The sequence below is a fragment of the Cupressus sempervirens genome, chromosome 6 (assembly GCF_028749045.1).
Source record: "Cupressus sempervirens isolate cs-2001-9-10 chromosome 6, ASM2874904v1, whole genome shotgun sequence".
In the NCBI taxonomy this organism is placed as follows: Eukaryota; Viridiplantae; Streptophyta; class Pinopsida; order Cupressales; family Cupressaceae; genus Cupressus; species Cupressus sempervirens.
The window spans coordinates 683,240,478-683,312,566 of record NC_143123.1 but is presented as its reverse complement, the minus strand read 5'-3'; the positions used below and the strand labels follow the sequence as shown (position 1 = coordinate 683,312,566).

At 36.2% G+C, this 72,089-nt stretch overlaps 1 protein-coding gene across 1 annotated transcript; it reads right to left on the bottom strand.

Annotated features, from left to right (window-relative positions):
• Positions 1-19,271: 19,271 nt before the first annotated feature.
• CCB3 (cofactor assembly, complex C (B6F)) lies at positions 19,272-67,658 on the bottom strand. Its single transcript, XM_089789364.1, has 3 exons — positions 67,373-67,658; positions 67,223-67,284; positions 19,272-20,009 (listed from the first exon to the last, which is right to left on the bottom strand). Exons 1-3 carry the CDS (start codon positions 67,449-67,451, stop codon positions 19,464-19,466), a joined length of 687 nt encoding a protein of 228 aa, XP_089645490.1. The 5' UTR covers positions 67,452-67,658; the 3' UTR covers positions 19,272-19,463.
• Positions 67,659-72,089: the final 4,431 nt, after the last annotated feature.

Sequence of the window (72,089 nt, the reverse complement as noted above, 5' to 3'; positions counted from 1 at the left end):
ACTTCCTTTACATCATTGTGCATACTCTTAGGTCTATCTAGGGTAGGGTACCTTGATACTCTATTTATAATCTTCTTGGTGATCTTAGTTGGCCCATTCTCCAACCAAATATAGTCATCATGTATGCGACTTAGCACTATTTTGATCCATTTAGTCTTGAACACTTGGGGAAATCTAGGGCACGGGTTAGCCCTTTCTTCTCTATGATTTTGTTCTCTTCCCTCAAGAATCCATTAAAACATGGTTGACTGTATATATCCCTAACCTCCATATCTCCTACTTCTCCAACTTTACATGTATACCAACACCTTACATCCTCAATCATGAGAACTTTTGGTGGTATCATTGATAGCACGCTAGATGGGTCTCCTTTGTAAGCAATCTCAAGAATAGCTTGGAAAGGTGGTTTCCTAACATTATTACTTATCAATTAAACATTGAAACCTTCCTTCCCTTCTTTCCTAACACTTGCAGAAGAGCTAGTTGCCATCTTGACTACTTAGGGTTTGTGATGTGAATATCAGGATTTAACTGTGTGATTTTGAGTCAAACTCATTGACCCATGTTTCATGAGTAGTGATTCAACATGAATCCATCTCTCATGAGAATAAATGGAACACTTAGCACTCATTGGATCTAGGTGATGCTCACAAGGGTTTGCGAAAAATCAAACAGCATAACTCGGCAATAGCTAAGTACCTTTCAAATCTGATGAATGTTGTTGAGCAACAGTAAAATCCAGTTCACAAATGCTAGAGTCTCCCTTTGTGATTCTCCTTCATGCTCTTCATGCTCTCTTCAATCGCTAGTGAATGCAAATGAGTCAAAAATTGACTATATAACCCTTCATATTCAGCAATAAATGCTTAATGCTTACACAATTGTAAGCTTGGCTATCATAGGATTTCCCACTCACTCGACTAACACATGATCTCTAGTATGCTCGGATAACATAGCAAGCTCAGCCAATGCTAACACAACTGCATCACTCGGTAACAACTAAAATTGTATTCATGCTTAGCAGCAACTATCAAACTTTCCATGCTCGAGAGCAATATAGAAAACAACAAAACTATAGATTTTATCTAGGTTCAAATCACTCCATTACATCTTGATTCATGCATATGTAATCTTTTCAGATCTTAAATTCTTGGAACTAATGCATAATATAACCTTTGAAATATCAATCCCATACGTACCTCTTGATTGCCTAGTTGGGGGTGATGTGATCACCTGATCCATTGGATGAAGTGACCTCATCTGCACTTGATGCACTGCAATCTTCTTTCTTCTTCCATGCCTTTCTCATCTGCACCTTTACCTTTTCAACATCAACCTTATCTTCGCCCTTTTTGGATTCATTGCTTGGCGCAAATGGCTTTGTTAAATAGTTTTTGCTAACATGTCTAGTCTTCAAACAACTAAAGCATACAATCCCATCAAACCTCTATTGTAGTTGCCTTTGTAATGTGTTCTAATGCAATTTTCAGGAACATGACCATACTCTTGACAATAGTGACAACTATACCTTGTGTTGTAATCCCAATCATATGAATTTCCATTGTGGTTTCCCTTTGTTTGCTTGTTTGATGTCCACTTGGATTTGGATCTGCATTCATATGCCTTGTGTCCACATTTCTGACAATTGTAATAATAGCCTTCAAATCTTTGTGTTTTGATAGTCTTGGTCTTACATTCATGTGCCTAATGTCCTTGTTTCTTACACTAATAATAGTGACCCTTGAATTTCTGCTTAGAGTTTTGATTTCCAATTTTTCTCCTAGAAACATTTGTTGTGTGACCCAATTTTCCACAATTATGACAAGTGGGTTTGACATTCTTAACTTTGTTACTCTTTTTTTCACCACTTCTAGATGATTCTCCTTCTTCAATAGTGGTGCATCCCAATCTAGTAGTACCATTATTAGGTCTTGGTGATTCCATCAATTTCTCAAAGTACTTTATGTCTTCTACTAGCTTGTTAAGCTTTTCTCTTTTTGTCCTCGACTCATTTTGTAGTAGGGAATTGTGTGTCTCCAAAGTGGTAGTCTCAATGTCTTTCCTACTCAATTCTTGATTTGCAAGCATCAATAGATTCATTGTATCCAATTGCGTTTTTGCAAGCTTTTTCACATCTGAACTCTTTTTTTCAAGTATGTTAACTAGAAATATTTTGTGTTCTTCAATCATGGCTCTATCTTCTTCAACTTTATTTTTCAATTCAGTTGTCTCGCACAACAGTATTGATTGTGCTTCTTGTTCCCTTTTGAGATTTCTGACTTCTTTAGTTAGAACACCATTCTTTTGTTGACTAGGTGGTTAGCACCTCCTTCTGGGTTCACAACATGCCTTAACCACCTCTCATGGATTTGGATAACTCTGGTGGTTGTGATGTTCATTGAAAGCTCGAGCTTTTGGCAAAATGGAAAACATACCAACAATTGATATCAGAGCCTTGTGTCATGAGTTTGAATCTCAAGAGGTTTCCTTCATCCCATCGGTGTGGATCCCTCGGTGTTGAGGGGGAGATTGTTAACTTGGTGCTCAGCACCTCCTTCTGGGTTCGCGACATGGCTTGATTACCTCTTGTGGCTCTGGGTAACTCTGGTGTTTGTGATGTTCGTTGAAAGTTCAAGCTTTTGGTGCAATGGCAAACATACCAACATCTTTTCCATTAGATCCGCAATGGCTTTATCAAACTATCTAGAATTTCCATCCTAAAATAGTCCAGTTGCATCAATTTCTTCGTATTGAGTGTCATCTTGTTGAATAGTTATCTCTTTCCTTCTCTTCAATGAATATAGTAGTTCATCTCTTACCTCCTTGAGTTGATGTAGGACAAGTTGTATTTCAATCTTATGGTCGCCAATTGTCTTTCCCAATTTTTAGACTTCCATTTTCAAGATCTTACCTCCAAAGTTGTCAAGATTTCCTTCAAGAGAACCAACGCTATGATACCAATTGTTGGAAATAACAATGGAAAAGTAAACCTTGAGAGGGGGGTGAATCAACACTTCAAAGCTTTAACCATAAAATATTCACCACACATCCATCTCATTATTTAGCATATAAACTGAAATAGCTAACTACACATTGCATCCATAACATAAAACAAATTTAACACATAACACAATAAATTTGGTTACCCAGAAACCCTTCAAAGAGAAGATAAAACTAGGGTGGGGATGACACCCACAAATATTCACTACTATAGTTGTAAAGTGTAGCCAAGTATGGCTACAATAATTTTGTTCATAAACTATGATCTACCCTCTGAGGGGCCTGCCCTGTCAAAGGCTACAAAGACTGTTAGGTCTCACCTTGTTAGAAGATTTACACTCCCAATTAAGTAAGCATTCAATTAAAAGAGTTACAAGACCCAATTAAGACTACAAAACCTGTTAAGGCTACTTTGTTAGGAGATTTTCTCTGTATCACATGTTACAATGAATTAGCATCATGATCCTTCGATTAGCACCCCACTGCTAGATGTCATATCTTCTCTTTACTGATAAATCCTTGATCCTTCTGATCAGATATGTCTCATTTGTCCTTTCTCTACACTGCTTTGTTCTCTGTAATTGATTATGCAATTCATAACGCTATCATAACCTCCATGGCCACCATGAATGCTCTCTATGCACTTAGCATTTGTCTCTCATACATCTTACGAACTCTTTAAGGTTTGTCTCCTTAAGTAAACATAGGTGGACTAGGGTTAGGTTAGAATCAATGGCTGAGGTTGATCCATATTGTTGCCTAAAACATCCCTTACTCTAATTGGTTGCATTTATTGCATAGGAATTCACAATATGACTTGATCCTTATCTTTTATAATTGCAAAACAATGTTTATGTTGGCCCAAAAATGATTTACATAGTAGTTTTTGCCATTACAAACAACTATGTCTTTGACTGTTTACTTAGCATCTAAAGGCTTTGATACTCGGCCATCATTGTGTTCTCAATGTTGTAACTCGTCTTCTGAACAACTCAACACACACTGTATACTCGGCACCTATGGTACATACTAACTTTCTCGGCGCCTACTATTGACTCGGCACTTGAGTGTCTCGACACACATAGACTGTTCAGCACATACTAGTGCTCGGCACTAACTGTCATATTGCTCGACGTTTGTTGTCTGGCAACTAATGCTCGACATTCTTTGATTACTTGCCATGCACTACTCACTCAGCTTGCACTAAGTTTCTTCTAGATAATGACTTAAGTGTTTTGTCACTGCCTTGTCAAAACCAAATGAGTTCAAAAAATAATATTGGACTTGTTGTTGGTGGATGTAGCCCAGGGATTGGGTGAACCACGTTAAATCTTTGTGTCTTGTGTTCTGTCATGTGCGATCTATTATTTTCTGATATTGGTTATATTTGCATGTAATTGTTATTTCTGTACATGATTAATCCTAACAAAATAATCAGTCTACAATAATAATAATGATAATCCTTATTTAAGAAGCGTGTCTAGTTGTCTTTTCAATTCATTAATCTATTCATTTAATCCCTTTACCAATTGTGATTGCTCCTCAATTTTTTTTATAATTAATAATGCATTGTTTAATGTTAACTCTATTACTTGCTTTGAAGTGGTATCCTTCAATTAGCACATCAAAAATTGACCAAGGATTCCATGATATTTCTCTATTGTAAATGGCCTCTAATATAGAGGATACAAGAACCACAATCGCAATCTGTTATCATTTGGGTTAAACTCAAATCCATAACACAACTTGTTCATTCCTTCATCACTTATTTTGCAATCAATATCCCAATATCTCCTTAAGTTATCAAATGAAATACATATGGGTGTATCCATGTCCTGGTAACAATAAGAAACTAGCACCACTCTATATTTTCTTCCCCTTTTCAGGGTCATTTCCTATATCTCTTTTCTAACCTCTTACTAGAAACCCTCAATGGCTTCAACTCTTTTATCCTTATTAGTTATGCCAAACCTCTTCATTAACACTTTTGCTTTCATATTCGAAATCCACATCTTAAATTTAGAAGATTTAATAGTCATCATCAACAATTAACGCCTTAGTAGCCCTCCTTACATTTCCATTAAGATACATAAAAATTTCCATTCTATCATAATTATCCCACATCATTGGTTGGTATGGCTCAAATTGCACATTTTGAGCAATTTCGTCCACATCTTCTTATTGATCTACAATACTTCCAACATCTTGGAAAATATTCGTTGGAGTCGATGGTGTTGATGAATGTTGCTTGAAGGGAAGAGCCTAAATTGGTGTACCAATGGAATTTAATGAAGCAACAAATATGGGTGGTGCAATTTTTTGAAATTCATGTAGAATAATCCTCTCACTTTGAATCAACAATTTCATCCTTCTAGCCCTATTAGATTCATTTGGAAATTCCCCTACATAATTAGTGTTTTATTTTTCTCTTCTTTTCTAATTCAACCACCATGTTATATGAAAACACTTGTCTCCTTCCCTCCTCATAAGAAGAACAATTTCTCCATAAGTCTTATTTCTGCAAAAATGTGTGCTAATGAGATCACATGCCTACATATTGCTTGGAAAATTCAAAATATCCCTCAAGATCAAATTTTATTTCTTCTAATCCCACTTGCAAGTTGATAACCCTCCTAGTAGCTAATCTCAAAATCTCCAAAGCATAGATGAGCAAAGATTACAAAAACCTTGAAATTGCTCTTAAAATTGAAGTGACTACAAATATTTTCCAAATAATCTCCAAAATATGAAATCTATATAGCACAAAGAATACGAAAGCATGAAATTGTCCTTCAAAGTTGTGGACTCTAATGAATGTTTAGTTTTCCACAGAATACAAATCAGCACAAGAGTGATCAATTGTAACCTTAATCTCGTACTCCAACCTTGTACTCTCAAAAGTCTTGTAATCATGGGAGATAATATTGGTGGATTATGACCTAGAATTCCATACAATCTTTTGACAAAGGATTCTTTGGAGTGTAAATATTGAGCATGCTTATATTCCCTATCCCAAACATTGGTCCATAATTGGACCTATGTTTGATTTCCAAACTTGTCAAGTGGTTGAATATGGAGTTTAGGACTCCATACATTGTACTTCTCCCCTTTCCACGGTAACATATACAATAATAGTGAATACCAATTGAAACTCCATAAAGACTAATTCACTTTAATCTCCCACAATACCTTGTAGATATTATCTGTAACAAACTAGGCATAGTCAAAGAGCCAGTTGTGTTAAGATCTAAATGTCACAAACTAGGAAAATTGTTTCTTGTGGCATCATTTCATCACCATTATAGTATGTCTCCTAACTTACCTCATAATATGTCATCTGAAAAGGGCTAATTAACATTGTATGGGGGAAACTTAGAGCCTACAAACTTATGAAGATTCTCATCAACCCTAGCCCTATGCATAGGTACCAATCTTCTTCTATACATCCCTTCCACATTCTAACATTCATCCTTTTACCTCCACAAGTTGATTTTCATTTCAAATTTGACACAATAATGTCAAATTGATTTTTGTGTCAAACTTCAAAAATTGTAGCTTTATTTATATGAAGCAAACTTCCTTTTTAATTTTTTCATAATGCACCTATTGACCTCATCAGAACTTACAATTGAAACCTTGATCAAATGTATGTTACCAAAAATATTGGGGACAATCAATCTAGCCATTCCCAACTTCCACATGTTTGAAATAGGTTGGGGGTTCTTTGATCTAACAAGAAAATAACAAAAAATATTGTGGCCCCTAAACTTCATGTGGGTTTCACTAACATCTTTCTTTGTCAACAAAATTTGGGAAATTTGGCTAGTCTTGGTCCTCCCTCCAAAACTAGGGAGTAGTACAATTATGTCGCTAGAAAAATGCCACCTTGTTTGTCCCATGTGAGTAGGTTCATCCTCTGCAAACTTTTGTCTCTTTGGCAAACTAGTCATTTCTATAAACAAACAAAAACCCTAATTGCTTGATAATAAAATCTAAGCTCCCTTTTAGACCCCTTCAAATTGATGCTTGTTCGAGAAATTAAACTTAAGGAGAGTTTTTCTTTCACTCATTGATTGCATTATTTAATTGGAAATTCTATGTGATTGATTTCAAATTCACTAGTAATCCACCACTCTACTTCTACAACTCACTTCAATTCTTCAAAATGGTGGCAAGTCAATCCACAATTTCTTTTCATCCCTCTTTATTTTCACGCATTAAATGGCACAAATGGCTCTTCCAACTCATGTTCAAACCTGATTTATTGATGTGATAAGATCAACAATGCACGTTGAGATTTAAAACTAGTTGTATAGCACTCTAGTGAGCTTATAAAGCAATTGCCATGTTCGACTCATTAGCACGGTAGAACGAAAGAAGCCTCCTAATGCATCAACAAGTTACGCTTGCAATGATTACTGTATCCATGATGGAAGCTCCACATCAAATGCACCAACATGTTGGACCAAAATAAACCTCCAACGCACCACCAAATTACATTTGCAATGGTTAATGTGTCCACAATGGAATTCCACATCATCAAAAAAGTAACCAATGTTTTGATTCAAGTGACTTTGATAAGGAATTGGTTCCATGAGACATTTTCCTAGAAAAAAGAAAATTGACACATATAAAAAAATTCAAAGGTTAAGTTACATGTGAAGGGGACATTGCTAGCAACTAGTAGCCTAAGAGTGTTAAAAAAAAGTATAACAATATTAATGCATTAGGCAACACTAATGTGTCTCAAATCTAGTGACTTAGAAGCAAATTGATTTTGTTACAATATTTTACTTGAAAGTAAAAAGCTATTACAGGCATGTGCAAAATTCAAGGGTTAAGTTACATGTGAAGGGGAAATCACTAGTGGCTAGGAATCTAAAGGTATAAAACATTAGTATAGTAGTACAAAAATTGCCACATCGAACTTGTCTATGCATTTGGACAAAGAAACTTTCCAACACACTAGCAAGATGCTCTTGCAATGACTATTTTATCCATGGTGGAATCTTCACATCGAACATACCAATGCATTGAAACAAAAGAAACCTTCCAACATGCCAGGCAGTAGTCATCCCATGTTATGGCATTGTCCACCGAATGGCTATCCTATCATAAAAAGGTAACAAGTGCCTCGATTCTACAAACTTTCAGAAGGAAATCAATTTTGTTAGACATTTTCCATGAAACTTAAAAGTGACTTCATACACATGAAAAAATCAAGCGTTATGTTACATGTGAATAGGACATCGCTAGCAACTAAGAGCCTAAGGATAAAGCATTAGTATAACAATATTAACAGATTATGCAATTAAAAAATAACACTAACACATGCTTTGAAACTTAAAAGCCTAAATCAATGCAATGTTGATATTGTGAAACCATGAACTGGGAACACATGTCCATGTTAGTTAAATCAAATAATCTCTCACAATTGTATAATTCTAGAATTGTGAATTTGGAAGACATGTCTACATCCATCAAATCAAGAAAATCTCTCCTCAAAACTGTACTATTGTGAAACCATGAAATGGGAACATGTGTTCGCATACAAACGAATGAAACAATCATATAAAATAACATAGTTATAACATCAACTAATTTGAATATAATTTGATCCCTATAACATCTTTTGCTCAAAGTTTAAACAATTCAAAATTAATACAATTTTTGGCCTTAATAAACACAAAATATTTGGGTTTAGATTACTTGTGTGCAATCTTAATGTTCTTTTAGCTATAAAGCCTTTTGGACTTCAATTGAAAAATCAAGTAAAAATAGATAGTTACATTGGTGATACTGTTGTAAGAAAAATGTTGGCCAACATATGCCTTTGCACTATAGAACGAATGGATCCTTTTTGGGGAGAGGACAATCCTAAAAAATGAGAAATGTTTTTCACTTTGAGGATGATGAATTCATCTGCAATGTTTCAATCATTCTAAGTCATGACTGTCTTGTGGTGTTGTGGGTTAAGATTGCATCATTCTTCTTAGCATGGTGCCTACAATTAGGCAGGGTGGCAAAGGCAAGGTGGGTCGTCACTTCTTGTGTTCATAAAGAATGCAAAGGTGGCCTGGAGAATATCATGCTCAAGGTGCGGATGGGAATAGGTTTGTTGTATCATGATGTGAATTATTTCCAAATTGGTGAAGGTCAAGGGAACCCATCTACCTCTATTCATCCTTTCATTCTTTGGAGTGAGCATGAGAATCTTGAAGTGCATAGGCTACCTACGAGAAATGGTCTCAGTGTCATTAGGGATCTAAACGTGGACAAGGTCGTCCAAAGTGAAGCACAACTGTGAAGGTGAAAAGGATCAACTCTTTCATGGCAAAGCTAACGAAGTAAGAACGATAATAGTGTCTCCAAAGGATTGTCGTCTATGTTTTAAATCTTTGAAGTATTTGTAAGGAACTTGGGTGTCAACTCAAAGTCACTTAGCAAGGAAACTAGTTATGGCAAAAGAACTCTAATTTTGTAACGTTGCATCTTGTGTAAACTTTATCAACTATCAAAACTATTACACTTTTTTATATTTATATAATTCATTAGTATATTTATGTAATTCAATAGTATAATTATTTTATTAATTTTGATATAAAAGCATAATTAACCATGATTTTTTTACGGTTGCGTGCACTAAGTAAATATCACCAGTAAAATGATTTTATTGGTTTTGTACAATTGTGAAAATTGCCAATAAAAATACCATTCACATTAAATTATCTCTTAATCGCCAAATTATTTATTAAATTTATTTGAATACAATGGAAAATTAACAACAGTAATGAGTTTCTCTCGCACATGGGAAAAATGATTAGCCAACAATTTCCTACTATTTTTGGTCGATTGCAAATTATTTGCCAACAATAATGTTATATGAACATAGAAAAATAAAAAAATTGTCTATATAATTATATTTGATTACGATGATTGTCAAAAAAGATATTTTATATTTTGTTGTTGTTCTCGAGGGGGTCCTTAAAGTTATCGATGACCCTTACCTATTTGACAAAATATTGTCAAATGGTCAAATGGGTATCCAGAGTGTCTTTAGTTTTGGTTTATGAAGTCTCTCCTTAAAGTTATGCCCTATCAGACCCATTTGGAGGGCTACTAGAAAAGAGGCATAATTATGAAGAAACGACTATTGATCTATGCCCAACATTAATATTGAGGGTTTGTCTAAAGTTTTTGAGAGATTATAAGCTCCTTTTTTTGCATCGTGAACCCTATTGAATCATTCCACATTCCTCATGGTCCATCTCATTCAAAACAAAACAAAATAAGAGAATCATATTAAGAAGGGATAGGATAAATTACACTTCAATCCAACAAATATTGCAATTTCCTTGTGTTTCGTTTGGTTCCATTAGTTATAACCTATAGAGACAAATGTTGCAAAGAAAACAACATATATGTAATGGTAATTAATGTTTTGTCACTTTTCTAGGAAAAGCATCCTTATGCTCCTGGAAAGCCTCCCCAACTTTTTGCAACAACTCTTCTACTTGATTTTCCCTTTAGTGAGATGCACTAGATCTTGGTTATTGGAAAACATCACAAGAAATCTCCTCCTTTTTTTGATATGACTCTATGCTCCCAAATGGAGGTAAAGGAAAATCTTAATTTCTCCTTTCATTTTGCAGGTTGTGGATTCCTAGAGTTAAAACCCTTTGGGGCAATTTGGGCTTAGAGTCTATTTTTCTAAGTTGTGTTATATTAGGCATCAATTGGCTTGTGGTGGCAATTTTTTAGGTGGCCTCTTTGAATATCTTTTGGTTATGGTGTTGTAAAAGGTATCATGTCTCTTCAAAACCTATTTTTAACCTTAATTGGAAAAAAGATACATGCTAGACAAATTCATATCTTCACCTCCCTAGTTATATTGGCTATCTCTAAACAAGAAGGGCATACTTTCTAATTTCATTATCCAATTTCTCAGTTCACAAGGAGAGCTTTTGCTTACCATCATAAGCATTGGCATGCATTAGACAAGGCATGGAAGAAGCATGTCTTGCATAGATACATAGTTTATTGAACACACCTTACAAACATAAAAAAGAACACTTGCAAGAACCTTATTAATAATACATATATTAATTTATTTAAACTTAAGATTGCATGAACTAGCTTCCATTATTATTAATTTGTTTACACAACAAGAATAAGGATTAGAATGAATGTGTCCCAGCTATCTTATCTACCAACTCCGTAGGAATCATTTTTTTTCTAGAGAAGGAATTGAAAAGAGTATCAACCTTTATTGTCTTAATCTAAATCTAACTATAAAAGGTTTGGAAACTCAAAAACCTTTCCATGAGCCTCATTGTTGCCCAAGTATAGCTCTTTACATATGGAAGTACATAGTCTCTCATCGTCTACATCAAAGCTACAAGAGCTCTTTTATTTCAAAATAGATAAATGCCTTCTTCTCGGTATTATTTTTCTATGCATCCAACTTCAAAACATTCTTGCTCATATAACTTAACTATTAACATCCTAATGCCTATAGGGTTCATCATATACTATAATGATTAAGTATTTCCATTATTAATGGTGCAACCAACGTTCAAATTTCGGCAAGGCTCGCAGAGTCTTCATGTCATGTTTTTGTGCTCTTGGTAGGTGTGCTATGTAAATTAGTGGCAATAGGAGTGTTTACCCCTGGATGGGATCCCCCATTGTGGTCCCATTAATTCAAATATCCACTCAAAAGCAATTATCACTTATCAACAAAACAAAACATCTCAGTGGCTACAATGTTAAGAAACACTCTTGAAACAATATATTAATTCAATTATGCTTTGAAGTTGTTGAAAAATATAATGGACTATTTTCCCTTGTTCACAAAAAGATAATGTTTTGGAATTGCACTACCTATGTATCCTAGGCTTGACCAAAAGCACAAGTCTCCTTAAATAACTACCCAATCATCAACATGCATCACTAAGATGTTGGATCTTGAACTACTTCCCTACAAAAGCATTTTCCTCACAAAATTCATTTGCATATTGCTACGCATTTTGGTGTTTAACTTTGCCCAAAAAATTCCTCATCAAAAAAAAATCCCTCTCATGAGAAGTATTGTAAGAAAAAACAAATCAATTATTTATTTTGTTTTATTATTTTACCAAATACCCCAATTATTTATTTTATTTCATTATTTTAACAAATACTTAGTCAAGGCTCTTTCAAACCATGTAGTTGTTACTCTACCGTAAATATGTTGTATTTTGTCGGTTGTCGTGTTCAAAGTTTTGTGGTCTCTTCAAACCCTAATTTACTTGTAATTAAAACAAATAAATAGTCATTTTCATAAAAATTAGCATAGTTCTCAAACCATGTGAATGCAATCTTGAACATTATGAAAATATATAAATATATTAACATGGCACAAAGTACATATGCCTTAACTTGAGCCAACTATTGGTCAAGTTACTCAACACTTAACTCATGTGCAAGGGGAGATTAGCTTTAGCTAAAAATAAGGTTGTAGTAATTTATTTTAGGATGGTATGGGTTTATTACTTCTCATGGGTCATAAGTCACTCTTCTCATCTTGTCGTCTTCTATATGACCCCCAACATGCACCCATAGCTTTTCTATTTCAATTTCCATGATCTCCTATATACCAAATATTTGCATGAATTGATAAATGATTGGCAATTCTTTTTCGTACTTTAGGATTTTACCTCCTCATGTTAAGGTGTCAAATATTCTTCATATGCCATGCTAAAAAGGAACTAAATCGCATTTTCCCCTTGTACAACTTTATTTGGTAATGAACATCAACCTACAAAGCTAGTTGCCACATAAATTAAGGGATGTGACTTGTTAAATTGAAATCATATCATATCCATTTTTATTACTCAAATGTTCTAAATCTATCACCAACACAATTATTTATCCTTCAAATAATTTCTTGGTTTAAAAATTGTGTTCTTATGTGTCATCAAGAAAGCAATCACAAGTGCTTTGAATATAGTTATCTTAATGATGGAGGTATTTGAATGCAAGATTTAAAATACACTTTGAATACAACATAATACATTGCATGACACATTAGACTTACCTGGCAAGAAATTCCATAAGTGTAATGCATGTCTTCTTTTGCAACTACATTAAAATTATAAGTTTATTGCCTTGAGAATTTGACACCTACAAACCTATGTGAACTTCTGCAAATGAACACCTCTATTGTACTAATCAATGAGAAAACTAGTAAATTTCATCAATTGCATTAAAATTAGGCTTTAAACAAGAAAACCAAAAGGCATAATTAGAAGTGGACCTTTTTCAATCAAAATACTAAGCACTCAAATATATTTAGCAAAACATCCACATATGATACATAAATCTGCCACAAATGAGTGGAATTGCTATGGCAATTTTGTAATTAGCATGAGACATGCTACCACCGAGATTGTTCTAGAAATTCCAAGGTATGTGCACATTCATTATACCCTAGAGCTAGTGATTTGGAATTTTGCCCTACTACAAATGTTATTATTAGTGTTCTAGTTTTGCCTGGAAAAAAAATGAACAATAAAGAGCAAAAATAGGTACAAAAGACACGAGACATTTATCCGAGTAAGACCCTTCAATTCGAAAGGGAAAACCCAACCACACCAGAAACAATCTCTTTTATTGATGATAAATGTTCAAGTACAATGTTTTCCACTTGATACAATTGTATCTACACACAAAGCAATTTCTTGTATATATATAGAATTGAGAGACTCCATATCACAACTAAGGTCTCTTCAATTTTCAAAAGCAAATCTCTTCATATTTTCAAATGCATGCCTCTTCGCATAATACATATCTCTTCATATAATATTATCTCAAATATTATCATAAATATCTTCTCCATGATGTTGTTGGTTCTGCAGATATTCTGGTCATCGTTGAGATGCATGAGAGTCTTGTTTGTCCTCTTTCGAGTTTTGTTGGGTATGAGTGGCTATCTACTTGTAGGGAGGCCTCTAGTGATGTTCGTGGCTCAAGTGGTGTGGGTTGTTTGGTTAGAGATGATCTCTTTAGTGCTACCTATTTGGTCCACACTGAAGTCCATGTCAGATTCTTGTGGCTCTGTATTAGTCCTACTAGTCAACGTCAAAGGGACATATTTATCGTTGTTTGCTACTTCCCGCCTGCTTCTTCCCCCTATGACATTCACAATGCAAAGGACAAGGGCTCATTCCTTGACTTATATGAGTGCATCTCCAAGTTTGCTGCTATTGACGACATCATTTTACTAGGGGATTTTAATGCCTGCACCAGAGATTTGCAAACTCCTATGCACGCCCATCGCTCTGATTGGACTTGTACTTCTAAGATGGATCCCACTAGCCTAGGTCTTCAGCGCACCTCGAAGAATTGTCAAGGGCCACTCCCTATTTATGGTTGTCACCTCCTCTAGCTCTGCTAGTTCTCCAACCTGGTGATTCTAAATGGCCTCCCTTGCTTTCACAATTCTAAGTTGTTCACTTGCAAGCCCCACTATGGGGGTGCTAGTGTTGTGGATTATGCCCTTGCTTGTGTCCCCTTCATTCCCTTCATTTGTTGCTTCACCGTCATCTGCCTTCCCTTTGCGAACCATGCTCTTCTCAATCTCGTGCTTCGCTTATCCCACCGCCTTTCACCTCCTCTCCTCTTCTACCCGCTCTCATATGCATAGCTGGTGACTACCCACACCCTTGTCCGCTTTCGCTTCCTTCCCCTTGTTGGTTCCTTGAGAGTGATGGTGACCTTTTCCTCACCCATCTTAGACGACTCCTTTCCCTTATTGGTTCCTTCTTGTCTACTGAGATCTCCTCCATGTTTGACCTATTGGCCACTGCAATCTGGGAGTCTACTCTCCTCTCCATCCCCCATTGGCCTCGTCATTGTGCATTTCGACATACCACTTGCCCCATGAAGCGGTGGTTCGATGATGATTGTAAGTCCTTCCACCACCACCTGAGCTCTACTTTCTTGTCGCAATCTGATGATTTCAATAGTATTTGTCGCTCCTATAGTCATTTCCTTAGCTATAAGAATCGTTCATTCATTTCTTCCTAATGTTGTTCCCTTTTTGACACTTTATCCCGCAACCCAAAGCTCTTCTAGCGTACTTTTCTCCCCCGCTACCCTTCCCCGCCCCCCACCCTCAACCTCTGCTCCCTCATCGCCTATGCCTCCACTCTCTACAATATCTCTAGTCAAGCTCCTCTCATCTTTACCCTACCACCAAATTCCTCCAAGGCGGCATATTTTGAGTGGTCATGGATTTTGTCCATGATGGAAGAATTCCGCGACAACCATTTTTCTCCAAGGCAGGATTTTTTGAGTGGTCTTGGGTTTTGTGCATAATGGAAGAATTCCCCAACAACCATTTTTGTTTAATGTTTTCACGCCTTTCCACTTTTAGATATTTTAGGGGTGATTCCAAACTTATACCTTTTTTTGATTGATTGTCTTTCTTACTCATTCTTTACTTTATAGAAATAGATATGTTTTTGTCTCTTTATCAACCAAAGCTCACTTGTTGCCAAAATAGACCTACCAAAAATAGACTTTCTAAAAATAGTAAGTCATCCAAAAGTCAAAATAAGGTCAATCCAAGAGGCAATGAAATTTACTAAAATTAGACTTTCTAAAAATAGTAAGTTGTCCAAAGTCAATAAGTTCAATCTAGAAGGCAGAGAAATTTACTAAAAATAGACTTTCTAAAAATAGTAAGTTGTCCTAAAGTCAAAATAAGTTCAATCTGGGCGATGGTGAAGCTAAAAATAGTATGTCAAGACATTCAATTCTTGGACAAGCAAACAATTTCCATTCTAAGAACCACATGGACAACACTTTACAAACTTGGCCAATTTTACCAATTCTCATTCAAAAAAGAGGAATCTCAGAGGATCGAGCTCAAAATTACCAAGAACTAAAGCTAAAAGGACAAGACCAAGAGAAAAAAAGAGGGGAGTTTCCATTTGCAATGGACCAATGGTGTAAAAACCCCACAACACCTCCTTTAAAACCTTACTTTTCTAAGGGATAAACCGTAAGTCTCCCATAAGAGATGAGTGTTGTGATCCCCTCTGCAACAAATGAAAATACTTTTAGCAATTCAATGAAAATTATAAACCTTCCAACCGAAGAGGCAAAATGCATTCACCGTGTGATCATCTAAAACTAGAACTTCCTAATTTAATCCATCAATTTGACAGGCACACTTTTCAACCACTTTTTTCCTAAAATTTTGACTCTCCCTACTTGCTTGCAATCCTGGGGTTATCTGCACTTGACCAACACCTCCAAATCTACCAAACTAGGCTACATAAGGCCAAGCATTGGCCCAGACATCATTTTGGCAAAAAGGACCAGCCCAAGACATATCAAGATATAAATCCACAACATTGACGCACAACATCTATACTACACAGCTATCCTCAACTTTCAAAATTCTTGCAACTCCAAATTGTCCTCCTAAGAATAGTGATGATATTCAAATAATCACAAATAAAAATGTGTCAAAGAATTGTTGCTATCTATTCTTCTTGAATTATCTTTCACTATTTCCATTTGCAACGCTTTGATTCTAATTTATTTTGTGTTTACCAAAGGTCAAAAGACGACAGTTATGAAACTTCAACAACATCCTCAAATGATGAACCGATAATTCCATCACACGAATCGATGGCTCCTCTCACAAGAGATGAAAGATCCACCATTACACAACCTTGCTGAATTCCAATGGAGCCACACATTTCTCCTAAAATCATTACGAAGCTCAATGCTCAACAACCTCATAAAACATGAATTGTCATAACCATACAAGTCCTAATGGTATTAATAAACATGAACTATCAAAACATACAAAAGCGATATGACTCAATTGCCATGCCATTAAAGAACACTACCACATCATCAACATAGCTATGAAAAGTAATAGGCTTAGCAACGGTGGAGGTAAGACAATCGACACAAACATTACTCCAACTAGCAAAACAAAAGGAAATAGATTGAACGACATGAATTAACAAAGGGACAAAGCTTACATAACTTGAAGGCCATTAATCAATCATTAAAATTCATAGCTCAAACAGAAGCATGAATCATAATAGAAAGTCTCCAAACTCTCTTAGTTGAGCAACACCCCCAAAAAGGAAAAAAACCGAGGCATCAATCTTAGAAAACCCACAACAAATCATATCGATGAACACGACCGTCAAAATTGAAAAGCCTGATAAATTTTAGAATATATGAGCTAGCAAAAACTAACCATGGAAATACAAAAGATATCCAAAACTACAAATACAAGCTTGAAATGCCAACTATAGTATACACAAGCAAGTGAAAAAAACATCTTTAATTGTTAATATCTAAATTTGGCTCTAATACCATGTTAATTTTCTACAAAGAAATAAAGATAAATAACAATAAAGAAGAACAAAAATAGGTACAAAAGACATGAGACATTTACCCTAGGAAAGCCCTTCAGCTTGAAGGGGAAAGCCTAGCCACACTAGAAAAATATCTATATTATTAATAATAAATGTTCAAGTAAAATGTTTTCCACTTGATACAATTGTATCTGCACACAAAGCAATCTCATGTATATATAGAATTGAGACTCTTCATATCACAACTAAAGGTCTCTTCAATTTTCAAAAACAAGTCTCTTCATATTTCCAAACGCATGTCTCTTCCCATGATATATCCCTTCATATTATATTATCTCAAATATTATCATAAATATCTTCTCCAATTGTTGACACAATATACAAGTATTTTCTCAAATAGAAAAATGAGATAAAGATCTCTATCACAGCTACCATCTTCATGAGAACAGTTAGGACTAAAGCACGTTTTTTATTTACCTCTCAAGACCCTACTTCAACTATGTTTGAACCCAAGATTTGTAGGCCACCTTAAAACCAACCAAAAGTTTTGTATGCCACTTTATATATTTCATGCTTGTCTTAATTGAGGTTGTCATTTAAACTCCATTTCAAAGCAATACATATTTCATCTTAACCAGTCTGATTAACTGAATTAAAATAGAGGCCTGGATGATTTTTACTGATATTATTATCCAATTCAGATCAAGCTCAATCTTCATCAAGAAGTGACTCGTCATTTGTTTTAGATCATCCCCCTACATTAGCAGACACCAGTGAATCCTTAAAAATTGGTGAGTGGTCTGTGTACATCTTTTTGGTATAAACCTGTGAAGCTCTAAGATTGTATAGTAAGGGCATTATATTTCATCACTACAATCCTCACACATTGAGGGCTTGGACCAATCATTATTTATCAAAAAAAATGTTGTTCATTTTTGCATTTACTCTATCTACATCCCCCTACATTAGCAGACAGCAGTGAATCCTTAAATATTGGTGAGTGGTCTGTGTACATCTTTTTGGTATAAACCTGTGAAGCTCTAAGATTGTAGAATAAGGGCATTAAATTTCATCACTACAATCCTCACACATTGAGAGCTTGGACCAATAATTATTTATCAAAAAAATGTTGTTCATTTTTGCATTTACTCTATATCTTGTTTATAAGATAATAGTGAAATCGTGAAAGTTGCATTCTCTAATTGTTCCTGTTATTTTGGAAATAGTAATGCAAGTTATTAGAACTTGAGGCTGATTTAGGACTATTTCTATCTTCTTGCGTTGCATCTTTCACTTTATGCCTGATTGGAAATAGATTTACAATTATATCATTCCCAAGTCCACTATACACCCTTCTAAAGCCTAATGTGTCAGATTATCTTTTCACTAAAGTTTTTTTCCCTTTTTTTTTGTGGCACTATACGCAATATGGTTATTTGTTGTTATTAAAAAACAGAAACTCTTCATTGTTAACTTGTTCTCAACATCATCTTTTAGCAGGTAAACGGTCCAGGATTTTTCAGCTACAGTCGTGTCAACTAATTACCACAGCTCCTTCAACACAAATTTGCAATGAGAGATGGCAACCAGATGGTAGCCTGTTTACCTATTTTTGTTAAGATATGCCATACTGATATTTCTCAGTTCACAATTGCTTACAGTGGTATCTCTTGGGCATCTGTTTGCAATAATATCAATTGAGAAAATATTGTACTACTAAATTGTTCAAAAATTTTGTCTGTGCATCATGAGTCGTGTTATATGTGCTATGCCATCGTCATTGCTTGTGAAGGATGCACATGCAAATAACACACCCTGAAGAAATAATGTACAAAATCTTCTTAGGAAATTTCAAAAAACAACCCAGAATGTAGTCATGGAGCCATCTGAAATGATTTTAATCTTATTTGGAAATGTATTTGCCTTTAAATTTCAATTCTTCTGTATAGACTACTGAGTTTTCCAGAAATTTGGCACAATGATTTTACAAGTTTAAGGGCCTAAGATGGTAAGGGTCCTAGGCTAAGAGCTCTTCAAGTAGGAACAGTGGCATATATAGGCTCCATGTTGGAACTAACCATTCTGCTGTGAGATAAGACGAAGAAGTCCTTGTTGACCAAGCAGAATTTCATTTAAGAAGCTGACAATAGCAAACCACACAATAGGGGAGACATCAACTCCAGCAACAGGAGGAATAACCTTGCGAGTAGGACTAAGAAATGGCTCTGTGGGTGCATAAGCTATTACGTATGGAAACTTTCCCACAGGAAGTTGGGGATACCAAGTCATAACAATCCTAACAATGAAGAGAACATTGAAGGCCAAGAACGCAGGACTTAATATATTTATCACAATATTTGCTGTTGATGGATCCAAATCACCAAGTATAATTCCATGTATGGCTCCCACCATTTCATCCACTTCAACAAGAGGGATCGCACTAGCCACATCAGAAAAGCATAATCCAGAGTGAACAACATTAAATCCCAGCAGAGTAACCAGATTTTGAAATAAAGGCCTTTTTACCTTGTCCGTCCCTGCTCTCTTTCCATTTTCCTTAAAAAATCTAGAAAAAAGTCCCCGACCTCTGATCAAATTTATGTTATTCACACAATACTTCTGCAAATGCAAATACATTATATGATCAGCCACCATTTAGAACAAAGCTTACTATACCATCCTGAATAGCATTGCATTGAATGTTGCAGGTGGAGAACTGCAATTTTATACCTTTTGAGATTCTTAACTCTAAAGACTTAAAAGGTTTTCAATAGAACATTGTATACACAATACGTAAACAACTAAAAACAATTATAACAATATTAACTATTATAATATAGATAATAGATTGCCTACTGTTTACACTTCTACAATTTTTCTAAAGCATTTTCATGTGTATTTTCTTTAGGTTATGAAGCTGTTTTAATTTAAGCTTCCTTCCTAATATAGACATTTGAATTGTACCAAGTTTTCAGTCAGCATTCTATAGCTGTTTTAATTGTAAGCTTCCTTTTAAAATATATAACAATTTACATGATTGAATTTTTCAGTCAGGAATCTACAGTAGGTTTGATGTGGGACTCCCAAGATTTAAGAAGTGACAGTGTTAGATCCCATAATCATTCAACAATCTCAAAAATCTTGTTCATACTGGATTTCAAAGAAATGAAATTAGATGCAAAATTCTTCAATATAAAATAACTATACCAGCACCAACAAATGTCAACACATCAATAAAAAATTGTAAACAAAAAAGAAAGGCTCCAAGACTGTACGGAAAATATAATGATAAATGTGCATTTCCCACACATTAATAAGCGAATATTGAAGAACTTTCTACAGTCATTCTATACATTCATTCTTCAGAAAGGATAATGGAACCATTGTCCTTCATGGTCCAATTTTAAAGGCCAAACTTTTATAAACATGTGTACTTTGGATGCATATACTTGGTATTGCTTGACCTACTCAAACAGGCACATATAGCATGTATCTAGTGAATATGACCTTATGTCAATTTGGCAGTATCAGAAGCGCCTATGGATCAATCAGTCAGTAATTTCTGAAGCATCCTGAAGTAAAAAGCTTAGCTCAGCTGAGTGCAACTTTTATATAAGTACTCTTTACAAGGAAGAATCAACATGAAGACCTTTTCTTTTAACCAGAATATGTTCCTTGCAACTGGAAGCACAGCAAGAATGTAAGGTGACTGCAAAACTCTAGTTGTATGCAGTTATTGTGAGGAACTATGTATTTCTCCATATAATTTATGGCTCTGGTAACATAACCTTGCCTGTGTATTGACCCTTGTAGAATTTTTTTGCTATTTATACTTTCAAAGTTCTATGCATCAATCACTACCTGAAATTATTATGTCTGCAAATGGAATCCATTTTATAAAATCCGATGTACCTGCTCGCATAAATCAAGATATGGCAGTCTATGTCCTTAGTAGCATGAAACCACATCAGTGCTTTGTGTGGATGTATTGTGGCCCTTCTCGGTAGTTGAATGGAGGGAACAAGCTTAATAATCACCAGATGGCTATTTTTATTCTCTAAAAATAGGTCCAAAATGAGCAGATCATGGAAGCTGAGCTCAATTGAGATTTAACTTGAATCTACTATATTAAAATAATGTCTCAATATCACTACTCAAGATGCATGCTTTAAAATGTAACAAATATTAAAATCAAACAAAGCCAGTGAACTTGAGGTATTCGTTCTGCCAAGTTCCAACTATATAAAAAAGTTCAAGAGATTCCCAAACCTAAAAGAGCACAGGAAAGATGTTGCAAACCAAGCCACAATCCCCACATTGATAAGCCAAGTTGGAAGTGCTCACGTTGGTTGCACCATTCAAGAAAACATTTCCATGTTCCACTTTTTGTAAATGATAAGCCTCGCCAATTCTAACAAAAAAAAATCTCAAGGTCAAATATCGTTTCCTGACCCACTGCACGATCCATAGGCTGCTTCTTGTGTCAGAATACCCTCGTGTGTTTTGCCAAAATAGCTGCACTGTAAGTATATAGTTTGTGTTTTATAGCAATCAAATCAAGGGATGAATCACTTTCTTACTGAACCTAGGACATGACAATATCTACAAAAATTGTTTTTTACTAAACAGTTTACACTATCATGCCAAAAAATTCATAAATGTTTTAGGAAAAAGCTCCACTAGATGGTTAAAACTAGCATAGATTGCAAACTTCACCAGTCACCAAATACTCTCAACTTTTTTGCTCCACAAGTACTTGTAAGAATAACTCGCCTTAATTCATTTTTTATGAATACTTGTCTGAAACACAGCAAGTTAAAGCAGAACCTCACCACAGACAAGAAGCGTCAAACTTGCAGAAGAAGCCGTGGCTTACACACTCCAAAAGCTCAGTTCTTTTGACTTTATTAGCATTATTTTTTACTTTTTAAAATTATGAAAATGGTGTGCACCATGAATGCCTATGTGGCTTTTAAAATCTCCATTTGAGCTTGTTGGCAGAGGCTCGACCCTTCAACACAGACCAATACTGCAATAGAGAAAACTCTAGGGATGCTGCCCTCGGACCCCATGAGGAGCAGTACCCCCATAGCCCCACCAAACTCTATTGATACATGTATTTTGCACAGACTTATGTTTTTTTCTCAAATTTAAGTGCAATATAAGTTGCCAAGTTTTTCCAAGCTTTTGCTAAGCACTCTCCGAGTTAGAAATTTTTGGCTTCCAAAGTAGTCTCTAAGCTTGAGCCTACAAATTATGAAATTCATAATAGTTGGCTCTTAGATAGTTGACATCATAGTTTAACAACTCATGACTTGGTTAACCTAGCAGATCCAAATTTGACCCACACTTGTCAACTTAGTAATATTATCAAACATTAAGAAAAAGTCAAAACATGCTTTTATGAAATTATCTTAAGAAACAGATTTCAAGCTGAATTTAGAGAACTGATAAGCAGTTTTTCATTCATTTACATATCAAAAAAGAACTTTAATGTGCATTGTGCATCAATGACTTATGATCAAATATCACAAATCCATATGAATATTTTAGGAAAAAATTCTACGAGTAAAACTTCTAAGTGGTAGGTGTTATCATAATGGATGGTGGTATTGATTTCCATTTGAGTAAGAATATCTTCTTTAGGCATATAATGGGCAGCATCCTTCAATGAAACCCCAGTTAACTTCTTGCCTTCACCTTCCGCCTCCTCTTATGCCACTATAGCTGCCACACACTTTTCCACATCTCTAATTCTTCAACATGTTCATATCCAATGCTTGGAGAAAATTCAAACCTTGAAGGTTCATTAGACCAAGTTATAAAATGTGCAAATGATGGAACTATAGCAGTGTTGCCTATCCAAAGTTCATAGCCAACATCAAGCATAGACGTGGAGTGTCGAATGGAGGTGGTTGAGATCTTTTTTTGAAAGACTCCAGCTGCTTTCAAAAGATCACAAAATGAAAGAAAACTAGAATGTGAGATGGTCATAATTCCATATGTGCTACACAAAAGGGGTTTGCAATCTATCATTAAAAGTAAGTAGCGTATCTCCAACAGATTGAGATAAGTTTCAATGATGAAGAAGATTTTCCATAGTTGCATAGCATTGATGAGATCATGCTTGAGTTTGCCTTGCATGATCATTCGAATTTCATATCATCTTGAACCTTGAATCTCAACGGTATTTTGCAATGCTTAGAAGATACATGCTACCACAGTTGAAGTGTTACTTTTCCCAACCAGTAAATAGTTTTGTTTAGCCAATGTTCTTCCCCATATCTATCCATAGGTAGGTAATATATTTTTGTCTGTCTTGTATGTATTTCATTGTTTCATGGGGTGTTTGCTTTGGTAATTGATTTTAAACACTGAGTTGTTTGATTAGGTTTTAGAAATAGGCTTGACTCTTCCATTTTTTTAACCTAGAGAAATTAAGGTTCTCCTATGGCCAAAGCATGTCCCATGGTCCCCTAACAAAACAATACCCCTATTGGTTTTTAACAAAAAACAGGTTTTATTTGTTGTTCAGGACCAATATATAATATAATTAAAGCATCATTTATGTATTAAAGAGGTTAGAACTTGCTATCCTCCTCTGTCTCATTCCACAAGCAACACACAAGAGAAAGAATAGCATCCAAAGAGAAGAATGAGCAGTGGAGGTGATGGAGAAGTGTTTCATTAATTTATTGATGGAAAAATAGACTAAAACATAGAACCAACAAGTTTGGAGAGTGAGTGAAATCCAAGTACCAGACTTTTAAGTAGCAATGCCTACTAAAACATACAAATAGGAGAAAGTGTTAAGTGGTGCAAACATCTAAAATGTTCAGTCACACAAATAGCAAAGTGAAACAACTTTGGAATAGCATAAAATAAGTGGCAATGACTTCTTTTTCATACAACTAGAAATGTGATGCTAGTAAATGTAAACAAAACACATCATCTATTCTCTAACCACCAATAAACCTCAGCTGCACAAAGAAGTAAAACAAAGCAAAGACAAGTCAAAACACATGAACTCAAAATATTTAAGTGGCAAACAAACCTTCAATGTGCGATCAGGTGATTTTAAGAGACGAGAAACCTCTAAATTGAATGATTTGGATAATAAAGACCAAAAGAAGTCTCACATTCATCCGGAAAAAGGTAAAATGCTGACAAACATCACTGATCCATGCAGATTGTTGATGTTTGGTAGATTCAGTCAGATAGACCTATTTATATTTATATATGACATATAACTTATATATATGTGTTCATTATATATGAGATATAAGTTTATTGTTATATGAGAGAAATATATATATATATATATAATCAAATTAATGAATAGACATGTCCCTTCTGAAGGGACATGTCACTTCATGGCTTATTCTCAATATAAATAAGAGATCACTGTCATTTGGAACATACATACCAAAAACATGGCAGTGCTTAGTACATTTGCAGGGATCCTCCAAAACTAACATGGTATCAGAGCCAAGCTGCAATGTATGAAAAGCAGTCAAAGACATGGTAGAAAGATTTCGTACCTGTGTTGTGTAATCATACAATCTTTCTTCTATAAATAATAATATTTGGCTTTTCTGATTGACACACAAATTCCTCACGGTGTATATGTCTTCATTTTGGTAGTATGATATTGTTTTGCTAGTGATGATACTAAATTATGAGTGCAGAAAAGATGCGAACGACAACAAATTCTGGAGGAGAGACCGAATGGGTATTCTCAGAAGACAATCTTGAGAACAATTAATATAATCACTCAACTATTTGAATCTTACATTAAAAAATTGTTCAATTATTGATAAGAAAATGGCACGTCAAGGAGAGGCAGATCAGATCCCTCCCGACACTGCAAGCAAGGTTGTTGATTTACATGAAGCTTTAACTAACCTAAACAATTGTGTGTCTGTAATGAAAAATGATTTGTTAAGAAAGAAAGTGGCCTACAAAGTAGCCATGTAAAACCAAGATGATAACTTTGTGGCTCATCTCAACCTGTTTCACATTACTCTCAATTGTATACAACAGTTGGTTGGGGTTTTGGAATAGGGATTGTGCAGCCCTAAGAACGGCATCCCCAATCGTAATTGCACAAGGCACTAGATTTTAGTGGAAAAGATCAAACATAAATTTGGAATGGTGTAAACATAGAGTTATGTATTTTGGGAATAACATACCACCCATCCAAAATACATCGGGAGACATTATATGCTGTTTAGAAAAGTAGGAATCACCGAAAGAAAAAAGAAATAAAAAAATCGAGCATTCTGGATCTTGGCTCACTCTTACTTTATCCAACTATGGCTCCTTGAACAGTCAGCATATAGTGAAGAACTACAGGAGTTAATTCAAATCAAATGGGTTATTTATGGAAAAAAAAGGCAGCGACTCAGACGGAGGTCATACAGAAGAACGAATGTTAAAGAATATCAGCTCAAATCTGCCAATCGAGGATCCAGAAGATAAAAGATATCAGCATAAAGCAGCCACAAGAACTTCCATAAAGGATGAGGAGAACAACTTCATCAATCCAAGATAGGTCACATAGTTTTGACTTCCACATTGGCAAACACTGTTGGAGAAAAGGCTCATCAAAGAGGAAAGATAAGGAATTAGCATTGATTCTCATCGGGTCGCACATAGAGGAAGGTATATAAATTACATCCATTACTTGAAAGTGGAACCCCCACCAACAAACAAAAAGGTGTCCCATACATGTAAGGAGTTGTCAGTGTAGGTAGTCATCTAACTCATATAAAAAGGAACTGATTCCATATACATGGACATCTATACGTGGGGAATAAAGGCATCTAAAGGTGATATCGACATACATACATACATACATACATACATACATACATATATATATATATAGATATAAAAAATGTTGAACGGCAATTATCATGAACCAAAGTAAAGATAAGGTATAGTTATATAAAATTTGAGTATCATGTTATCTTATTTTTATTATTGAAAATATAAATGAAGAGTTATGTTATAATTATTTGCGTTGTTGTTAGTAATAGGCATAAGTTAAATTACTAACATTCTAATTAATGTTAACACTCTTATCTGTAATTTTATATGTAATATAAGAGCTATGTGCCTTGATCTTTTCCTTCGAGAATGTTCTTGTAGGAAAAGGAGGATTAATATCAGTTTCAGAAGGAGTCTGACACTTCTTCAAAGGTAAAGGAGTTTAGAAGATTGATGTTCAGAGTGAGTCTAACACATCCGTCTGAAGGAGCAGATAGAGGATATGTTTCAGTTGATCTTTGAAGATCTTGATCATATCAAAATCAGAGGGAGTTTTGACTTCATGTAAACTTTTGGCATCATACGTGTGACTGCATGATTAATGGGCCTACCCCCTGTCTACATCATGAGGAATGATGACTTCCAAATCATCATCACTTGTATTTGCAAAAGTTATTGGAAGATGACAATCTTACAATAACTTATAGTCATGATATACATTTAATGTAAATGTTGAAATAGATCATGATGGATTATATATTGTAAATCAACAACCAAGTGTTAGATGTCATTCACTTGATAGTCTGAGTTGTTTGTATAGATATATAATAGGTAAATGGTGAATATCATGTGTTGATATTCTGCAAGCCATTACCTTATTGAGTAATTGGTGAATATCATATGTTGAAGTTCAGCAGGCCATTACTCAGAGTATTTGGTGAATATCATATGTTGATATTCTAGAGACCAATACTTATGATCATAGTTGGAAAACTCACCAAAGCCAACAACTCGCCAAAATAGGCCAATTTTTTAAAAAAATTCAAGAACCTTAAAAAAACCGCTAAAATTTAATAAAAAATACATATTTTGGAAAATTTCAATGAGGAGATGCATATAATGAGTTAATTAAAGAGAACACAAAAGAAACAAGCAAAGTTTATATATATAAAAATGCATAGTGGGTACAAATCGCATTATCATGAGGAATGTTGATGGCGGGAAGCAAAATAGTAAATAATTTCTGTCAAACTAAAAGTCTAGAAGTAAATATTAATAATAAAGAGATTTATCTTCTAAAACTGGTTGGCATCCTCTATAAATCCACTCAAATTCGACTTCAATAGCTTGCAATCACCTAAGAATGCCTTGGAACCCTTCTCTCCACTCCCCAAGCCTCTAAAACACACAAATGAAATTGGTGAAGAAAAAAAAAAAAATTTGGCCTATATCGCTAGCTTGCACGCACGGACGAGTTTTTCATTTAAACTCATCGAGTCGACGAATTTTTGTTGTTGGCCGAGCTTTTACATCCATGAGTTTTTGGCAGAAAAACTCGCCTGTCTACATGATCATGATATCAAAATGTTACTCAAAGTATTTGGTGAATATCATATGTTGATATTTTGGAGGCCAATACTCATGATATCAAATGTGATATCAAAATGGTGAATATCATGTGTTGATATTCTGTAGTCTATTATTTAGTGTATTTGGTAAATATTATATGTTAATATTTTGGAGGCCAATGTTGAGATTATATGGATCATTTCTGCAAATGTAATTACACTAACATTATATTCGTGTCTTCCAATTGCAGATTTGAATGTTATATAAATATTCATAGAAGAGACATGTCTCTTTAATAATTTATAAATTAATCATTAATTAAACAATATTAATATAACATATATATAATAGCATATAATATATAGATATATATTAATGCTTTTCTTATTTATGATTAACCAATGACCATAGAGGGATTATCGCTAGGTCAATTCAATCCGACAAAAGCTGCAACCTTAACACTCCCTCTTAGCTAGGGAGAATTGCTATAGAACTCATTATACTCTCGAGCATATAGAGATATCATCTCAATGTGATATTCTTGAATGACATATTTAAGGATATCAGCATATATTCATCAAAATAGATATTATCTTTCAATATCATCTGAAGTATGACTCAACAAGAAATATCAACAATAAGATATTTATCAATCTCATATTGTTGTGGTATGTACACTATCATCAATTCCGTGATGCTTAACAAGAGAATATGTTATATCCTAGTAGGATATGAGTTATCCGATTTATGGCACTCTAGGACAACTTAATGTAGTCTATCAAGTAATCAGGGTGTCATGATCACTATGATGACTTACAACACAATCTAGGACAACAGCATAATGTAGTCTGTCATGATACATCTGGGACAACTCAATGTAGTCAATCATGATAACAGGTCAAGCTATTGTTAAGATCGTCACCTTACAATAGCGACCTCGCAAATACATCAATGAAAGATCGTCACCTTTCATGACACCACATATGCACAATAATAACCATCATGAACCAAGTCCGAGGGTAGATACACCATAGTTGCTCCTAGTGGGGGAACAAGGTCTTTCACCTCAAGCTTCTCTCGCACAATGAATAATGTATTACAAGAAATTTTACCTCAAACTTCTTCCTCTCAATCTGTTGACTTTTTCCGATCAACATTGCTTCTGATGGAATGTCAGACTCCCTCTGAATCTAAGATCAACCTTTTGACCTCGTACTAACTTTGCCTCTGATGAAGTGTCAGGTGTCAAATTCAAACTGGTTAACTGAAAAATTTCCACTATCTGCTCCCTCTCTTTGTCCAAAGTTGTCTCTAATGAACTGTCATGCTGCCTCTTGATATAGAAGGATACTCATAATCTTAATCATCAAAGATATTAGCTGCAAGAGCCTCAATTTATCCAGCATAATCATCAAATGACTATTGAATTCTAGATTACATCTTCTTCGGAGCTACTTTCATAAGACTGAGTCTATACAATATTTGGTAGCATGTATAAAGTACCAAACTTTTTCTCTTGCAAGAACATCCTCGGATAAAAAAATCAAGGCAAATGACTCTTAATAGTATGTATAGAATTACAAATAAGAGAGAGATTACAGTGAGTAAATAAATGTAATACTTCAAGGATAAGAATACTTATTTGCACATAAAGGTCCATAGACATTTGAGAATGGAACATCCTCTCTAAAGATGCTACAATTTGAAAATGGTGTCCCTTCTCTAACATGTTCCCTTTAAAGACTGTTCAAGTGGAAATCAAACAGCGATTATTATTATTCCGCCCACAATGTAAATTTCCCACTCATTCCATTTTGTGAAGTCAGAACATTTCTTCTAATTTTTTTTAGGAGCGAGCATGTAATCCGTCTATGATCCCAATGTATATTTACATGGATAGGATCATTTCCATCCCTGTTGGCAAAACATTGTTCAACTGGATCACATGTTTCCTATCTCAGTTGCTTCTGTGATGACACCTTCTCTTTAATAAGTTTTCTCATTCAAGGTTCACGGAAAGCCAATGGATCTATAGCATCCACCAAATTGCTTAGATAGCATCCACCAAATTACTTAGAGTTTATTGGCTGCCCCTTATGGTGATTGTCCTCCTCTAGTTAGATGCATCTCCTGATATTAATATGTTGTTTCCCTTAATAAGGCTTGCAACTATGTCTTCCATAATGTTTGAATCCAACCCATGACCAATGCAGATGCTCTACGTGATTTCTTCCTTGTTCGATCAACTATACTGATCAAGAATGAATCTGAAATTTTGGACATTGTACACTTAAAACTATAATGAAAGGTGATCATTATGACACCCATCTTGAGTTACGGATTGGTTCTGAAATGATACATCAATATGCATGTATATTTGGTCTTAGAATCTTGCACAGAAAGTTCATGGCAAGACCATAGTGGCTTCCTATACATTTCTGCTTCTTATTCTTCCTCTGTATTGATCAAATCCTCTTTGCTGACAGGATATGTATAAAATGTTGATTAAGAATATTGTTTATCTATTTGACTTGGGCATTGAACGAATTTGGTGCTGCCAGTATTTTATCTCTTGAATCGATGCTCCTTGCTGATGGTCACCCATCGGTCTGTAATTCTTCCTTTGCTTAATATTTGATTCTTTTGGGTAGGATTTTCTATGCACTTAATATTCTGCAGATCTCTGATTATTGTCTCGTCTTTTATATCAATGGTGATGTAGTTTGAAGAGGTTCACTGTTGTTCTATTTATACTTTCAATATTCATTTCTCCAATCAAGGCCCAGCTAAAATTACTTGCGTATGAGCAGCAATGCATTTGTCTGTTTAGGCGGAAGAAAATCTACCAATTGTATGATGTTTGCAAAGTCATGACAGTTATTCAGATATATATTCCCTTCAATAGTTTATATGCTAACGCTCAATCATAATCCCTACCTTGCATTCCTTATTCTTTTCACTCTCTTTTTGCTGGCTGGATGTTCGATGATACTGCGAAATATTAAAATTCATATCTTTGTTCCGTACCAAACAGTTGTGAAACTTTTGTATCCTTTCATAGTCAGTCTGTCACTGGTGAGTGATCTAATTTTAAGGTAAAACTCGATAACTCTTAGTTTTTACATTTTATTACCAAAAGAAGACCAGTTACACAAGGCTTCTAACCACACGTCCATGCACAATCATGTTAAGTCTTTTATGCAGACTCTCTTTGTTTGAATTTATCATTGTAAATAACACGTATTTTAAGCCACGTCAGAACTAAAGTAGCATATATAATTCACTCATCCATATAGTTGACTGTTTAAACTGTGTCGTAACTTATTCATTCTTTCTTCCCAACCTGAAGTGCAACTCCATTGCTGTTACTGCCCCTCAAACTGTTGACCCTGAAAACTACAAGTTCCTTCTCATCTGACAATACTGTTTTGTCATCTTTGGCAAGCGATGCTGATATTTTAATTGTGAGTTTGTGCAACTTAACACTGGAAGGGAGAGATTTGAAACTGGGTTTTAGGTACGAATGTAACACATGCCCTTGAGGCTGGTGTGCAATCACAGTTGCTACAGAGGCAGTCATGGATACTCTCTGTCCTACTCCTATGATTGATATTATCTTACGTTGCTTACGGGTTTGAATCCCCCAAACAATTATTTCAGATTCAGTAGAAGAGAAACCAACTTAGCTATATCCTTATTCCATATCTTACATTTGCAGCCTTGCTATAATACCATGTTGAGATCATATGGATCGATTCTGCAAATGTAATTCCAATTGCAGATTTGAATGTTATATAAATATTCATAGAAGAAACATGTCTCTTTGATAATTTATAAATTAATCATGATTAAACATATTAATATTATATATATATAAGGTCTTGTCTTATTTATGATTAACCAATGACCATAGAGGTATTATCTCTAGGTCAATTCAATCCGGCAGAAGCTACAACCTTATAAGCTAATACTCATGATATCAAATGTGATATCAAAATGGTGGATATCTTCTGATCAAAGATATCCTTAAAATTTGTAATTCCTAATATTACCAATGGTGTAATATCTGTCTTGTGTTTATCCTCCCTAGCTAAGAGGGAGTGTTGATGTTTGGTAGCTTCAGTTGGATAAACCTATATATTATTATATATGAAATATAATTTATATATGTGTGTTCATTATATATGAGATATAAATTTATTGTTATATGAGAGATTAATATAATAAATATATATACACATATATTTGTTATCAATTTAATTATCTAATTAACAAATTGACATGTCCCATGTAGAGACATGTCTCTTCATGGCTTATTCTCAATATAAATAAACGATCGCCATACCAAAAACATGGCAGTGCTTAGTACATTTGCAGTGATCCTCCAAAACCGACACAGACAAACCAATAAACATCAACAAAGATCACAAATTGCACGATAATTAGGTTAAAGTCGGCCTATGACTATCAATCATACAAGCAATGGTGAATAAGGCAGCATTTAGGTGAAAATCATACTCATTCAACAGTCTATTGATTAATGCAAAGATTGCAAGTGTAGTTTGGATTTCATTATGTTATAGCTGGCAATTTTTTATTCAACTTCTTCATCATTTGTAATACCATTTTGGTGAAGTTCACCATAGATTTGATCTAGGCTAATTTGATGGTAAGGGTATGAATATGAAAACCGGGTATGTGTGTATGTACAATATTTACGCAAAACTTTTATAGCAATATACAAAATTATACAACTAAATGTGTTTTACAGTATGATTCTTCATCATTGATCTTGTCAAATCCCAAAATTGTAGTGAAAAAGATATTTATAAAATGTCAATTGATAGCTATATTTAATTTTTATCTTTATCAATTGGTAATTACAAGTGATAATTTTAGTTGTCTAAGTTCTTGTATCTGGACTCCACTCCAAGATGCACTCGCTGTAATCAAATTTCTTATATGACAAGATTCCACTAACTAGTGGAATTTTGGGTTTGGAGGCCCTAATTGGTGTGAGGCACAGTAATGATAAGCTGCACAAGGTGTTAGACGTGAGAAAAAACCCAGCAATAGAAGGGCTGCGAGGAATATTTTTTCAGAGGATGAGAAAAGACAAAGTGAGAGCAAAAGAATCTTTCTATTAAGTAAAATGATGCTTTTAGGGGCATTTTAGGCTTTCTAGATGCAGCAAAAAAGGTCCTTTTTTGTTACTTTTTGGTGCTCGGCGCCTTTGGGTACGCCTCAATTCATACTTATGCATTATTAAATGCTTGGGCGTGTACCTAGGGCAAGCCTAGGTATACCCTAAAGTGAACCGCTACATATACCCTATATGAGTGCGACATGCCTTAAGGGTGTACCTGTTAACAATAGGTTCTTGGGTTTTCATCTTCATTCTTTAATTTATTCAATGCCATTGAATAAATTTGGTTCAAGTCACTCAGATCGGATCACAGAGATTCATGGTTGTTAGGTTTTCCAATACTAGTTAGATGAATTCATCAAGTTTCAAATCTCATCAAAGTATCTACCAGATTTTAGAGAAGTTGTGTGTTAGTGTGCGCAACCTAATAGACCAAATCAGGATCAGAGTATTATAAAGCACCACTTAAAAACAAAACCACCATAAACTTGAATGTCATTTAAAACATAATGATAAACTTTATAAATCAGTCATGGTTCAAGCTTCAAGCTCAATATTAAAATAATAGCATCAAGTCCAAAAATTAGTTTTAATCATCAATATCATCATCAGCCTTGACATACAGCATGCACAGAATCAGCAGAAGTGGTAGGCTGATCAGCACCTTACTAAAAGAGAATTTCAGGTGAAGGACATGGTGTATCTGAGATTGCATCCTTATAGACAATTTACTCTCAAGAAGAGTGAAGCTAAGAAGCTCAAGCTTAGATTATATGGACTATTAAGAATTGCTAGGAGGGTCAAAGAGGTTGATTACGAGCTACAGTTACCAGCTAGCAGCAAAGTGCACAATGACTTCCACATGTCATGCCTTAGGAAGGCACTTGGGCATACTACAATACCTCAGCACAATTGCCCACTTGGATGCTTAAGGCAAACTGATATTAATACCAAAGGTAGTTATTGATTTCAAGGAGCGAACTATCCAGAGAAGAGTTACCACTAAGTAAGAACTACATTCCCCATAGACGTGTCCTCGCCCACAAAGGCCAAGTTTTGAAAATGGGGATGTCCCCAGGGTAGGGGGATGAGTACCCCCCCCCCCCCCCCCCCTCCCCACGTTCCCAATTCCCCGAAAAACCCAGGAGACATCTCGAAAATGTGGGGACTTCTAGTGGATAAAATGGGGACGTACGGATGTCCCTGGTACAAAAGGAGACGTCCCTTATCCATCCCAAGGATAGTTGTCTGTCTCGTTTGATTTGTGCAGCCAAACAAAAAAAACTAAACCAAAAAACAAAAAACATATATATATATATATACACACACACTTGGGCGTCCTGTGGGCTTGCCTCCCCAATACCACATAACGCTAGTTTTGACATTTGTTTTGTTTTGAATGTGAAGTTGGAGTTTAAAGCAGCAGATTGGGGTTTTCATTTTGCAAGAAGAGATTTTTTTGCTTCCAAAAGCTTGAGCAGGGGTTTGAGCTTCCTCTATTGTGCACCAAGTATGAAAGTTTTTATGCTTCCATTTTTCATTTTTCTAATAGATTTGTAACTTGAAAGAATGATTTTATTTATTTTTCCATTGTTCCAACTCATATTTTCATTGCATATTTTAATCTCAAAAGAAAACACAATAAGCAACAGTGGAAGTACTAGTAGCATAGTTACACCGGCCTAGGGGATGCGGGGTCAAGTTTTTGGGATGAGGGGCCAAAGGGGCCTCAATTTGGGGACGGCAGGGGACAGGAGCGGGGGACGAGGGGTATATAATATATACTATACATATGATACTTAAAATGCTAATTATGAAAAGATGTATAACAATATAAGACATAAATATGAAGTTTAAGTTCATCAAATCCGCTATCGCTAGTTTTGTTTTACATTGCACTTAACATTGAACAATGAACTATGAAAGAGACCGAACTATGAAAGAAATCGAAGTTCTAACTTCTAACTTCTATCAAATAACTTAAATAATCAAAGATTGAAGATTCATATTAAAAACTTAAAAGTCATAGATATCTATTATGATATATCATATTATCAATTTAGCAAAAGTATGAGTATCATTATCTCATCAATCATTCAATGGCATCATATAATTAATTACATCAAATAGCAACAACCATGATATGATCACAATGTTCAATGTTTCAAACTTCAAATATCCAAGTCTCAAATACAAACTACAAACTTAGAAAACTATGAAAACTCTTCTTCTTGTTGTTTTAAAAATTAGAAAACCATAAAATGAATAGAAATGAGAAAACATAGAGATTTAATGGGATTTCAAACTCAAATGGGCCCTACATACCCTGGTATTAGCAAACAATAAAAACAACAAACAAAACCTTTTTTAGTTTTTTTTTTTTTTTTTGCATTTTTTTATGTGCCGAAAATGGGGACAGCCAGCCGTCCCCAGCTGGGTTGGGGGAAGCATCCTCATCCCCAAGTCCCCAAATGATGTCCCCATCCCAGTAGCAAGTTGGTGGCATCACTGGGGATGCAGGAACATCGTCCCCCCATCCTAGGTGCGTCCCCATCTCGGGTGCGGCAGCCAAAAACAGCGGGACACCTCCCTATGTTGCTATGACTAGTAGTAGTGGTGGTGATGAGGAATGTGTGGTTGGGGGTGATATTGCTAGTAGTCGGACTAGGAAAGAAGCTAAGCTTAAAATTGATTTATTTAAATGTCTTTCCACCACCATGAGCAAATATGCAAAGGGTCCTTTCAATAGGAAAAAACCTCTTCTCCTATATATCAGACCTAGGCAACACAAAGTAAAAAGAATGCAAGAGGGACTTGTAAGAAAGTAAAGTCTACCAAGATAACTGAGAGCGGGGGTCGATGAATCAGTTATCCAACTATTAAACACTTATCAACCTTATTAATTCTTAACTATGTGAACAATATAATCAACAACCATAAGAAGATATACATACACAATAACACCAGATATGTTAACTAGGGAAACGCTTGATCAGAGGGAAAACCCAGGTGGGGATGGTACCCACAAAGTGATGTACTAATATAAAAGTTCTTTGTAAGACGATGGACTCTTTTAAGAGACAATGAAATACATTCAGGACATATCAATCCCTATTAGGAGAATTTAAATCCCGATTAGGAGATTCCAGCCCTTTTAGTTGTTGACAGTAGATGGACTCATGGGCAAAACCACCGAACTCACTATCCAATAGGTCTCTATATTATTCCTTGCAGAATAATAGAAATGAATAACCTCAACTCCTCTGTCCTCTTGACCGGACCAAACCTCTTCTAATCTTAGTACCACATCACCAACTTTGCATCCAAATAATCCCTTCGATCGCTTACACACATTTGCCAACTTCACATATCACTTGCACAATTCGCACTTCACAAATCAATCACATACTTTTTACCACAAAGATAATAACCTTTTTTTATACCATATCCTCAAAATAATTCCTTGAGTCGGCCTTGAGGCTTTCCCAATTAATTAGAATAGGACCTCATTAAGATATTACAAAACATTACACCTTTTCATAATTACAAATCACTGTCAGCTCACAGCCTTTACAACTTCTCACATGTGTGACCTCTGACCTTGTGCACTTGCTAGCGTCATCATTTGACTGTCTATTGTCACTTTCTAACTTCGCTCATCATTATTCGATCCTAGTTAGGAGATGCTAATAAATCATCAGAAACAACTTATCAAGTACTTTGTCTGCTCACTATCTTCTGTAATTCATGAATAACTTTTGCATGTCTTTGACTCTTTGTACTCGCACTTGTCCACTTCATCAAGACACAATGTAGAATACATCATCAATTGTGCTTGACCTCATCATCAATACACAATCCGTATGACCTCGTTCTTTGTCTACTACTTTGCCAGTCTTTACAGAAACAATACTATGTTGACATCAATGACAAATGCAGTCATGAATGCAACATGTCAATCATGCTAACAATCTCTCCAAGTATTCTAACAATGCTTAGAATACTCCCCCAAACAAATACCATCAGCATTCATGCTAACAATCTCCCCCTTTGGCATTGATGGCAACATGGATGAAAAACATATAAGTTACATAGATCAAATCTGAAACTCACTGGAACACTACTCTATCTATGCTTCCTCATTCTTAGGATCAACATCAGTTGTTCACACTCTAACTCTCAGGAACTCTCCATTCTTGACTATCTTATATGGATGATCATCAGTTTTCACACTTCTCCCCATTCAATGTTTCTCCCCATTAACATCAATCACTTTTAATGGTATCTCTCCCTTATTGAGTTAGAGACTTTTTTTTTATGCAATCTCTCCCACATACTACCAGAAGGTTGTTTTCATGTATACTTCTCCCCCATTGACATCAATGACAAAGGCTTCATTTTTTCAATCATTTGCTCAAAGTCTTCAATCAGCTCAAGTGTCCAAAGACATTATTCTATAACAACTACCAAGAGTCCTTGATGACACTGCTCATCACAAGTACTCCTCCATACAAGAAGCATCGACATTCAATCCAGATAAACAATAGTGCTCTATATCACTAGATTGATGCATTCTCTGCATCATTTACTCAAAAGTAGACAAGGGCATAACCACAAGCATACCTTGCAAATACTCAAATGTATCTTTAGGGAAAGGCTTCGTAAAGATATCTACAATCTGCTCTTTTGTACTCACGTGCTCTAATCTAATCTATTTCTCTACAACTTTTTCTTTCAAATCATGTTACTTAATAGATATATCTTAGAATGCAACCCAGGATTCTTATACATACTCATTGTACTTGTGTTATCACAATGTATGATAATAGGCTCTGAAAATTCTATCCCAATGTCCTTCAACATCTACTTCATCCAAATGATCTAGTTGCAATTGTTTGTGGCTGCTATATACTCTACTTATGTTGTACTTTGTGAAATACAATCTTGTTTCTTGCTCAGCCAAGAAACCAATCTTCCTCTAAGGGAGAATGCCCCACCACTAATGATCTTTCTATCATCCATATTGCCTACCAAATCCACATTAGTATATGCACACAAAGTAAAATCACTTGATCTGGCATATGACAATCCAAAATCAAGTGCACTCTTCAAGTATCTGAATAGTCTCCTTACTGCTGCATAATGCGATCCCTTAAATTCAGCTTGAAATCTTGCTAGGTTTGGTCTAGTGTGAGTTAGATATTGCAAACCTCCAATCATAGATCTATACCACTTCAGCTCAACTGTACGTATCTCATCTTTGCTAGATAACTTGTGACTAGTTATCATAGGTGTACCAATAGGCTTACAAATTTCCAAGCCAAAACTTTTCAACAAGTCTTTCAAATAATTAGCTTGTGATGAGAAAACACCATCACTATTCTATACAATCTATAGACCCAAGAAAAATTTCATCTCACCAATCATATTCATCTAAAATTCATTCTTCATTTCATTAGCAAATTTATCACTTGCTTCATCATTACCTCCAAAGATTATGTCATCAACAAATATCACAATGATCAACAATCCATTCTCAATTTCTTTCAAATACAAATTGCTATATGTCATACCTTTAGCAAATTCCAATTTTGCCAAATACTTGTCCAATCTTGCATACCAAGTTCTACGTGTTTGTTTTAGACCATACAATGATTTCTTCAATCTTCACACCATGTCTTTTTCTTTTGTCAAAGAAAATCCTTCACGCTGCTCAATGTAGACCTCTTCTTCAAGTTCTCCATTCAGAAATGTTGACTTTACATCCATCTGATATACTTTAAACTTCTTACTTGCTACAAAAGCCAAGAACATTCTTACTGCTTCAAGTCAAGCATCAGGGGCAAATGTCTCTTCTTAATTTATGCCTTCTTGCTATGAATATCCTTTGCATATCAATCTTGCTTTATTTCTCACAACCTTGCCTTGTTCATTTATCTTATTTCTAAATACCCATTTAGTTCCTATAACACTCGTCTTTAGGTCTAGGAAACAATTCCCATGTCTCATTCTTCACAATCTGATCTAGTTCTTCCTTCACTGCTTGAATCCTGTTGATGCGAGTTTTGTGTCACTACATAACATATTAGTAATTGGATGCTTGATACAGAATATCAAATACACAATTCCTCTCTTGAAAAGTTATCTCTCATGGGACATGAGTATAACTCCAATGTTCCTTACACCGTTGGATACTCGCTCAGTTTTATCAATGTGATTTGCTGGTAATCACGTAGGCGGCCTTACGTTTTCTTGTTTGAGAAAAGTTTGGATCTTGGTGAGAAAATGGAGATGGTGGTTCGGTGTGAATGCTAGATGATGTTGATGGCGCGATGATGGCAATGTAGGGTGAATGGCGATGGAAGGTGAGAATGCCGATGTTTTGGTTTACTTCTCTAACTAACCTCTTTTAAGCATGAAATTTGGCTACTCAACTACTCATACTCCTAAGAATGGAAGGTTAGCAGATGGACGGGGATCGAATCTAATGAAGGCTAACCAGCGGCCCTACCTCCATAGATGCAACGCTTCAAAGGTAAGTAAACTAGATCACCACACAAAGCCTCCCAACCAGCCGCTAGGATGCTAGTGGCCTAGTGTTGACCCCTATCAAACATCTACCAAAGCTACCATGCAACTATCCATTTTATTTTACTCTTACTCTAACAACTTGAAATGAAATTGCTTCAACTTGAAAAGAAAATTTAACTATGTGGAAGTAGAAAACATGCAATAACACCCAATGTTCTTAGTCAACATGCAATGAAAAAGAGAGCACTTTGGTATTATTTTCGCAACAATTTCTCCAACCCCCCTTTACAAATGAGAGCCAATGGCCTTATATAGAGGTCCAAAATACAATGGACGGTAGAGATCAAAACAAGATCGACGATCCAGATTGGATCCAAAAACCCTAATTAGGGTTGCCGCCCCATTGGCCAATGAGAAGATGCCACCTCATCAATGGACCAATGAAAAAAGTGCAAAAGTGGCAACCAATGAGAAGGCACCAAAATGGTGGCCAATCAGAAACAAACACTTGTCCTATTCTAGAAGAAAGGGAAAGTTGCCACTTGGGCTTACATAAGATGATCTTCTAATATAATTCTTCCTTTTTCTTTTGTTCTTTTAGCTAAGGCAATGAACTTAGCTAGCCTTTCGTTAACTTCTTCCATAGGAGGACAAGGTGTGTGCTTCGCTCGGAGTTCTGCTGACTTTGCCACGCTGTTTGCTGCTTGTAGTATCCTTTCGTGATCCTTCTCATATTCCTTTGCAAACCCAATAAAAGCATTGAGTGAGGAAAGGGTGTTCAGATGTTTCCTTTTGACGGCAGCCTTTCCTAACTCATCCAATCTCGATCCAAATCCTGTCTCACTCACATCCTCCTCTCTAATACCCTCAAAATCAAGCGCCACCCCAACGTCGCTCATCATGGTCGAAATGGAAGTGTCGACGCTTGGGCCGTGTTGTACAATCTCATCATGAATTTCTTCAAGTGTTCTGAATCTGGTAGTCAATGCGACATACCAAGATTCAACTATGCTCAATCCTCTCTCATCAACCAACCGGGCTCTTTCCAAATATGCCTCCGGTAGCCTAATGAACGCCTGCAGCCTAGGAATAACCAAATCCTTGATGGGAAGAAAATTCTTCCATTCCTCTTCAAATAATCTGAATTTGTTTCTAACAGTCACCAATGACTGGAATGTTGAGATGAAGGAGGGCAAGAAATTTCGCCCATCTTGGATTGTATCATAGATCCAACCCCTTACTTCATGTAACTGAGCTGATACCTCTTTTGAATTGCTCCCGCTGTCTTGAGGAAGGGCTGCCTGATGCAGCTGTTGGATTGGCTGGCAATCTCTCCAGTATTTGTTTTCGATCTCCAACTTTACTATCCTTTCGTTTGCCTTCCTCAATCTTTCTCTAATTGATGCTATGCCTTCCTGAACCTCCTCACATTCCATATCATCTGTATTTCTTCCCAAATTATGTTCTACTATTTCGTACTCCTGGGCTGCAATCTCATCCGCTGCCTTATTGACTGTTGGTATAGCAATCTGAACCCTTCGGTGACCATCACTGTCGCTTCTGATTACCCTTGCCACCGTATTTGCCATCTGTTTTTGGTTTTCGCTATCATCCTTTTCTATTAGTCCTTGGATATCATCAACTGCGTGAGCCATTACCACCTGGCCTCTCGGCATAAGCATTTGCCTTAACCATAGTGGTGCAGTGCATCTCCCCAAATCCGGATTCGGTTCGACCAACAAAGCATCACCAACGGCCTTAGACGCCTGACTTATCTCTTCAATATCAATCGGCCCATCTTCTTCTCTACTAGTTTCTGCCATATTTCCTTGCTGGTTCTCCGAGAGAGGGGAGTACTCCGTACTTTCACTGTAGCCACTTGATTCCGAATCAGAGCTCACCTCCACTGCGGCCCCTTTATCACTCGAATTGACCTCTTGGCTTCTAGCCTTAGTTATACTCTCCCTTGACGGCGCTGCCCGCTGTCTCTTGGCTGGAGGTTCCGAACGTTCTTGGCTTTTCTCTACCTCCAAAGCCCTCTTCTTGCTATTTCTAACTGTCTCCGATTGCCGGCCACTTCCTTCACCCTTCTGTCTGATTGATTCTACTAGACCTTCCTTCGGTTTCATCATCTCATAAGTAAGGAGAACCTTTTGTCTTTGTAGCTTTCTCAACTTGGCATTATACCACGACTCGGTATGCAAATCTACTGTCCTTGTGACTGCCTCCAAGAAAGGATCCTGATGATCGTCCCAATCCACTGGATTCAACTCTGTTCCAACTACTGTCTCATAGTCTTCTCTCAACACACTACGATCATCCTCCAATTGATCGGGAATATCAAGGCCTCTCCATCTGATATCTCTCATCATGTTCACCGACAATCTCGAGAAAGCTAGCTTTCTCACGTGAAAATCATCCTTTGCATTGGCCCAAAAGTCCTCTATAGTGGGAACATGCTTAAATTCGCTTCCATGAGATGCCTTGATAAGACCAACAGGGTCGAATCCTTGCCTTGCTCTGTACCATCCTAGATGATACCACTCCAATTCCTTTTCCGCAGCCTCAAAGGTGGCCCGATTTGGGCAACTATCATTGCCAATTATAATTGAGAAGGAAACGCCTGTTTTCCCCTCATTCCTCATTACTCTATCATAGTGCTCAAGCTGCCTAGCCAATTCCATCAAAACTACCTTGTCGGGCGGGTATCTTGGAAGCCTCTTGGGACAAACTGTACTTCCTGCCACTCTAATGTATGTGAATTGCGGGAATTGGATGAACCAACTCCCAAACTTCTTAATCCTTGCTTCTGCTTCCGATGAAAGTCTCTTAGCAGGCGCCCCTTGTAATACCCTTACTGTCTTCATGGCGAATGCATCGCAAAACATCTTGTAATCCTTGTTATTGTGCAAATGAAGCTGCGGATAGCATTCATGCACCAAATATTGCCCCGGCCCATTACCAATCTCTCCTAAGGCCCTAAGTCCCGGACTCTCATACAATCTAGCAATTAAGTAAAACAGATAGGATCCCATGTAGAATTGCCTTTGGTTTTGAACTGTTCTAAGTTGCAACTCTAAATTTTCACTTATGATCCTAGCCCAATCAAATTTTCCTTTTCCCTTTTCAATTTCATCAATGAAGAAGTACATCCAGTTTTCGAATTGCATAGCTTGAGCTAGGCCCATGATCCGGCTGAGAAGAACAATGAGATCGCCATATTCCGGCTTGAAATCTGCCACTGTAAGCCTTGTTGATTTGTTAACTCCTTTCCTTCCTTCGTGTATCCAATTCCGCTTTAGATGTGAGAAGTAGGCCTCTTGGTTACCTTGAAATGATTTGGCCGCCTGATCCACCATTACAACTGTCATGCCCTTGCTCTGGGGGATATTAAATGTCTCTTCAATTGCTTGTTCGCCAATGTTGGCCAACACTCTCTTCCCTTCGCCAAAAATGATGGATTTACTGTCTAGATCAAATCTGGATGCACACTCCATAATCAATTCCGGACAAGGCAAAGTAGGAGGAAAAGTTGCTGCATGTACAATTCCGCTCTTGTATATCCTCTTTGCCAAGGGGGATTGTCCTTCCTTTAGTCTGTCCCTCATCCGTATAATGTCCACTGTAGCGATATTAGTATCGGTTATTTTCTTCATTTTCGAGAAGAAGGAAGTTTTGGGCGTCATATCCTCTTTGTCTTTCTTAGCGTTTGCCCGCTTGGGATTCTTACTTGCACTATCATCCTCCATGCTCGTCGCCCTATTACGGGATGGTAGAGTGGTGGACCAAAAGGCAAGAAGAACCAAGTAGTGCAATTCTTAGAAAAGAGCGAAAGAATGGATGTCAGCTTAAGCACTCCTTGCAACTCTAGATGATGACTTTCACCTTAACTAATAATCTTACAGCAACTTTTCGGAACCCGGGATATGACATCAAAGAATTACAAATCCCTTTGCAAATTAGAAAACAAAGCTTCTAAGCTTATCCAACACTTGCCTTCTATGCAAAAATCAAACTTTCATATGTATCTCTTCTCCCAACAAAATTGCCCAAATCTGATATAAAAATTGCAGCCCCTCTAGAAAATCAGAATTTTGTCTTCCACAAATTTCGGCCCCCACAAAATTCGGCTAAGCATGAAAAAAAAATCTGCCCTTCCACAAAATTCGGCTAAGCAAAGAAGGAGCAAAATCTGTAAAATCTGCCACCTAGGGCACAAATCGCAGCCCACAAAGTGGAGCAAAAATCCCCAAAAACGCAAAAAATCTGGCCCTTAGACAAATTGCCCAACAATGGCAATGGAGAAATTGCCCAAAAATCGCCAAAAAACTGCCTTCCACCAATTTCGCCCAAGTCTGGAAATCTGCCCTTGCTTCAAATTCGCCCAAGCATGAGGAGCAAATGAATTGATGAAAATGAAATGGGAGGGGACTCCCTTTATAGCAGCTTTCACCTTCCTCCCAGGCTGGCCGACTTGGTCCTATAGAGGAAAAAAAACCAAAATTAAAGCTAAGTTAGTGGCCCACTTTAAATACTTTGCCAAAATTTTAATTTTCTAAAATGAAAACTGCACTTTTAATTTACTAATTAACCACAAATTGCAAAACGAAATTGAATGGTGCCTTGGGGATGCTAAAAATTTCTATTTAATGAGGGTTTGCTAATTAATACATCCTTGAAATTGAATTTTGGCTAACCAAAAGCCATTTCTTAATATTAATTTACCAATTTCATTAAATACCAAAAGCTTTCAAAGCAAATTTAATCTATTGAAGCCAATTTTTGCAATTTTCCTCTAAATCGATTTTGCTAAATAATTAAAATTTTATGACAAAAAATAAAATTGCCTCTAGAGTAAAAATCGATTTTGCAATTTAACCTCATCTTACAAAATTAAATTTTATTTCACCAAAAAAAAATAAGATTTTCCAAAAACCTAAGTCTAACGACAAAATTTCCTTATTTGAAAATCATTCAAATTTACAATTAAATCCAAATTTTCAAAAGAAATCGTCTAAGTACAAAATTCACAATCTTATCCTGCCAAGTTGAAATCAATTTTGAACTTATTCGGCCTAAGGATAGAACTGATAGCTCTGGAAAATCAAGTTGAAACCGGGTGAAAAATACATCTAACCTTCTCCACTGGCCCTAAAGGCGATTAAAAAGGGGGTCCCCAAGATTTTGGGGCGATGTGTGAAAACCTCACAACAAATCCAATGATCATCTTTGCATGCCTCATCTGCACTCTTTGGTTCAAGTTGAGAAATCAAACGCAATTTTTCATGTACTCTATTTCTTGTCATAACTCCTTTGTCTTTGCTTCTAATAATCTAATCAGCAAGATGATTCTTTGTAAAATTCTTGTTCAGTGTAGGTGTTGTTGTTTCAACTCTTACTCCTGTTAGGATTAACCACAGACAGAAATAACAATTACATGCAAATATAACCTATATCAAAAAATAATAAATCACACAAAAGAAAACAAAAGACACCAAGATTTAATGTGGTTCACCCAATCCCTGAGCTACATCCACCAAGCAACGAGTCCAATATTATTATTTTCTAGTGATTACAATCAATAATCCCTTACAGCTTAATACCGCCCCAAGAAGCAATTATCTCATCACACCTTATGAAAATCCCTAACCCTGAGTCATTTGATACAATTGATAAGTATGAGATCATTTTCACAACAAGTCAAATTGTGATATTGCTATCAGGATTTAACTGTGTGATTTTGAGTCAAACTCATTGACCCATGTTTCATGAGTAGTGATTCAACATGAATACATCTCTCATGAGCATCACCTAGATCCAATGAGTGCTAAATGTTCCATTTATTCTCATGAGAGATGGATTCATGTTGAATCACTACTCATGAAACATGGGTCAATGAGTTTGACTCAAAATCACACAGTTAAATCCTAATAGCAATATCACATTTTATACAAGTATTTTTTGTTGCTTTAGAGTTAAAATTAGTTACAACATGTCGGCCTAAAAATGTCAATAAAATAACCCCAAAATAAATTGGATTATGTACAACTCTTCCCTGATCAATCACCACAAACTAACAATCTCCCACTTGGGGACTGATCAGGCTCCACACTAGACAACAATCTCCCACTTGGAGGCTGATCCTGTAGCAATGCCACTACTCCGCGAGGCTTCCACTAGATCAAACCACCCTGGAATCTTTTGTTCTTTTATTCTGTTCAATTGAGAAGACCAATGGAAGTTGAAGAGCAGTTCAACTTCTCGCTTGTCACTACCTTTGTAAACATATCTGCTAGATTGTGTTGATGTGAGTTTTTGTACCACTACATAACATATTAGCAATTGAGTATCTGGTATGGAGTATCAAACACACAATTCCTCTCTTGAAAAGTTAATACTCATGGGACATGAGAATAACTCTAATGTTTCTTACACCTGTGGATACTAACTCAATATATAGATGTGATTTGTTGGTAATCACATAGGTGGCCTTACGCTATTCATTCGAGGATGACTTGGGTTTTTGGTGAGATGGCGATGATTTTGTATGAGTGCCACGTGATGTTGATGGTGACAGTGATGGTGGAGGGCATAGCACCAAATAATGTTGATTGCGCAAGGAGGAGGCAATAATGCCTCTAATGACTTCTACCTTCCTAACTTTCTTAGAGTGAAATCCGACTACTCAACTACTTGCTATTCTACTCCTCCTATGAATGGAAAGATTAGCAAATGGACAGGGATCAAATCTAACGAAAGCTAACCAGCGGCTCCACCTCCATAGATGCAATGATTTAAAGGAAAAGAGAACTAGTTTACTATACAAGGCTCCCTAACTAGCAGCTAAGATGCTAGTGGCCTAGTTGTAGATCCCTATCAAACATTCACTGACATCACCATACAATTAGCCATCTACTTCTACTCTAACAACATGAAATGAAATCCTACTTTAATTTGAGAGATGAGAAGAACCACGCAATACACCAAAATGATCATGTATATCCACCATGCAAGCCACAACAATGAATAGAGAACAATTTTGATAGTATTTTGGCAAAAATTCTCCAACATAACTCCCTCACAAATGAGAGAAAAAAGGCCTTATATAGAGGCTCCAAAATACAATGAATGGCTAAGATTAAGAGGCAAAATCAAAGGCCAAGATTATATCTTACAAACCCTAATCAGGGTTACCATGATTCAACCAATGACATGAGGGCACCAACTTTGTGGGCCAATGAGAAAATTACAATAATTTGTCAACCAATGAGAACATAGGACACTTGGCACGATTTGATTGCATGCACATGAAAGTGCCACCTTATCAATCTTATCTTATAAATCTATTCAATCCTTGAGACATGGTGAAGCCTTGGATGCTTGAGCTTGTCCTTAGAAACTTTCTCATCACCACTCAAACTTGCTTGTACTTGATGTCCTGACCCTGAAAGGATGAGGTCTTCATGCACTTGGGGTAATCTTGCCTTGGCCTCGATGGCTTTCCTAAATGTGAACTTCTTTGCAACTTGAGAGCCTTACTTTTGGCCACTACCTTGAAATCGAACTTAATCTCCTCCATTATCCTTGCCTTCCTAGTCTTCCAACCTTCCCATTCGAATTTGATTTGCATGAATAGCCAAGCCTTGCCTAGCCTCAAATATTTTCAAACCACTTCCTCCAAATTTGCTCTTCTTTGAAATTCACTCTTTCTTGAGGTTGCGAAGCTTCTTGAATCTCAATCTTCAACCAAATTCACCCTTCACCCGATTTCATTCTTCACCAAAGCTCATACTTCAACCTTTGCCAGCTTGCAATCAACTAGAAAGGCTAGGACCCCATGTGGAATTGCTTCTAGTTTTGCACTGCCCTAAGTTGTAATTCTAGATTTTCACTTATAATTCTAGCCCAATCAAATTTGCCCCTTCCATTTGCAATTTCATCAATAAAGAAATACATCTAGTTTTCGGATTGCATACCTTGCGCTAGGTCCATGATCCGGCTAAGAAGCACCATGAGATTGTCATATTCTGATTTGAAGTGTGTCACTGTGAGCCTCAATGATCTGGTGACTCCTTTCTTTCCTTCGTGTAGCCAATTCTACTTTTGTAGATCTTTGCCATGGGGAATTGTCCTTCCTTCAGTCTGTCCTTTACCTGTATCATTTTTACTGTTCTGACATTGGTATCGATTATTCGCCTCATTTTCGAGAAAAAAGTTGTTTTGGGCATCATATCCTCTTTGTCTTTCTTAGTGTTTGTTCCCTTAGAATTCTTGCTTGCATTAACATCTACCATCTTGTGAACCTATGATGGAATGGTGAAGTGGTGGATGATGAATGTGAGAAGAACCAAGGGAGACAATGTCTAGACAAGAACGAAAGAGAGAAATCCGCTTAAGGACCCTTTTTAACTCTAAATGATTTGAAATTATCTTTACCAATAGCCAGGTCTTCTTTTGGAGTTTAGGATTAGACTTCGAGAATTTCAGACCCCTCGCAAATCTTGAGACCTAGCTGGAAAAATCAGAACTTAGTGCTCTTGGAATTGTCCACCATTTGCCCCAAAAAATCAGAGCTTTGATCACAATGACCTCCTTCAAATAAAATCGCCCAAATTAGGGCAGAAATCGCAGCTCCTTGGCAAAAATCAAAATTTGCAAAAATCGCCTAGCAAAGAGACGTTTCAGATCTGCCCTAGAGAAGCCACCATGCATGAGAATTTTGCCCTAGGAAAATTGCCAAAATGAAGGTGCTTAAATATGACGGATCTTGCTGCCTTTGGATACTGAAAATTGCCAAGAAAAAGTGCAGATTTGCCCTCTAAAAATAACCAAACATGGGGAAGCAACTCCAAATTATCTTTCAAAAATTGTCAACACCATGCAAATCTGCCCTAGCTGAAAAAAAATCACCCAAGAGGATGCCAATCTGCCTTAGAAAAATCACTCAAAAGAGGAGAAAATCTGCCCTTAGCAAAATCACCTAAGCACCAAAGATGAGTGAGGAATGAAGAAATAAAAAGGAAGAGCTTCCTCTTATACCCCACTTGCCTCTCCCTTCCTAGCTGGCCGACTGGGACCCTGGGAGCAAAAATAAATTAATTAGAATACCAAAACTGGCCCCCAATTAAATACTTAGCCAAAAATTAACTTTGTCATGATGAAATTTATTTTTAAATATTGCCAATTAAACCAAAATTGCAAAAAGAAAGTAAACAATGCCTTGGAGATGCTAAATGTTTCCATTTAATGATAATTTAGCATTTAATATGTCATTAAAATCGGATTTTGGCTAGCCAAATGCCATTTTTCAATATTAAATTGCCAATTTCATTAAAGGCTTAAAAAAATTTCAAGACAATTTTAGTCCATTTAAAGCCAATTTTTTTGCAATTCAATTCAAATCAATTTTGCTAAGCAATTTTAGTTTTTTGATGAAAATAAAATCATCTCTAGAGTCTAAAATCGATTTTGAAATTTGATTTCATCTTCACAAAAGAAAATAAATTTTCTCACCAAAGAAATTCAAGATTTTCCAAAAACCTAAATCTAACAAAATTTCACCTTTTGAAAATTATCTAAATTTACACAATTATATCCAAATTTTCAAAAGAAATTGTCTAAGTACAAAATCTACAATTTTATCCTGCCAAGTGTTGCTCTTTGAAATTTGTCCGGCCTAAGGATGAAATTGGTTGTTATGGAAAATCAAGTTGAAACAAGGTGAAAAAGGACATCACAGTAAATCAAATCCCTCTTGGCCTGAAAGCATCCAAGGCATGAAATGTTCAAATTTGAAACCTCTGGACCGAAAAATTGCTAAGGGCAACCCAAAAAAAGGGGGTCCCTAAAATTTTGGGGCGATGGTGTGAAAACCTCACAACAGATTGTCATTTGTATGTATCTTGTCCAATTTTAACTGTTCATCATCGAAAACAAATCGAATGAAATTGTACCGCAACTGTATGTGTTTTCTCTTTGAATGCAGAGCAGAATTCTTCACAAGATGAATGGCACTCTGACTGTCTATAAACAAATAATTATCCCTCTAAGGGTGTCTTAATTCTTCCACTATGAATTGAAGCCATATCATCTCCTTGGCTGCCTCTGTAGCAACGACATACTCTTTGTAGTGGATAAATCATTCACCTTCTATAACCGAGAAACCCAACTCACTGCTGCCCCACCAACAGTAAATACATAACCTATAGTACTCCGCCTGGTTTCAATATCCCCTACCAAATCTGAGTCAACATAGCCCTGTAAGTCAGTAGTAGAGCCCCCAAATCTATATACTTATTGGATGTTCCTCTCAAATATCTAAGAATCCATTTAACTGCATTCCAATGCTCAAGCCCTAGATGACTCATACACCTACTAAACACTCCAACTGTAGGTGCAATAACTGGCCTCGTACATACCATAGCATACATCAAACTTCCTACAACTGAAGCATAAGGTATCTTGGACATCCTATCCTCCTCTTCTTGTGTCTTTGGACACATCTTCTTCGTCAACTTCAAATGACTAAGTAAAAGTGTGCTAACAGTTTTAGCATTCTCCATAGAGAGATGTTGCAACACCTTCTCAATATAATCAGTCTGAGATAATGTCAATTTCATGTTCTTCCTATCTTTGCAAATCTTCATATCAAGGATTTGTTTTGCTGCCCCCAAACCCTTCATAGCAAATGAATGTGCTAGTTGTTGTTTTAACCCCTTAATGTGATCCATGTTAAGCCCAGCTACCAACATATCATCAACATATAAACATAAAATCATTTAGTTGTCATCATCCAACCTCTTGACACCTACAATATTCATACTCGTTCATAAAACTGTCAAATTTCAAATACCATTGTCGAGGCGCTTCCTTCAAGCCATATAAACTTTTATGCAATCTACACACAAAATTCTTCTTACCTTTAACCTCAAATCCCTGTGGCTGCGCCATTTATATCTCCTCATCCAAATCACCATGAAAAAAGGTTGCTTTAACATCAAGTTGCTTTAGTGCAAATCTTTAGTAGCCACAATACTTAAAATCGTGCGAATAAAAGTCATTTTAACAACAAAAAAAAATATCTCATCAAAATCAATGCCCTTTTTCAATGCAAATTCTTTCAACATCTTTTCCTACCTCCATCCTCTTCTTTCAACATGTAAACCCATTTATTCTATAAAACCCTTTTACCTACACGCAACTTACATAAATCTCAAGTCTTGTTTTTCAACAAGGAGTTCATTTCTTTTGTAATCGCAGACTCCCACTGAATCTTACTATCCACCTGCACAGCTTCATCATAACATTCAAGTTCAACAACATCAATTAGTAAAATAGAGTACAAAGAGGGAGAACAACTTTTTGGAGGTCTACTTAACCTTGTTGACCATCTAACATTTAATAGGGGTTTTGGTATTTATTGTTGCGGTTGTTGCAAATCACGAGAAACTGTTGGAGCATCATCTTTTGGAATATCATCCAGCACTACAAAATCATTTTCTTCCTTCTCATGTTGCTGCACCAAATCTTTGTACAACACTTTTTCATTGAATATGACATCCCTGCTTTTTACCCTGCTTCTTACAATTTTATGATTTTCAAAATCTTAAAGCCTATAACCAATTTCATCAATACCATATCCAACAAATAAACATTTCTTTGACTTAGCGTTTAGCTTGGTTCTATTTTCAAAATCTATATATGCAAAAACTTCACAACCAAAGGTTTTGAGAAAAGAATAATTCACCTTCTTACCAGTCCATACTTCCTCTGGAATACCACAATCCAAAAGAGTAGAGGGACCTCTATCAATCAGATATACAGCAATATTGACAACCTTCGCCCACATGTTTAAAAATAACCGCATGCTCCGTGCACACTCCATTATTGTCATATTCATGCATTCAGCCACTCCATTTTTTTGTGAAGTCCTTGGAACAGTTTTTTGTCTACGAATACCATTAGTGCAGCAATAATCTTCAAATTCATAACTACAATACTCACTACCATTATCAGATCTAAGACATTTTAATCTCTTACCAATATCATTTTCAACCAAGCATTTCCATTTCTTAAAAGTTTGAAATACATCAAATTTATGTCTAAAGAAATAAACTCATACTTTCCTAGTTGCATCGTCAATGAATGTAACATAATAATGAGAGCCACCAAGAGAAGATACCTAAGTTGGTCCCCATACATCTATATGCACAAGCTCTAATTTCTCATTTTCCTTTTCCTTCCCACTCTTCACAAAACTCACTCTCTTTTGGTTTCCGTACACACAACTTTCACAGAAATCCATATTGACACATTTCAGACCTAATAAAACTTTCTTTGAATGAAGTAATTTCATACCTTTCTCACTCATGTGCCCAAGTTTGTTGCGCCATAGCATTGTGTCAAAATCTACAGCAAGTGTTTGTTTTCCTTGCTCAACTGCAGCAACTGTTCCTAAACATTCATTTTTCTCTTCAACAATTAAAATAGAATGGATAGCATGACCTGTACAAAGATATAAGGTGCCTACTTTCACACATTTTGCTACTACAAGGGAGCCATTTGATGTAATGTTCTTGTTCCGCTCAGAGAGAAAACAATCAAAACAAACAATAGTGTGCGGTCCATTGGAAAGTGTTGTACAGATGTCATACGGTGTCAAGAGGAATGCATGCTCAGGAGAGTCCATAAGGTAGGCCATAGAAGGTCGTACGGTAGAGGGGGAGTACAGTGGCCAAATATTGGTCATATGGTAACCTGGAGGTCAGTCCATACGATGGTGACGGTGTGTCTCCAACTTGGTCGTACGGGATAGATAGCAAGCCATATGGTAAAGTATGCCTCCAACTTGGCCAAACAAAATTAAATAGTTGGTCGTACGATGAATGAAATGCAGTACGTGGATGTTCTTGAAAGTTGTACGGGTAGGTGCTTAAGCCAAAAATGGTAAAACACCAACTATGAATGCAATCTTGTTCATACACAAACACAATAGATTTAGATGAAATTCAAACACAATAATATTTGAAAATAATGCTCCGATTTGCCAGATCTGAGCGAAGAGTTACATGCAACAATGGAATAGAGTGAGGATTGAATCTCATTGAAACCGCACAAGCCAAATAGGGAAGATCTTTCAATTCCAAAATGGTGAACAAAACCAAAACTCCAACAGGAATTCGCAATAAAAAGAAATAATCCAAAATGCCTTCCTACGACTACCTACAAGTTGTGCTTAAATACCCATCAAAAAAACTTACTAAGGGTGTACAAAGCTAACGGACAACTACACAAACCTACGGAAACAAAATAAAAATGAGTTTGGGATATACTAAATCAATCGGCCCATTAACAATTTATTTTATGACAGGAACATTACAATCCTCCCGTCCCAAATTTTGCTTTTCCTCAAGCAAATGCAATGTCGGATGTTGTAGAATGTGTGTTCGCTCTCCCATGTCATGTCGTCCAACGACAAGTGTTGCCAATGTACTAGACATTCCTTCACCGTGCAGTTCGGCAAGGTCTTTTTCATGTACTTTGATGATCTCGGCCAGTTCCAGTATGAGTTTCCCTTCTTCATTGGGCAGCGGGAGGTCTGCAGCTACCCTAACGTTCTGTCCCACAGCTTTCTTCAGGCAGGAGACATGAAAAAATGCTATGGATGCAGCTCCCCTCCGGAAGTTCCAGCTCATAGGAAACTTCACCGATGTGGCGAACTACACGATAAGGGTCATAAAATCATGGTTTCAATTTTTCCTTTTCCTTTTCCTTTAATGAGGACTATCGGTACAACTGAAGTTTAAGGTAGACCGAGTCGCCCACTTTGAAACTTCTCTCAATTCAATGTCTGTCAGCATACATCTTTTGCTAATCTTGTGCCCTTTGTAAGTTTTCCTTCAAGCATATCAGTATTTTTTGTCCCTCTTGAAGCCAGTCGGTGTTTCGTGTACAAGGAACCCTACAAGGACAAAAGGTTATGGTGATACTCGATAGCAAAGCCTCTCTAAACTTCATAAACTCATCTCTAGTGAAACGAAGAGGTCTACCTACGGAAACGCACGTAGGATTCCAAGTCAAGGTTGTCGAAGGGACTCTTCTGCCCTGCACACACCTTGTTCCTCAACTAAGTATCACAATGGCTAATCACACGGTGCCAAAGGATTTCTTCATAGTGGACCTAGATGATATGGAAGTTATATTGGGCATACAATGGATGGAGACACTTAATGAACACACTCAGAGCTTCAAACGAATGAACTTCACTTTTGTTGTCGATGGGAAGGTTGTTCTCTACGGAATGGCCAATGAGGGACCGAAGGAAGATTCTGCACATCAGATGGAGGCAATTTTTCAGCATGATGACATTGCTTGGGCTGCACTATTTTGTCTCAGTAGAACCCATAAAGGGGCAACAGACACCTCCCCAAGATGATGACATCCAAAAAATCTTAAGTGATCATGATGAAGTTTTTATAGACATTCCTCCTGGCATACCTCCCATCGAGGGTTTGAACACACTATCAAGTTCGAAGCAGGTGCCAAGCCGGTCATAACCACACCCTACTGCCATCCCAAGAAATTCAAAGATGGGATCGAAAAGACAATTCAGGAACTACTGGAGAAAGGATGGATTCATCCCAGTTCTAGCCCTTTCGCATCATCAGTGGTATTGGTTAAAAAGGACAGGACGATGCACATGTGTGTGGACTACTGTACAATAAAAAGACAATAAAGAATAGATATCTTATTCCGAGGATTGATGAGTTATTGGATAAATTAGATGGTGCGCTGTATTTTTCAAAAATTGATCTCTGTTTCGTATACCATTAGATTCGCATGAGGGAAGAAGACGTGGAGAAGATGGTCTTTTGTTGTTACTACGGGCATTATGAGTTCCTGGTCATGTCATTCGGATTAACAAATGCACCTAGTACATTCCAATCATGCATAAATCATATCTTCAACAAACAATTACATAAGTACTTACTAGTATTTTTTGATATTTTTTTTATAGCAAGACATGGGAAGAGCACCTGAAGCATCTAAATGAAGTCCTAAGAATCATGAGGGATCAATCCTTGTTTGCCAAGCGATCCAAGTGGGAATTTGGTATGATAGAAATATTATACCTAGGACATCTTGTCAGTAAACATGGTGTATAGGTTCATCAAGAGAAGATACAAACTATCCTTGATTGGCCTCCCCCAAAATCACTCTCTAAGTTGCGAGAATAAACGTCGTTCATTCTAGAGTGCGACGCATCCGGAGAAGGCATTGGTGCGGTCCTGATACAAGATAGACACCCCATAGCCTATGAGAGCATGAAGCTTATGCAAACAAAACGCTTAGACTCAATTTATGGCAAAGAGATGTTGACCATCGTACATGCACTAATCAAGTTCTGACAATATCTGGTGGGTGCCAAGTTTGCCGTTCATACGGATCACAATAGTTTGAGATATTTTCTAGAGCACTAGGACTTGAACGAGAGGCAACAAAAATGGGTCCGAGATATACTAAATCAATTGGCACATTAACAATTTATTTTATGACAAGAACATTATAGTCATAATGTTCCCGTTCACCTTTGAGAGAAAACAATCAAAACAAACAATGGTGTGCAGTCCACTAGAAAGTGTTGACGGTGTCAAGAGGAATGGATGCTCAAGAGAGTCCATACGATAGGCCACAGAAGGTCGTATGGCAAAGAGGGGGTACGGTGGCCAAGCCTTGGTCATACAGTAGACTACAAGACAATAATACAGTGCTAAGGGTGTCTCCAACTTGATCGTATGGGATGGATAGCAGGTCGTACAGGATAGAAAGCAGGTCATATTGTAGAGTATGCCTCCAACTTGGCTGTACGGAATTAGATAGTTGGTTGTATAGTGAATGAAATGCAGTATGGGGATGTTTTTGAAAACTGTACGGATAGGTGCTTGAGCCAGAAATGGTAAAACACCAACTATGAATGCAATCTTGTTCATACACAAACACAATAGATTTAAATGAAATCCAGACACAATAATACTTGAAAATAATGCTTTGATTTACCAAATCCGGGCAAAGAGGTACATACAACAACGGAATAGGGTGAGAGTTGAATCCTACCAAAACCGCACAAGCGAAATAGGGAAGATCTTTCACTTCTGAAATGGCGAACAAAACCAGAACTTTAACAGGAATTCGCAGTACAAAGAAATAATCAAAAATGCCTACCTAAGACTACCTACAAGCCGTGCTTAAATACCCGTTTGGAAAACTTTCTAAGGGTGTATAAAGCTAGCTGACAACTACACAAACCTATGGAAACAAAATAAAAATGGGTCCAAGATATACTAAATCAATTGGCCCATTAACAATTTATTTTATGACGAGAACATTACATTTGAAACCTTCCAATTTTTATCATTAAAAGCTACTATACAACCCTCATCACTGAGTTGCCCTACTGAAATTAAATTCCTACTCAGCCTTGGAACATGTCTTATCTTATGTAGTAGCCAATGATTCTCATTCTACAACTTAATCTTAACTTTTCCCTTTCCAACAATCTGACAGGATTCATTATCCCCCAAATAAGCAAGCCCAAAATCCCCTTGGACATAATCAATAAAATAGCCTCTATGGGGTGTAGCATGAAATGAAGCCCCAGAATCTAAAACCCAAGAATCATCAACACTTTCTAAAAAAAGAAGCAAAGCATCCTCTTTAAATGTGTTACTTACCACATTTGCCTCCTTGTTCCCTTCTAATTTATCTCCTTCATTGTTCTTTCAAGTCCAGCAATCTTTCTTCTTATGCCCCGATTTCCCACAGTACCAGCAATCTCTCAAACCTTTGGATTGATACCTCTTTCCCTTTGATTTTCCTCTTGATTTCCCATGATTTCCAAAGTTACTTCTTCTCTCAATCGTTCTGCCTCTACTTTGTGTGTTCAAAGCACTTCCTAATGTAGATCCACCTAAGGTTTTCCTACAAGTTTCCTCACTCAAAAATTGGGAATAACTCCAATCACATTATCAAATGTTAGGGTATCAGATCCAGAAACAAAATTACTCACAGTCATTACCAAACCATTCCAGCTTTCGAGCAAACAACACAAAATCAAGAGAGCCCTAATTTCTTCATCAAAATTGGCATTCACATAAAATGATTGACTAGTAACTGTATTAAACTCATTTAAATGACTTGAAACAGATCCACCTTCTACCATCTTCATATTAAATAAACACTTCATGAAAAATACCTTATTTTGAAACAGAGGGCTTTTCATACAACTTTGCTAGAGTTTGCATCAACTCTTTTGTCGTCTTCGTTTTTGTAATGTTAAATGTCACTAAGGGTGCCAAGCATAATCGAATACTTCCTAGTGTCTTTCTATCTAAAATCTCCCAGTCCTCATCTGTCATAGTTCCTTATTTCTTGGTTTTTCCTTCTAATAGCTTCCATAAATCCTTCCGATAAAAGATAGTCCTCCATTTGCATTTTCTATAACTAAAAGTTCTACCCATTAAACTTCTCAACCTTCAGTTTACCCTCATCTGTCATTGCTCTCACTCAACCGTGAGACTCCCACTCAATCGTCAGACTTTCCTGCAGAGGATAACTCGAAAACAACTAGACTTTGATACCACTTATTAGGATTAACCACAGACAAAAATAACAATTACATGCAAATATGACCAATATCAAAAAATAATAAATCACACAGAAGAGAACACAAGACACCAAAATTTAACGTGGTTCACTCAATACCTGGACTACGTCCACCAAGCAACGAGTCCAATATTATTATTATCTAATGATTAAAACCTGATTACAATCCATAATCCCTTACAGCTCAATATTGCCACAAGAAGCAATTATCGCATAACACCTTATGAAAATCCCTAACCCTAAGCCATTTTATACAAGTATATTTGTCACTTTAGGATTAGAATTAGTTACAACATGTCAACCCAAAAATGTCGATAAAATAGCTCCAAAAAAATTGGAGTATGTACAATTCTTCCCTGATCAATCGCCACAAACTAAGAATCTCCCTCTTAGGGACTATCAGGCTCCACACTAGACAACAACTTCTTCTCTAGGTTCAGATCTTGATTCTTCTCTTTGTTCAACAATTTGAACATCATTCTGGAAATCATTGTTACTCTCAAAGAAAACTTCAATATTCTCTCCAATAGGTTTAGAATTAGCTTCTTCTTCATCGATAATAGTTACTAAAGTTGTTTCTTCCATTACTTCCTCAATCAATTGAAGTTCAGTATCCTTATCATCACTATCATTCAGGAATCTTTCCATACTTGCTTTAATTCTTCATCATTATTAGAAAGCGAATCCTTTCTAGTTTTCCTTACTCTCTTAGGACATCTGGATGAAAAATGGCCAAATTCTTTACATGTCCAACATAAAAAAAAAATTCATACCTTCCAACTCTCTTTTCATAAGTAGAGTGATTCCTTCTTCAATCTTCTTGCCTTCTTCGGATCTAGATCTGTCTTCATTTGTGCTTTTATTCTTTTGTATGCGACAACAAGATTCTAGATCTGGAAACTCAATCTTTTGTTTTGTACATAATTATGATATCTCACCGGAACTCCATCTTCTGAATATCAAAATTAGCTCCATCAGACTTAAGACTTTATTTTCTAAAGTGACCCGCCATTGATCTCCTTAAACTACTAATTTTTTTCTTCAAGGACCTGATGCTCTGATATCAATTGTTAGAAAGTAAAGTCCACCAACATAACTGAGGGGGGGGGGGGGAGGGCAGGGGGGGGTGTGAATCAATTATCCAAGTATTAAAACACTTATCAACCTTATTAATCATTAACCATATGAACAATATAATCAGCAGCCATAAAAAGATATACATACACAATAACACTACACGTGTTAACTACGGAAACCCTTGAACAGAGGGAAAACTCCGGTGGGAATGGTACCCACAAAATGATGTACTAATATAAAAGTTTCTTGTAAGAGGATGGACTGTTAGGAGCCAATGAGATAAATTCAGTACATATCAATCCCTGTTAGGAGATTCCAATATATCACACCTAGGCAACAAAGTAAAAAGAATGCAAGAGGGACTAAGGTGTGGGATCGCCATATTTGTCATGATGATTTTAGGGGCAGCTATACAAGGGTGAACTCACACTTTTTAGTTGTTGCATGACATGGAGTCAAAGCATGTCCTAACTTGACTGATGAGGAGAAAGTAGAATGCCAAAGATTGCACTTAGAGGCTGAAATGGAGAGGCGAAATTCGACAATGGCATCACCATCTGTTCACTCACAATCATCTAGGCATATTTCATCCACCATTGGTACTAGTGGCAGCCCTACTAAAACTAAAGGGAAGAGGAAGATGGGTAGTGGTGAGAAGCGCTTAGTGGAAAATTTGTTTAATAAACAAGCAAAGGAAAATTGTGAGGCATTCATTGGTGGATTCATTGTTGCTAATGCTATCCCATATCATATAGCACGTTCCACTTATTTTAAACAAATGGTGAAAAATATATTGACTATGAATCCCTCATTTGTACCCCTAGTGAGCATAAGCTATGAGCCACCACCCTAGATAATGAGTACTCTAAGGTTGTTTTGTTGTTTGAGGATATGATTCATACTTGGTTTAGGACAGGTTGCTCTATTGTGATGGACGGGTGCACCGATGATAGACATTAGCCACTCATCAATATCATTGTCACATTCCCTATTGGCTCTTATTTTTTGAAAGCCATAAATTGCTTAGGAAAGAGGAAGGATGTAGAGTTTGAGTTCACCATTTTGAGGGATGCCATAGAGGAGGTTGGGTCAGCTAATGTAGTATAGGTGATCACAGACTCTACACGTGTGCAAATCAACCAATTTGATGGTAGAGGGTGCTTACAAGCACATCTTTTGGACCCCTTGTGTTCATGCATTGAATAATGCATTGAAAGACATAGGAAAGATTGAATTGGTGAAACAGGTGGTGTTAGAAGCTAGAGAAGTGCAAATGTTTATATGCAACCACCACATTTCACTTGCTCTATTCAGGTCCTTCTCTAAGGAGTTCCTCAAACCAGCCGAGACAAGGTATCTCAATTTTAATTATAGTTTAGTTAGTTAAAAGTGTATTTTAAATTAATGATTGTTACAAACTTACATTTAATGTGTTTAATGTTTAACTTTATTATAATTTATAATTGTCTCTATGGGTATTCCACATACTTCATCTTGATGGAAACGATAATTGAGGTGCATAAGGCCCTCCAATTGATGGTGGTGAATCCAGAGTCGGGGACGATGGTCCAATTCTAAGTCCTTTGAAGGAAAAGTGGTCAAGTAAAGGATCTTTGATGACAATTGGTGGTCCACAGTGAGGTAAGTTGTTCATTTTTAAATTACATGCTAGTCTTTTGCTTGCTGATTTTCATACTAACTTAAGATTTCTGATTCTGATTTTAATTTTTGTTTGCATCTTGCAGATATATTTGCTCTGTCAGAGCACCCATTGTAGATGTCAATAGATATGTCGATACTAACGCTCCTAGTCTTAGAGAGATATATTGAGACTTTTGACAACATGTTGGGGAAGATGAATGAAATTGTTACAACAAAGGATCCTACACTGGAGTTTTATGAGGAGAATATTAGGCCTATTGTGACGCAGAGGTGAAACATAATGAATACCCCACTTCATATGGCAATCTACTCTAAATCCCAAATGGTATGCAGAGTTGGGTGGAAGAGGCCTCATATGTGATGATCTTGAGGTATTGGATGGCTTCACAAGAGCCATTGCTAAGATGTTTTCAGCTCAAGAGGCCTCCACTCTTCATGCACAATTCCTTGACTTCACCAATCTTAGTGGCCCAAACTTGAGTAAGCCACAAGCAAGGTTGGATAGAGCAGTTTTGGCACAGAGAGATCCTATTAGATGGTGAACCTGGCATAGGAGAGATACACCAGAATTGAAAATACTTGCCACTAGCTTCCTTGCACAAGTTGTTAGTTCCTCAATTGCAGAGAGGAATTGGTCCACATATGCATTTATCCACTCCGTCAAGAGGAATAGACTTACCTCTAAACGAGCAGAGAAGCTAGTGGCAGTACATCATGCTCTTCGACTTGCGGATCGTCAAACTCTAGAGTATAAGGAGACTTCAACTTTGTGGTGGGATGTTGAGCCTAAGGATGTGGCCCATATAGATGAGGATGAGACAACACCAATATTGGTTGGGGTTCCATTGAACAAGTTATGCTTCATGTGGAGCATGATAGTGAGGATGAGGAATTTGATTTTGATGCCTAGATGGCGAAAGCAGAATAGGAGCAGCAATCTGCTTCATTTTTCTATGTTTAGTTTTTTATATTGAACTTGAGCATGATGATGAAACTTCATGGCAGCCCTCTAGCCTTTGAGCATATTTAGATTTCCAAATTTTTATAATATTATTCATTGTTAAACTTAGATTTTTGTTCACATATTGATATGCATATTGACAATTGAGTAGTGAATGATGAATCGGTTATTATTTCTTAGATGGCATTCAAATGGTGTATGTTAAGGATCTATAATGTTAAAATGACATGGCTTGTGCTTAATTTCATATGAATGACATGTATATTTTCATATTTTAGTGTATCTTTTAAAATTTCCATATATATATATATATATAACACCGTCGCCATTTGTCGTCCCCCTCCCCCTCCCCAAATTCGGCTAAAAAATTTGCCATCCTAGAAACCCATCCTGTTTTCCCAGAAACTCAAGGAAACATAGAGTAAGAATTTACCATTGGAAGGCGGTAGTGGGAGAATGAGCAGATTTTACAGATACAGGGTCGCAATCGCTTGAGGACAAGCAATCTTGGGGCGGGAGAACTATACTGTCACATTCTTGCATTTGATCAAATAGAAAGTCTATTAGCTTGTTTCTCATTCCTGATATGCTAAGTGGTGTGGGTTAAGGGACTTTGTGTCCTAGTTGAGTTAGTGCAGCAATTTCTAGAGCTTTCCAAAAAAGGTTTCTATTTTTAGCAAAGAGCTATTTTGGTTACTTAGTATTTATTGTAAGCCACTGAGCCACCAGTCTTCAGTAGTGTGAACCTTCTATTAATATCTTTGGTGAATCTAAAGGTTTCGAAGAAATATTGGATTAATGGTATTTTTAATCTTTTATTATGTCTTTTAAGCCTCTCAAAAAGGACCCCATGTCCTAAATATACAATGTTGTTTTTAAAAGGGAGTCATGTATTTTCTTAAGGCTTTATGCCTTGGACAAATGGACACATAAGGGAAAATAGCAAATATTTTTAAAAACTGTGCATTTTATTAGGACAACGAGAATGGACAACTCGAAGGGAGAGATATAAGGGATTAAACTAAATTTAAAAGAAAACTCAAAGTGGGCTTTGAGTTTTGGAGGGAAAGGTATTTTGAAATTTGTGTTGCACTTATCTTCTCTTTCATTTTTTTAAACGGCACCTTTAGCTCTCATTTTCTTATCTTGGTTTTGGCAATGTAAAAAATGCTGCTGAAGTGATTCTAGGGAGAAATATCTGCTGGTTCAAGGACGGAAACCCTAAGCTAGGACACTAGTTTCAGTGGTGGAAGATCTGCTCACAGCAGTTATTGCAAGGAGTTCTGAGATTTGAAGTTTTCGGTGTGAATTGTGTGTGAGAAAGAAGATGTTCAATGTGTTCTAGGGTAGTTTTCAGTTTACAACCGGGTGTGCTTGGAATTGAGTGTGTTAGTGTTTTCTATTTTTTGCAGGAGAGATTTAGCATGTGGGTTCTAAATCACAGAGTGCTGGGACATGAAATCAGCTTTCTGAGCAAGATTATTATGTGTAGCTGGAGCATTTTTTCATCATAGCACTAGAGAGTATCATGACTTATTCTGGGTAGTGTTCCATTGATTTCCCCCTGGCATCTATCATTCATGGAAATTAGTGAAGCTTTGAATTTATAATGCAGATAGCTCATCTCTATAGGGCCATAAATTCTGTCTTAGGCAGGAGGGTTTGATGAATGGTAAAATCTCTGAATTCGCTGTGAATGATAATCATTTGCTGGGTGTTAATTGCTGTTAACAAGATTTCTCGTTGAAGCTGGACATTTTGTAGCAGTTCTGGGAATGTACTACTCAACCAGAGAGGTGCCTCAGCCCAGTTGCCTTGTCAGTCACTAGCTGGAAACTTTCTCAGCAAACCTCTGCCAGCTGGCAGCCACTCTCAGGTCTAGTATACTGTAATGAGACTGATCTCAGTTGGTCATTGAAAAAAACTCTTATTTGTAATGATTTTCATATGAGTTAGTGGATTAGACACCTTTTCCCTGCAATGTTATGCTACTCTATTGTTAAATGATCAGCAATCATCTATTTTGGTTTATAATTTGCAAAGACAAATACCTTTGAGAAAAAAGGGGTGCTTATTTCATCTGATACATTCTCTTCTTCCACATAAGCATGTACACACTCAAGAAGCGACCATGGCAACCGGAGTAGGCAAAATGACAAGTCATGCACTCTTCTCATCCAACAATCCTCAATCAAGTTGCTTCTCAGTTCAGTATCCTCACATCACGTGGCTTCATCTCCAAGTGTGTCCTCCTCAGATGAGCCTTACAAATTACCACACATATTGATGGGGAACAACATTTATATGAGTGTTGGGGAGAAACAATTAATTGATACTGATTCTGCTACATTTCATGATGTAATTTGTGTTCCTTCACTATCCTTGATGCAGCTGTATTTACCTCCAAGGAACCTTAGTTCAATTCAAGGGCTTCACAATAGGCTGGTACACCCTCAAGGAACCAAGAACATCTCAAAGATTTCAACAGAGAACCTGACATTTAGGCAATTAAGACAACATTTCCATTCACACAATCGGATTTCTATAGCCAGGTAAACCACTCATAACTTTTTGTCCTGATGTTTTCTTTACAAACCCTTTGGAGTAATTTTTCTAAATTATGAATTAAAAAACATATCCAAAACTAAGCCACATATATTCAATAATTCGTAAGTTATGATCTCTATACCAAGACCCATATTTTCTGTCATAAATCAAAAGCAATACCAATAACCCTGCCTAGGGTATTCCATATCTTTCTCAATAAAGCCAAACAATTCCAAACTAATTTAAAATTGAACTTATATAAGTCTAGTTTCATAATCTATAAGCCATTATTTTATCCAATACATAAATCATTTAATAAGATCAAATCTTTGCCTGTACCTTCAATGGAGATCCGTAGAAACCAATCTTCACTCAAATATCCATAACTTACACAAATCTGAATGAAAACAACTCAAACCAATTGGAAATGAAAGATAGTCCACGTATCTTTCCAATGAATACAATTAGAGTTCTTGATTCATCCAAATGTGTTCATACCAAACTTTTCAATCTGCCTGTAGTTGGGCATTCTCAAACCTGAAAATAACAACTTTTGCCAAAACTTGCATAACTTCTTCATTTCTTCACAAAATAGACCAAAACCAAAGCCAAAAGAAATGTTAATCACTACTCTATTCAAATATACAGATTTTACATGGTTGTCAGGCCGTACATTGCCGTACAAGACCTGGAGCAAACACTAAAACCGAAAAACCAATCAAAATAACAACTCATAATTTCACCAAATTTGTTTCAAATGTATCTCTTTCCTTCCATTATTGCTTTGGTTCAATCATACATCCATTTTTATAGTTTTTGTGGTTGGTTATAACTTCCAAACCACCTTTTAAACCATATCCTTACATTCTTTTAATCATTATGCAACTTTGACAATATTTATACACTTTAAGCATTTTCACATTACAACTTTTATATAAACCCAACATAGACCCAAAATTATGACTCAAATGAATTTAGATATCTCACATTAAGATTCTTAACCTCCATTTTTCTTTTACTTTAGGCGTCTCTACACCAATCCTCCATCCTCCTTTCCATCTATTACATAGCACATAGTGGGGTAGGGAAAACTTTTGAGTTCTAGCACACCTAATTTAATGCTTATCAAAGATTTGTTAGTAAAGAGATTATTGCAATTGGGATAATTGATTGTATGCCTTCTCACACTTTGCTCCTAATGATCTTGTAGTACAACTGATTGTTTTCCACTCACAAATCTAGAGTGGATTAAATATCTGAGAATAAGTTTGGCCACTTGAACCATTGTGTACTTTCACCATCAACCTTGTTTCACGAGACTTGTGCTGATCTTCCATCTCTTCCATGTCCAACATCTTCAGATATCAGTTCATTAGCTGGATATTAATTGTCTTTCAATTTCAGCTTTCTAGGATTACTCCTTGCCAAATATCGCAAACATGATCAAGGATATTCACTTCCTTTTGGATGATAGCTACAACTCACTTGTCATCACTTCATCGTTGCCCATGAAAATTGTTCTATAGAGACCTTCACAATTGTTTGGATTTGCTTTGTCTATTTTGGCATCTTTTGACTCAAACATGTGGATACTTGAGCATTTTCTCAAGGCACTCATCTTGAGACCTCTTCTCCTAAGGGAGTTTCTTCTACATTCACCATTCAATTTGTTTCTTTCTAAGGGAGGGAAATTTTTGCCAATTTTTATCATCTTCAACATTCACTTTTGGCAGAGAAGCTACTTCCTTGAGGGGGCATTCATCCTCTCTTCTTTTTTCTCCTATTGGGGGGTCTTGATTGTACTTATGTGAACAAAACAATATTTGGGGGGCATGATGAGTCCTAAATTCTTTTGTCACATTTGTGCATCTATTTATTTTTTCTCTTTTGGAGATGATTTTTTTCCCATGATGATTTCTCATTTTTCTTTGATTATGAGAGATTTATTTGTGTGTGCATAGGTACCTCATTATCCCTTGCATCCAAGACCCAATCTACTTCCATCTTACATTCATCATTAGTTGTTACTTCTAGCTTCTCCTTGAATTGTACTTAGTGGGAATGCAAGAGTAAATAGGAAAATGACCTCAGTTAATTGGCACTGATTAATTGATAAGCCCCTTTTACTAGAATTTTTTGAATTATTAATTATGCTTCAAAAAAATTGACTCACACCATAGAATGAGGACACTTGTCATTATCTAAAGATGTCCTCAACTATAGTTTGATATAAAGCTGCAATTTTTAATAATAATTAAATCATTGTAATCATTCATTCAAACTATTCATGATCAATACAATTATAAGGTTGCATAGCAAACTATTGTTTTCTCTCTCAATTTGTGAAAGCATATTTTGTTGTAGGTAATTTTTGGGAGTTGTGGGGTTTACTATCAACTCCAAAACAACCATACTATCAACGCCAACACAACCTATATATTAGATTTCTCTTTTTTCAGTTCTCTCAATATCACTAACCAAGGCTCCAATTTATAGAGCCGAAACCAAATATTGCACCCAAAATGCTTCGCCCCATTTCCAACCTGCAGATTACCTCATAAAGTTTAAAAAGTCATCACAACTGAATCTCAATAGTCTTGGTCTCACTCTTCCAAGCACGCAACTTGAATACCAAAACACATAATTTCAGAACTCAAAAGTCATCTACTTTCCCAAGTGTTCCACTTGTAGGTAGAGCTTCAATTAATTATTTTTGTCTTCACAAGGCAACCAATGCCAATAACAATATTGCTATCAAGATTCAAGTGTGCAGGTTTTTAGTCAAACTCATTGACCCAAGTTTCGTGAGTACTTCACAAGAACCCATCTCTCATGAGAATGAATGGAATACTTAGCACTCATTACATCAAAGCGATGCTCACAAACATAAAGCATCAGACCTTCCCAAGAGGTCACCCATCCCAATATGACTCCAACTCAAGCACGCCTAACCAAGAAAATTCATCCAAGAGTAAACCCAGTTAACTTGCTACATCATTTGCAAAACCTTGAGCAAGTGCAGTGCTTTATGAAGCATTCATTATAGAGTCCCTTTAGCACTCCCAATAGATCCATCCTTCCTTATGGATCTCTTTAGAAATGACGGGTGGGATTAAACATTACAAGAGAATTTCCAGTAACACTCTTAATACCTAGAGACACTTTCCAACAATGTTAAATATATGAAATAACATATGACTTGCTTGCAGACTTCTGGATCAACTGTGTGCGTCTTTTGAATCAACAGTTTGGAACATACTCGACGATCAATCATCAAGATAGTATTATAAGGTAGATGACCCCTACATCTTAACACATTTTCATTGATAATTTGCTTATTCAAATTTATGTTTGCATCCTCTTTACCTGGCTCTTTAAGAGCACTCCTCGCAGCTCTGCAATCCTCATCAAGAAAAAAACTTATTTTTTCTATCTAGTGTCTTTTGTCTTTGTGCATCTCTCGGATATTCTCTTGAACTGTATTTGTTAGCTCTTAACTTTCAAAACCTTCTGTGTTTTTTTTAGCTTTGTATTACTTGCTTTGATACTTCTGTGAAGATAGATTAGTTTTCTTGGGTAAAATTTCTCTCCTTCCTAGGGGTTGGCGTATGTTAATCTCTTTCGACCCAAGACATCAATATACAAACTGGTCTGATGTAATAAGCATTTGAGCTCGGGACATCCCCAGCTCTAAAATAAATTAAAAATGAAGTTATTTTATCTCATGAAGAATAACCAATTACAATCCCTAGAATTCCTTTATTTCAAAATAGGTACAACTATTACATCAGTAAAATTATAGTTTACAACTAAATCAAGCTACCAATCGATACGAAGTACAAACAGTTGGGTTCATGTAGAACTTGAACCCTAAATCATTCGTGTCAGTAGAGTGGAATTACTCACAATATGAGGAAGAATTTTGTGCGTCTTTCTGCTTTTGTAGTCACTTCTGAGTTGCTTGCGACCTGCAAAGAAAGACAAGAACACTTCATCATCAGACGATTCCCCTGCTGTTTGAAAGGGAAAAGTGAAAATATGCAAACATTTACACACGTTGGGTACGCAAAAGTCTTGGCGAAGCCAAAGATGCGTGAAAAGATATGGTGGATGCAAAGGCGTAAGCAGCGGCCATCGGATGTTTAAATTCGAATGTTGGGCAAGCTATTTTCAGCCAGACCAGCTTACTCCCTGGGAGATTCCATTTGCACTGGGCCGACAGCAAAATACGTTAGCCTATCATCCCCATCGTTTTGAAGTGAGTGCAATACCTATTACATTAGATAAGAAAATGAATTAAACAAACTGTGTGGCGGGAGGGAGTTTTAAATAATTATAATTAGGCTGGGGTCCTATGGGCACCCACTTCCTTAAAGTAGATCGGGTGTTGCCGAGATTTTTTAGGCGTATTTAGAAAGGGAAGTGGTCCTATGGATTTATATGTGAATCCACTGTAAAAATTAGCCCCTAAATTTAAGGAAGATGATTGTCTCATGAATTTTGAAAATAAAAAATTATATTTCTTCATAAATTTGTTTAGTGGGATTATTTCATTTTGGTGGAAAAATGAAGAGTAGGTTTGCCAAATGGCAGAAATCTTCCCTAAGTTGGTGGGTCTAAATTTAGCCCCACCCCATTTTCACCCACTCAAATTGAGAGGGCTAAAAATCTGGGGCTCCTATTCTATAGGAAAATATTCCAACTAAAGCTTTAGCCCCCTCTAAAATATTACCATGGAGCCACCCGCTCCATAAAAATAGAGCCCAAGCCCGTCCCATAGGACCCTTGCCTTACAAATTTGGATGCTAGAAAAGTGCATTGTTTTCAATTCTCAATTTTCTCAATTTTTTTTTTTGTATTTATGATTTTTATTATTTTTAAACTTATATTAAAATTTAAAAAATTTTAAAATATCTACAAAATATTATATTAAAGACTTTATTTATTTATTTAAAGAGTTGTTTTATTTTACATTAGAACTATTTTACTTTATATATTATATGAATAAATAAAATAATTGAAAAATTATGAGTTGTTCAATTTTTAAGTATTTATTTAATTTTTAAACATAGGTAATATATTTCTTATGTGTTTTGTTAATAGGATTGGAAAGTGTTAAGAGTAATAAAAAAATTTCTTATTAATTAAATCATATTGATTTAATTATTAAGTCACCTATTATCTCTAGTTTATTTAAGCAAAACTTTGGCCATATAATAATTAATTCTTTTATTAATTATTATCATGTGACCTAGGTTAGTTACCTATTAGGGTTTTGATCTACTTTTATAGGGATTGATCTCTTTGTAACTCATTCATTCACTTTTGATTATAGCAATTTCTCATTTTGCTCATCAAGAATGTCTCATCTATTGATCTAGCAATAGTTTTTACTTCTCTCTTTCTATGACAAGTGTTTGCATGTAGATGATTCTTGAGAGTTGTGGGGTTGATCCTTCATCAACTTCAAAATAGTATCAGAGCTCCAAATCTTCATGCCCCTATGTTGTTTGTGAGAGATTTTGCATCAATTTTTAGAACTATGGCTTTTAGAGGATTGTGTATTGGATCTAGGGAGGACCTATTTTTTGAAGCACTTTGAGCCCAAACAAACATCATCATTGAGCTCAAAACACTAGAAAACCCTCATTTCTATATAAAATACCTTCAATTTAGACATTATTGAAATCTAAGGCAAAAACAAATTATATCCATCGTATTAACTTCAGCACGTAAAACGAGATGACTTTTTTGTTTAATTAAAAAAGTCATAATTTTTTTACAAAAATATTATTGGTTTTTATCAAAAAAATGTTTAACAAAAATGCATGGGAAGAAAAGGGAGGTGTTGGAGTTTTTTAGAAAAGAAGATTTGTTTTTGTGGGTGTCACCCTTATCAGATCCTTCTTTGGTAATCCTTTCTCTACCATGTTACACCACTCCTTTCAACTTGGGTATGCAAGCCTAGTTTTTAGCAGGTCAAACCCTTTGTTAGGGATCACATCTCATGAAAGATGCACACAATTTTTTGGGGGGCCAATTGGAGGGTTGACATGCTTTGTATAGGTTTGGGCATCCTTAGAATGTGCCTAGTACAAATTTTGAAGTAGTGTCCTTGATTTTTGGCAATATTGTTGGAGGGTGCAATTTTTTGGAATCCTGCACCTTCACATTATCTCTTAGACTCTCTTTTTTTCTGCCACGTCATTAGCTCCTCCCCATTTGTGCAGGTCTATGCATTGTTTCCTTGCCTCACCTCATTTTTGGCACTTTTGGGTGTTGATGAATTTGGTAAATTTGGCATTGTTTTGGGCAGAGTTATTGGAAGGATCATCGACTTCTCTGAGATGCGTCTCTACAAGCAACAATCTCGACACATGCACCTCAACCTATGCACCATGCAGCCCCCGATGTCCATGCAACCATACCATGGGCTCCTCCCTCTGTTGACCTCGTCTTGCATGCTCTTACTACGCCTTGGAAGGGGACATTTTTTCATGTATTTTGTGGCATGCGAGTCAATTTCAACCTATAACAAATGCTTTTGGGTTTACCACATGATGGTTATGTGGATTCAATGTTGATCTTGGTGTTTTTTGGTGAATAACAAATTATTTTCTATTTTTCATTAAATTATGGATGTTTCAAGGCCTATGAATATTTCGGCACCTTTATTTTGAGATTCTCTAAATATTCCACTATTTTTGGCCACATGAGGATTTTTTTAGCACCGGCCCTTTGATCTGACTCTTGTTTCCAACGATTGGATTTTTTTCTTGATATGGGTCATTTTTTAGGAATTTTTTGCCTTGATGGTCATTTGACCATCAAAATTATGATCGTCATGTGCTAACATTAGCATTGCATCTACATTCTCGTTTGCCCTTCAGGCTTTGTTTGGACCTATCTTCATATTTTTGCTCATATCTCAAGCATATAGATTCTATTTTCCACAAACAAGATATTATTGGAAAATTGGTTCTGAGCTCGTAACAGTTGTGTAGGTATTTTTTTAGTTTTGATGGCTTCTCTAATATCAAAGTTAGAGGTTCTATTTTGTACTATAGGAGACGTATCTTGAGCATCCAATCTCCAATTTGGGAATTTTTTATATCATTGGAAAGGTCTTTCAAAGCTCTATCTAATGATGTTGGTTATTTTTTCATATTTTTCTCCACGAACATTCTATTTAGTTAATTGCATTTTTGCATTCTGATGGATATATTGGTTGTTTCAAGTCCAAGAATTGATTTCATTGCTTCAGATGATTTTCCATGAGTTATACAATCTATTGTATCATCCTTATGTCTCTTCTGGTCTATTTAGACATTGTTTGTATACATTCTTGCAAACATATTGAGATAAAGTGTCACATTGCATTTGTGTTTTTGTTTCAATTGTTTTGCCTTCTCATTCGACCAATGTCATTTGAGAACACTCATATAGATTATTATATTATTGGGATTCACCATATCTTGTGTCTTGTTATACATGCACTACTCTAATTAGAGTGTCAAGGGGGTCATGTTTTGTCTTTGTTTGTCATCTTCCTTTTTCCAATGAGTATTCCTTCCATGACATTAGTCTCTTGACGTGTCTATGATTGATCACCTCAATACACACATATGTATTCTTTTGTGCATCTTGATCGTGGTTCCTTGACATGCATTTCTTTTGGCTCACTTTTCTAGTTGCCTATCACCTCACCTTGTCTACATTGAAGGGGGGAGTTCTTATGCTTCCTTGGTTCAATGGAGTGAGCTATGTATTTAGTTTTTGTTCCTATGTACTAGGCAGATGTAGTGGTTGGGTACCTATGCATTTTGGTGAGATGGATCATTTACCATATAGACACTCTTCTTTTTGTTCCTACTTTGGTTGCAGCCTTCCATATTTGATTGATCAACTATTCAGGTTTTGATGTTTCATGTCATCTATATCTTTGAGTTTAGTTGTTTGCCTTTATGTGCCTTTTGATTCAAGTAGTGTCTTCAAAGAGCACTTGTGCATATTATAGTCTTCTCTACCTTGTTGGGTTCTATTTTAGTGGAGGTTCTTTAGATCAGGAGATACTTTTGTCAGAGCTTTGTAGCTTCTACATGCTTCAGTGGTGTTCTTAATGATCATCTCTTGTTCCTATCTTCTAGGACATTCCCTAGTTTGGAGGCTTCTTCAGTCCTTCACTAGTTCTTTTCAATATTATTTCTATCTCTTTTTGGAGTACAATTTTTTCCATATGGTTTTCTTTATTTCTCCTCTTTTCAGATATTTGGTTATGCCTGGGTACCTCGTTAAATTTTTGTTGTTGGGACCCAAATTTACTTTTAGTAGTAGTTTCTAGACAATCTTCTTTTTGTTCCTACTTTGGTTGCAACCTTCCATGTTTGATTGATCATCTCTTCAAGTTTTCATGTTTCATGTCATCTATATCTTTGAGTTTAGTTGTTTGCCTTTGCATGCCTTTTGATTCAAGTAATGTCTTCAGAGAACACTCATGCATATTATAGTCTTCTCTATCTGGTTAGGTTCTATTTTAGTGGAGGTTCTTTAGATCAGTAGATACTTTTGATAGAGCTTTGCATCTTCTACATGCTTTAGTGGTGTTCTTCATGATCCTCTCTTATTCCTATCTTTTAGGACATTCCCTAGTTTGGAGGCTTCTTCAGTCCTTTACTGGTTCTTTTTAGCATTATTTCCATCTCTTTCTAGAGTACAATTTTTCTCATGTGATTTTCTCTATTTCTCCTCTTTTTAGATATTTGGTTGTGCTTGG

Coding starts and splice junctions, on each gene's coding strand:
- CCB3 (XM_089789364.1), bottom strand. CDS start 67,451: ATGGCCGCTGCTTACGCCTTTGCATCCACCATATCTTTTCACGCATCT. Junction 67,285..67,372: donor AAGACTTTTGCGTACCCAAC/GTGTGTAAATGT, acceptor CTTTCTTTGCAG/GTCGCAAGCAACTCAGAAGT. Junction 20,010..67,222: donor ACAAAATTCTTCCTCATATT/GTGAGTAATTCC, acceptor TTGCATTTGCAG/AAGTATTGTGTGAATAACAT.